The sequence below is a fragment of the Odocoileus virginianus genome, chromosome 9 (assembly GCF_023699985.2).
Source record: "Odocoileus virginianus isolate 20LAN1187 ecotype Illinois chromosome 9, Ovbor_1.2, whole genome shotgun sequence".
NCBI classification, from domain to species: domain Eukaryota; kingdom Metazoa; phylum Chordata; class Mammalia; order Artiodactyla; family Cervidae; genus Odocoileus; species Odocoileus virginianus.
The window spans coordinates 46,391,263-46,463,351 of record NC_069682.1 but is presented as its reverse complement, the minus strand read 5'-3'; the positions used below and the strand labels follow the sequence as shown (position 1 = coordinate 46,463,351).

Genomic DNA, 72,089 nt, shown 5'->3' with positions numbered 1-72,089 from the left:
CAAAAGTTAGAACCCAAACACTGTGATATACAAATATGCTATGTATAGAGAGAAAAGTTGAGGTTTCTAGATAACTTAGTCTTATAATAGCCTGCAATAATAGAAGCATCTGAAGTCAAAACTTAGAAGCTGTACAGTGTAAAAAGTTAGAATAGTAAGAAGGTGGATGTGGTGTCAAGCAGATCAGAATATGGTGGGAACATCCATGAAATGGGCTCCTTTATTTAGTTACAATGTGACTTTGGACAAGCAATTTATTCTTTCTGAGCTGCAGTTTTCTCATGTAAAGTCTAATAATATCTCCTTCATAGGGCTATTTTGAAGAGCAAATCTGCTACAAAATGTACATGTTTCGACCCTGGAGTTTTTATGTGATAAATAGCCAATAAGTTGCATTTATAACACACTTGATTGTGCTTCTCCATTTATTCTCTCTCCACTCACCACCCCTTAGCAATACACTAAACTTTCTTTGGGATGGATCAATCATTTATTTTTACAGTTTTCTTACAGAGTCCTTACTTCTCATTTCATTTCTGTAGTAATAAAAGAAAAAATCATTAAGACTTAGAAAAAAACATTCTGATTTGTCTTTGGTGTCTAGGGAAGAATCCTAGACCTGCCTTTCTCCTGGCCCCTCACACTTCTCTCATGCTGTACACCCAGCCCTTTTCATTCCTCCTTTAATGTATTCCCACAAAACACAAAGATGTGGCCATGAGCTGCACATCTGAGGAACTGGCAGAAGGATGCTACAAGCGGAGCATCAAGATAATCTTCTTGAGTTATTATTCAGCTCTAGTCTCCTGAAGTTCAGCTGATACTTGAGTTCTAGTCTTCATTCAATCCTATAAAAAGAGATTTTAAAAAATACAAGGAAATTAGAGTTAAGTATCTGTTGGTTCTAAACAAATTTACTGTTTGTTTCAATATAGAAGGGACAGAAAGGAAAGAGCTGAAAAATGTAGATATTTTGTTGAAACTTTAGCAGTGACACATGATGGGAATTTAGAATCTTTTTACACTGTATTATAGCCTTCTAATACTGTGTTATCTTGGCACATCAGTGGAGGTTGATGCTGAGATGCCCTATAAATGCTGAATTAATTAATTATAATCAGTGATATTGCAATGGGTTCCATATGACACCGAAGTCTTCGGTAGAATCTTGGTTGTGTACAGTTCTTCACTGCCCTTTTAGTTATCACACAATATAGCTTATTTGTGCCCTAGAATTCCACTCATCTGGTTCCCAACATTTCCAAATGGGAGTTTCAGAGCAGTAACGCAACTAAAAGGAACTTGAACCAAGAGACTGAGGCTCAAAGTATTCTTATTTTTCTGCAGCCTATCTCTATCCAAAAGTCTCACCTCAAGGAAGATAGTACATGTTTGACCTTGCACAAGCTCATCCAAACCCCAAAGATACAAACTTTCCTAATAGAACAAGAGGCTTTCAGAAGGAGTCAGCTCTGTTCCTGCATCTCGGACACACTTCCTATTCCCTGGTCTGCAGTTTGCATTGTCCAGGAGATCATCTGTTCATACCCCCAAGATGCTAGACAAATGACAAGCAAACATGTTTGCATAATTCTCATTACCTTTACCATAGTTCAATGTAATTTCCCCAAATGTTTCATTTATTTTATTTCAGAGACTGTGACAGTTAGGATTTTGAAGTACAAGCTTGCATCTGTAATCCATTTATGAATCCTCTCCAGTACAATTGTGACGAGAGAGAGAGAAAAAAGTTGGGAGGAGGAATTATTTGGAGTAAAAAAAAAAAAAAGCATTGAAAAACAAGGAGAGGGGAGTGAGAGCACATCTGTTTTTGTAAGAAATCATGGAACCTGGCCCTTTTTCAGTGGGGTATTTTACTACCACATGGCTTTAATCCTACATCTGGGCCTGTTGTTTTATGAAATATTTCCCACAGATGATGTCAATTATAATTTTTGTCCTGGTCGTCAATTTACAGAGTTTTGGAATAAGACAAAATGAAACAACCAGAAAAAGAACAACTTATGTGGTCTACTCTCTGACAAAATTATAGCTGTGTGATACACATCTAAAATCAATAACTCCACTAACGATTAGCAGAGCACATTGCTTGGTTTATGAGCAGAGACGAGGCCCACCCCACACATATGTTTGGCACTGGATTGCATTTTTTGTTTGCTGTGTATTTACCAGCAGATGTTCAGTCGTTTATTTAACTTATTCTGTGAGCCAGTAGTAGGCCTGTGTCTGTGCGACATTTATAAGTCATCTGCCAGCAATACAGGTGGAATGCTTTCATGAAACCTTTTTGTTCCTTAGTCAGTGATGATCTATCAGAGAAATCAGGGGTAATTCTTTATAGAGTTATATGGTTATTAAGATGTGGAGTTCTGATCTTATGTGTAAAGTTAAAGAAATTTGGATTCCTGCATATGGAATCAGAATCTTCTTTCAGAATCACTTTGAAAGAATCATTTGTGGTGTTCAACTTTAGCAGCTGGTTTGAGGGCAAGAGGTTTTGCTGAGAAACAAAGAAACTCCATTAGTCCTGAGTAGACCCAGAATTTTGACAGGAATGGTTTCTCTCTTTACTTGTAGGGACTCTTTCAATGGAAAGAGATAAACCAGATTCTTTGAAAATTATTTCATAACTGTAAGATTTTATAAGGAATAAGAAATCAGGTAATTGATAGTTTGAAAGTTCTTAGAAGGTGAAATCGTGTTGAGGAAGATTCTGCTTCTTTTCATCTGCCAACACCAGAGTTAGCATTATAAGAGTAGCCAGTGTTCTAGCTATCAAAAGTTTTTAAATAAAAGAGAAAAAAGGAGAAGAAAAAAAGAGTTCCAAAATATTTGAAATCCTCCTGATTTCATTATTATGTGTGTGATGTATCTTTATATAAATATTTGAATTTAATTTAAAAAAATTAACGTTTAGTTTTAAAGTCCAAAGATTAATGAGCATTGATGATGAAGAGTTTGTAAACATAAATTATTTCATTTCTCACCATGATACCTTTATTTTCTTATGAATTTCAATCTCTTGTAGGATTCCCCATTTTGTCCACAAGTGTGCCAGGTCTGAGTCCTAGAAGTGGAGAAGCCTGACATTGAAACTAAATTGCCTGTGATTTATTGAAAGATGTCACCAGGGAAAAGGAAAGGAGGGAAGAAGGGTGAATGTGGGAAGGGAGCTAAGCAATAGGAAGTATAATGTGCAGTATGGGTTCAGTCCAATCCCACCGGGAACCCTGCAGTGTCAACTGCATCACTGTATTGGCCTCACCCTGAGGCAAGAGATCAGAACAAGCATTGCTCTTGCAGAACAATCTGCCCAGCAAAGTGGCTCCTGCTCAGCTGAGGATGCTCGTCTAGAGAACAAAGGAGTGATGAGCCTTTAGTAGATGGTTGAACAGCTTCTGGAGGAAGGATGCAGGAAGACCCCTAAAGAGTTTCTGGGTGGTCAGAGAAAAACAAGTATCACAACATCTCTCATATATGGAAACTATTTTTTTTTTTAAATGATAAAAATGAACTTATTTGCAGAACAGAAACAGACTTACAGATTTTGGAAACAAACTTGTGGTTACTAAAAGGGGAATGTGAGGTACAGGAATAAGTTGGGAGCTTGGGATTAACATACACACACTGTGCTTCCCCTCTGGCACAGCAGGAAAAGAATCTGCCTCCAATGCAGGAGACACAGGAAAAGCAGACTTGATCTCTGTGTTGGGAAGATCAACCAGAGGAGGAAATGGCAACCCACTTTAGTATTCTTGCCTAGAAAAATCCCATGGACAGAGGAGCTTGGCGGGCTACAGTCTATGGGTCACAAAGGATCAGATATGACTGAGCGACTAACACACACAGCACTATATATAAGATAGATAGCGAACAAGGACCTAATACTGGAGTGGGTTGCCATTTCCTTCTGTAGGGGATCTTCCCAACCCGGGGATTGAACGCTGGTCTCCCGCATTGGGGGCAGACACTTTACCCTCTGAGCCACCAGGGAAGGTCTGTATAGCAGCATAGGGAGCTCTATTCAATACTCTGTAGTAACTCATATTAGAAAATAATGTGAAAAATAATCAATATATGTATATGTATAACTGAAGTAGTATATTGTACCTGTGAAACCAAAACAACAGTGTAAATCAACTATATTCCAAATTAAAAAACAAACAAAAAAAAAACCGACTTGGGTGGGACATCAGAGCAGATTATTGTATTTCAAAAGAGAGAAATGGTAGTCCAAAAACAAATCCACAGGGAGAAACTTTGCTCTTATTTCCCAAGCCCAGAGGTATTTGATTAGAATAGTACAGATGATATCATATGATCCTATGTGAACGTGATAATCCCTTAGTCACTTCTGACTTTTTGCAACCCTTTGGACTGCAGCCTTCCAGGATCTCCAGTCTGTAGATTTTTCCAGGCAAGAATACTGGAGTGGGTAGCGATTCCCTTCTTTGGGGGATTCCCGACCCAGGGATTGAACCTAGGTCTCCCACATTGCAGGCAAGTTCTTTACCGTGTGAGCCACCAGGAAGCCATGTTTGATTATATGCTGTTTAGTCACTCAGTAGTTTCCGACTCTTGGCGACCCCATGACTGTAGCCTGCCAGGCTCCTCTGTCCATGGGATTCTCCAGGCAAGAACACTGTAGTGGGTTGTCTAGTAAGTATTAAATTCTCGTTTTTTTCTAGTCTGTCTTCTTTATGAGTGTTTCCCTGAACTGACAACTGTGAAATAGCCAAACCTGGTGTCAGATCCAGGGTACACAGAAGGAATTTCCCCAAGGCTTAAAGGACTGAGTCTGACAATGATCCACATTACAAACAAATGTACTTACTGCTACAGAACATTAACTTGTTCTAGCATATAGCATGTGTTCTCTTAAATTGTCAGTGCTCCTTCATCTAAAATCAAGCTAGGATTTGTCGTATACTGGAGAAGGAGGGCATAAAAATGCCTCAGATAATTCTTCACAAAGTTATTACCAAGTGTAGCTCACTCAGAATTATCTTCTTGATGTGATTTCAAGGGAATTGTGAGATGGACCTCTCTCTGTGAAGTTATGTTTTCTGCTGTTAGAATTTGCAACATTCCAGATCTCTTTCTATTATTTAAGGCTTTGTTCCTCTCTCAAAGTTCAGCAGAGCTGAGTACTTAACAACAGGGGCCTTCTGGCTCCCAAAGGCAAAAATATTTACTATTTGGTCCTTTAGAGAAAAATATGTGTTGACTCATGCATTAGAGTGATTTTGTTGCTAAAACACCAAATCTCAGCTTCTGCAATAGCGGTTGACATGAAGCTCTAATACAAGGCTTGACGGGAGATGCCAAATTTGGGAGAGAGCTGTGTAATGGAATTTAAAATCCCTGCTGATTGGTTGAATGAGGGGTGTGAGGAAAGGAGACTAAGTGTGATTTCCAGATTTCAACTTGCACAATGACTTGGAGGGTTGGTTGTGCTGGTAAATGTGTAAAAAAAGGAAAAAATAGATGCAAGTGAGGGAGGAAAATAGATGATAAATACAATTTCGGACATGTTGAGAATAAAGTGCTGAAAAAATACCCCAAATTTGGTCTCCAGTTGGCAGTTGGAAGAATGAATAAGAGGAGGGATATGGAGATGGATTTTCTGGAGTTTCCTTTGCTATGTGAGTGCTCTCTGCCTGACCAATGCTCTCTATTCTTCTACAATATTCTACATAAGATTTTAATGCAGCTTTAGGTTGGCTGAAAATTTCATTCAGGTTTTTTGTAAGAACTTTTTGGCCAACCCAATATTTACTCTAAAATGTTGAAGCCTTTGACTGTATGTGTGTCACAATAAACTGTGGAAAATTCTTAAAGAGATGACAATACCAGACCACCTTACCTGCCTCCTGCAAAACCTGTATGCAGGTCAAGAAGCAACAGTTAGAACCGGATATGGACCAATGGATTGTTCCAAATTGGGAAAGGAGTATACCAAGGCTGTATATTGTCACCCTGTTTATTTAACTTACATGCAGAGTACATCATGCAAACTGCCAGGCTAGATTAAACACAAGCTGGAATCAAGATAGCTGGGAGAAATATCAATAACCTTGGATATACAGATGACACCATCATTATGGCAGAAAGTGAACAGGAACTAAAGAGCCTCTTGATTAAAATGAAAGAGGAGAATGAAAAACTTGGCTTAAAGCTCAACATTCAAAACACTAAGGTCATGGAATCCACTCCCATCACTTCATGGCAAATAGATGGGGAAACAATAGAAATAGTGACAGACTTTATTTTCTTGGGTTTTGGCTCCAAAATCATTGCAGATGGTGACTTTAGCCATGAAATTAAAAGACACTTGCTCCTTGGAAGAAAAGCTATGACCAACTTAGACAGCATATTAAAATTCAGAGATCACTTTGAGGACAAAAGTCCATCTAGTCAAAGATTTTTTTTTTTCCAGTAGTCATGTATCGATGTGAGGACCATAAGGAAATCTAAGAACTGAAGAACTGATGCTTTTGAACTGTGGTGTTGGAGAAGACTCTTGAGAGTCCCTTGGACTACAAAGAAATCAAACCAGTCACTCCTAAAGGAAATCAATATTTTAAAGTGTCTTTCCCCTTTATTCCCCTCTTCTATGAAGTGGAAACTGTAACTTCACAAAGTATATTCACATGCTCTGAAACAGTGGAAATGGAGGATTTCATTATAAATTAAAATGTCTATTTTTTTATTTTGGCAAGGAGATCAGTCCTGGGTATTCATTGGAAGGACTGATGATGAAGCTGAAGCTTCAGTACTTTGGCCACCTGATGCAAAGAGCTGACTCATCAAAGACCCTGATGCTGGGAAAGATTGAAGGCAGGAGGAGAAGGGGACAACAGAGGGTGAGATGGTTGGATGGCATCACTGACTCGAGCTCCAGGAGTTGGTGTTGGACAGGGAAGCCTGGCATGCTGTAGTCCATGGAGTCAGAAAGAGTCAGATATGACTGAGTGAACTGAAATGAACTAAACATTTACTCATAATGCTAACACAGTGTTTGTAAAACATCTACAGAAAGACTATTCTACCATCTCACACCTATGATCTTACCATGTATACTCATTCAGGTTCTCAGCTTTAATTACAATAACAACTTTAACAATTTACAAATATGTATCTCCAGTCAGACTTTATCTATGACATCTGTCATTTTTCAGTGTCCTAAACCTTTGGGCATCTCTTCCCTTTTTCCATCATGATTATTCTTCCTTTTGTCAATCCTGTCTTCCTAAGGAAGAATTTCAAGCCAAAATTTCCCACATCTCCATGCTGCTAGTTTATAGATGTGTGGTTGGCTCCCACAAGCAGATCCTCCTTTCTGGTATTGGGATGTGCATGGGAATAGAGCAAGGTTGTACAGTTCTTTTGCTAAACAAGGTGATAGATCCATTATTATAGAGATCCTGATGTTCAGCCTCTGGCTGAGTGAATATTAAGCAATTTGTGATGGAAAGTAAGGTATTTAGTTCTGAAATTTCCCTTGCCTGTATTTCTCTTAATTATGGGGCATTTGAGCTGGCCTCCTTTACTTCTGAAAATTCTGGCAACTAATATGTACCTTCTCTTTAAACTAGCTGGAGAGGTTTCTGTTACCTATAACAGCATCTTCATAAGCCCCTAATTTCTTCTCTAGTTTTTTAATGTCATAGTCTACCCCACTCTTTTTGTTCCAAATATATTTGATATCTTATAGTTCCTCAAACTTTTCATTCCAGTTACCACAGGACCTTTGTGCCTGCTCTTCCCTCTGGAATACTTTTATTTTCACCTCCCATTCCAAACTCAAAATGTTGTTTAATTTTGACTGTTCTTACATAACTCAACCCAATCATTACTTATTCTGAGATTTGTCTGATTTCCCTGACTACATCAAATTTCCCTGTTAATGTCTTTCATTTACTGATGTTACTTATCTCAACTGAAATTTGCATTGACTTGTGGTTGTGGGATTAATGTTTTTCAGGCTTTTATGCTATAAGGTCCATGGAAGCAATGCTTACTCATTTATCCCCAAATCTAAAATAATACACAGCACATATAGTTCCTTTAGGCTTCCCAGATGGTGGAGTGGTATAAAAAATCTACCTGCCAATGCAGGAAATGCAAGAGATGAGGGTTTGATCTCTGGGTCATGAAGATTCCCTGGAGTAAGAAATGTCAACATATTCCAGTATTTTTGCCTGGAAAATTCCATGAACAGAGGAGCCTGCTGGGTTAGAGTCCATGGAGTCACAAATAGTTAGACACAACTGAGCACACGCACACACATAGTTGCTTCATAAATATTGGTTGTTTTGATAATTGGTAAAGATTCCTAAACAGTTCAAGTAATTGCTATCACTCTTAAGTTTCCATTGCTTTATTCTTTGGAGACAATTTAAGAAATGCTTATTCTTATTTTGGTGATTGCAGCCATGAAATTAAAAGATGCTTACTCCTTGGAAGGAAAGGTATGACCAACCTAAAAAGCAGAGACATTACTTTGCCAACAAAGATCCACATAGTCAAGGCTATGGATTTTCCAGTAGTCATGTATGGATGTGAGAGTTGGATTATAAAGAAAACTGAGTGCCAAAGAATTGATGCTTTTGAGCTGTGGTGTTGGAGAAGACCCTTGAGAGTTCCTTGGACTGCAAGGAGATACAACCAGTCCATCCTAAAGGAGATCAGTCCTAGGCGCTCATTGGAAGGACTGATGTTGAAGCTGAAACTCCGATACTTTGGCCACTTTGGCCAAGAGCTGACTCATGTGAAAAGACCCTGATGCTGGGAAAGATTGAGGGCAGGAGGAGAAGGGGATGACAAAGGATGAGATGGCTTGATGGCATCACTGACTCAATGGACATGGTTTTGGGTCAACTCTGGGAATTGGTGATGGACAGGGAGACCTGGCATTCTGCAGTTCATAGGGTGGCAAAGAGGCAGACATTACTGAGGGACTGAACTAAACTGAACTATTCTTATTTTATGAATATATATATACACACACATACACATATATACACATATGTGCACACACACATATAGATATAGATACAGATATATAGGCTTCCCTGGTGGCTCAGATGGTAAAGAATACACCTGCAATTTGGGATACCTGGGTTTTAATCCTTGGGTTGGGAAGATTCCCTGGAGGTGGGTATGGCAATTCCCTCCAGTATTCTTACCTGGAGAATCCCATGGGCAGAGGAACCTGGTAGGCTATAGTCCATGGGGTCACAAAGAGTTGGACAGGACTGAATGACTAAGCACAGCATAGCACACACACACATGCATATGTGTGTGTGTATATATATATGTATGTATGTATGTATTACATGTGTTATTGTTTAGTTGCTAAGTTATATCCAACTTTTTGTGACCCCCATGGACTGTAGCCCACCAGGCTTCTCTGTTCATGGGATTCTGCAGGCAAGAATACTGGAGTTGGTTGCCATTTTCTTCTGCAGGGGTTCTTCCTGACTCAGAGAACCCATGTCTCCTAAATTGGCAGGTGGATTTTTTACCACTTAGCCACTAGGGAAGCCCCATATACTCATGCACACATACATATATGTATACATATACATATATATATGTATATATATATATGTATACATATATATATGTATATATATATATGTATATATATGTATGTGTAGGTGAATGTGTGTGTGTATGTATATAGGTATATGCATATTAACTTAGTAAATATGTTATTCAAATTTAAGCAGTTTAAATTTAGTATTTTTAGTATTTTTCAGTGTCCCAGAAACTCACATCTAGACATATCTTTCTGAAGCATAGGCTTGAGGAGGATGATATCTACTATAAACTATTCTTCCTTGATTCCCTGTGAGTTCCAATTTTATAGTCTGATAATTTTGACCAGAGATGGGATGAATAGATGTGAACTGTATGTAATAAAATGCAGATGTTCTCAGGGCTAGTCTATGGTCATCCCCAAGCAGATAACTTGAAGCAGGAAGGGTGATTTGCATTAAGGTATATTTTTTTTAAATAATTGAATCAATCCATGTGAGTTTCCTTCAAATTTATTTTTATAAGAGAAGTATTCTTAAGGTATTTAAAAAAAATGTTAGTGCTTTTATGTTTTCTTGCTTCAAACTCATCATTTCTAAAATGAAATTCATATATTTGCCTCCATATCAGTACCACTTCTTTCCTCCAAACCATTTTCCTCGTCCAAGGTGCATGGGGCAGTGGAAGGGGCATGGAATTTTGGATCAGAGTAATGGGCTTGTGTCCTGACTTAGACCATTTTTACTGGGCACCTTTGGGCAAGCAGTGACTTCTCTGATTCTCACTTTCCAGTTTCGAAAAATAAAGTGCAGAAGCAATAACTACAGCCTATAAAGCAAAACACAAATGTTACCTTCATGCTTATGCTTACTCTTCAATTCTGGGAGCAACATCCCTACTCCAACGGCCTAGACCTCAAGCAACTTATAGAAGAACTATAAATATCTAGTAAGCATATGCAAAATTACTCAACTGCACCAATACTATTTTGTATATTTTTGACAATTGCCTGGGGAAATCAGAAGTGTTATACAGAGGTGGTGTTTATATAGGTCAGTGAAATTTAGAAAAGCAATGTGCAAGCTCTATGACTATTGATTTTACTCCTGGCTTTCCAAACTAGTGAAAAATTTGAAGTTCAAAATGCACTCCTAAAAATATGCATCACAACATTGCATAACACAGTGAAATGATGTATTTTTGCAATACACTTGTTATAAAGGCAGTAGAAGCAAAATTATTTAAGAGGTCAAACCAGTAGGGATCTAAACTATGAGGAAGGCAGAGCATTCCATGAGGAACTTGTCAAGAAATGCTATCAGTGAAAAAAGTGTTTTTGTTTTTTTTTTTTTATCTTGTTAGGGAAAAATTCTTTCCCTGTATAACCTTGAAGAGCTAAGTAGGAAGTGCACTAAGAAGAAACACTACCCCCTATAGAGGTCCCAGTAGGGTCATTTGGCACATTGTGATTCCAAGCAGGGATCCCCTGTTTCCAAACAGGAGTTGTGGTGCTTCTTGTCTCTTACTGGCTCATTAACTATAAAAATATCTCTCTTTTCTCCTCTGAGCCCCAGGCAGATTCATGCCAGAGAAATGAATAACAAAAGCCATTATCTCTAGGAGCGACACCATCTCTTAACAATACCTGGGATTTGGAAGCTTGTACTCTGAGCATCAGGCATCAGCCACCTGCAAATATACTGGCAATGCTTTGGCTTAGGGGCCACTGAAGCTTTCACTACCTCTTTTTACCACAGTCCAGAATCAATTCATTTAGAGATCCTTTTCTGGGAACAGAAACCTTGTTGATGACTAATAAGCATCTTACCGTCCAATATACCACCTGGTGTGTTAAACCTCTCTCACTGTATTTGATAAACTGGCAGCCAGCCAAGGGATGCTGAGGAAAGGTTAGTTTCTTTAAAATAAAATAACTCTTTTCATTACTGACAAGGAAGGCTGCCAATCTGTCAGCATGAAATCATTACAAGTCTATAGCATCAAAGTGAAATAGAGAGTAGAGGTAAGTGTTTCAGGAGAGTTTTATAAATTAAAATAATTTTCCTTCTTAGCATGGTCTCTGTTGCTAATTGTGGTCCAGACACATGGTCCTTGACCAAGCCAGGCTGGACCACATTTACCTAAATGAGCACCATGATCCAGAACTTAGAGTTGGAGAGTGGTGTAGAGTAGTGACTAAGAGGACTGAGGCTAAAACCAAACTGCTGAGTTTCAAGGTCAGCTCTACCACTAAGCATGCTGTGCTGGGTGAGCTTCCCATCTAAGCTTGGGTTTCCCTAATGAATAACAAAGGGGATGATGCTGACATAATAGTGTATATCCTTCACAGAACCAAGATGAGGACCATAGGGGAAAATATACGGCATTTAAGCAGGACTGGTACATACTGGGAAGCTCAAAAAGGCTGTTGCCCCTATCATTGATGATTTACCCTCAAATTGTTGTGACTCTCTCTTATATCATGCACATCCTGCTCAAATGTCTTCCTTACAGAACCACCCTAACTCCCCTTCCCAAAATAACCCCCAAATCCTTAGTCCCTGGAATAGCTGTTTCTTTCTTTCTTTTTTAATAGCTTCATAACAATTATCATTCAGTTCAGTTCAGTCACTCAGTCGTGTCCAACTCTTTGTGACCCAATGGACTGTAGCACTACAGGCTTCCCTGTCCATCACCAACTCCCGGACCTTGCTCAAACTCATGTCCATCAAGTCAGTAATGCCATCCAACCATCTCATCCTCTGTCGTCCCCTTCTCCTTCTGCCTTCAAACTTTCCCAGCATCAGGGTCTTTTCCAATGAGTCAGTTCTTTGCATCAGGTGGCCAAATTATTGGAGCTTTAGCTTCAACATCAGTCCTTCTAATGAATATTCAAGACTGATTTCCTTTAGGAGTGATTGGTTGGATCTCCTTGCAGTCCAAGGGACTGTTAAGAGTCTTCTCCAACACCACAGTTCAAAAGCATCAATCATTTTTGAGATTAATCCTTTGTCTGTTGCTTCATTTGCTATTATTTTCTCCCAATCTGAGGGCTGTCTTTTCACCTTGCTTATAGTTTCCTTTGTTGTGCAAAAGCTTTTAAGTTTCATTAGGTCCCATTTGTTTATTTTTGCTTTTATTTCTAAAATTCTGGGATGTGGGTCATAGAGGATCCTGCTGTGATTTATGCCGGAGAGTGTTTTGCCTATGTTCTCCTCTAGGAGTTTGATAGTTTCTGGTCTTACATTTAGACAAAAACTACTGTAATGATGTAAAGTAATTAGCCTCCAACTAATAAAAATAAATGGAAAAAAAAAGCATCAATCATTATTATCAGAAGTTATATGGAGTGTTTTTTTTTTTTTTAACAATCTGTCTCTCACTTCTCTCTCAATAAGTCCTTGAAGATGATACATTTGTTTTGTATTCCCATCATCTAGAAACATGCCTGACACCCAGTAAATGTTTGATAAATTGCCCCTTATTCAATGAACAAGCAGGAGAAAAGAACAGTAAATTTCACTAAAAAAATACTGGTCAGTAGTTAAAATAACTGAAGCAGATTTATATGTTCTCATCTAAAAATGTCCCCAAACCATATTTTAAATGTAAAAGAGCAAGTTTCTTAAGAGTGTATTGTGTGTGTATGTGCATGCTCTGTCACTTCAGTCATGTCCAAGTCTTTGTGACCCTATGGACTGTAGCTCACCAGACTCCTTTGTCCATGAGAATTCTCCAGCTAAGTATACTGGAGGATAGCAGTAGCAATAAGGAATGCTTCTTTAATGAATAAGGCAAAGTAGAGGAAAACAACAGAATGGAAAAACTAGAGATTTTGTCAAGAAAATTGGAGAATTTAAGGGGACATTTCATGCAAGGATGGGCATGATAAAGGACAGAAATGGTAAAGATCTAACAGAGGCACATGAGGTTAAGAAGCACGCTTGTGTGCTAAGTCACTTCAGTTGTGTCCGACTCTTTGTGACTCTATGGACTGTAGCCCACCAGGCTTCTCAGTCCATGGAATTCTCCAGGCAAGATTACTGGAGTGGGTTGCCATGTCCTGCTTCATGGGATTTTCTTGATCTAGGGATCAAACTAGTGCCTCTTGGGTCTCCTGTTTTGGCAGGTGGGTTCTTCACCACTAGGGTCACCTGGGAAACTCTCTCTATATATACACAGGAATATATCTATATGTATACATATATACATATACATGAATATCCCCATATATAGTTACACAAATATATATGAATATATATCTGAAACACTAAAATTGTATCAATGTGGTTTTCCTGGGTATAAAATACCAGGGATAAAAATATGATTTAGTGTGTGTGCCAGCCACCTTAGCAGTACTGCTAAAATTATAACTATATAATAAAAGGATTATTTTATTTAAATCTGTTATTTAAATTACAGCAGTATTCACTTATTGTATCAGGGTGATGGTGGCCTCATAGAATGAGTTTAGAAGTTGTTGTAAATTGCATTCCATCCAACTCTTACTTTTGTAGGTGTTTCTGTCAGTATTAATTCTCTTAAGAAGGTTATATTTACATGTGTGTTTGTGCTGTTCCTTCCATATTTTTCCACACTTCTCTACAACAAAATGATCTTCCAGATGATTTGACTGACTATTTTCTCTTTTTAATTTTATATGATAAAACCCTAGCTATTTGAATGCTAACAACTAACTCTCTTAACTCTAGAGTTCTAACAGTGATCTTGAGAAGTTGACTGGTAGTTGTCCGTTGTTCATTCATTGCTGAACACATTCTGGGTACCAAGCAATAAATTTCTTACTCTCAAAAATTCCCAGTTTAGAGCTTTTCCCAACTGACTTCTTACCCAAGTTTTCTAGCTGGTCAACATTTACCATAGTAATTAACATTTCAGGTGATGCCTTTAAATATCAACCAGCAATAAATAAGGAAGTTATCCCAGTTTTGCAGAAGATGTCCAAAAATCATAAAGAGGCTTTGACTTTTCTATACAGACAAGAAAAGCTATTATACAGCTATTCAGACAAGAGCTGGAATATGATTTCCATTCTCTTAAATAAAATGTGCTTGAGTAACTAAGTCTGTGTCAAATAATGGGGCTGACTAACCCCATAACTCTGACTAGAGTTATTTTAACTATACTGTAGTAGTTATCTATTACGCCATTAGTAGATAAGACTGACAATACAAATACTCAGAGGAATGTCTTGTTCACAGTATAAAGACAGGTGAGTAGTTCTGGTAGGCAGCTTGCTGATCTTGGCTCAGCTCACACACATCTAGGGATCCCTGGCTGTCAACTAGTCTAGGCTGATTTTGGCTGAAAGGAAAGTGATGACTCAATGCTGCCCCTAATGTCTCAGTCCAGCCTGAGCATTTTCTCAGAATGATGATTAAAGCAAAAGAGAGAGAGAAAGAGCCATTCCTGTTTTACAAGTTATTTTCCAGATTCTGTTTATGCCACACTTGTTAACATTACATTGGTCAAATCAAGTCATCTGGCTGCCACCAGATTTGGGCAAAAGTATGATTAGACGATTCTCTGTCCATGGGGAAGAGGTGAAGATTTGGCTATGTTTGGAATATACCACAGATCATTTCCAGCACTGAGATATTATGATTGGGCTAAATATTTAATTGAATAATTTTGTCTATAATCAATTTGCCTGGTGCAATACATGCATCCCATGACAGGTTGGGCAAAGACACAACTGCATAAAATGGAAGTGAAAAAAAGAAAAACAATCCTCCATTTCCCCCTAACACTATTTTCAAGCCTCATGTTTTTGTAGTTTAGTTGAGAAGCATTCTTTCCAAATTACAAGCTTGAATCGTTCCCCCCCCCCCCCCAGAATGTCCATTGTTTTATTTTGTGTTTTTGATTGCTGTTGTTGTTCAATGATTTATACATAATGACTTGTATCATTTGGTAACTGGATATCCAATTGCTCCTAAATGTACTATCTTAACTATCTCATTGCTCATCCTTATTACTATTTTGGAAAGAGAAGAAATGAAAGGGGAATGAGGCTCAGGGAACATACAAATGGACTTAACGTGGAATAAAATCCAAGGAGGAATGGGATGATGTAAAATGGACCTTTATATCCTATAAATCCTATAGATTTTGCCATTAAAGACTGCTGAAGCATAAACATGCACATACACACTTGAAAAATGACCATAGCAAACTTCATATTGTGTCAACCTCACCAACCAGGTAACCTCTTACATAATTAGTTGCTTCTACCCCATTGGATCTGTGGGGTTAATGATACCATTTCTCCACTTAGGAAGTCTTTCCTCCTTCTCTGTTTAGCTAACTCCTTTATGATCCACATCAGTTGTCTCACCTTGCATTTTATGAAGCCTATTCTATTAAATAATAACTCTGTGCATTGTTAAATAAACATGGAGTAAACTTCAAACTATATCTACGACTTATAATTTCACAGTGCCCATTACCAAAATAAAAATTCTACAAAGTCCTACAGCAAAGACTCCAGTTTAGCTTTAATTTAGCTTACATTTTTGAAAATCTGTTTGATATACAAGTTTTTCAAAGAGCAGTTATTTCCATGTCATTAGAAAATGATTTTTCCATGGAATACAGTATGGAAAATGCTGCCCTCTAAAAATGCAAGTTGTTGTTCATTTTCACCAACAATGTTCAGGGAACCAGAATTATTAAGGGGTATCTTACACTCTGGCTTGATCTCTGGGTCAGGAAGATCCCCTGAAGGAGGAGATGGCAACCCACTCCAGTATTCTTGCCTGGAGAATCCCATGGAAAGAGGAGGCTGACAGGCTACAGTCCATGGGGTTGTAAAGAGTCAGACATGACTGAAGTGACTTAGCATGCATGCATCTTACACATAGAACTTCTGCGTATTGACACTTTACTGCTGTAAATTTGTGTGAAAAGCAAAAATTTTGCATGTTAGGCAAGATTATATTAGTGAAAAATTGTCTTTGGGCCAAATTTATGTCTGATCCCAAGGAACTAAGTACAGTTGTCTGTCAGGGTATTGAGCTTGTCCACCATTGAACTTCCTTGATTGCCTTGGACTGTTGGAAAATCTGTTTAGGTAGAGCCTAAAATCATCCAGTAAGCATCCTTCATATATGCACAACTATAGAGAAGTAAGAATATTGTTTAGTTTTTTGTGGCTCCAGTGGTTATAAACATAATGATTTCATGTATTTTGTCATATCTTCTTTTGAGAGCTGGAGCTGATGTCTCTTTCTATTTGATCTGGGTGGATCTCCAGTAACAGAGTGAGCTGAGAATGTCTGAACTGTTAGGTATGGTCACAAAGATAATAAACCTCAAGCTTTCTTAGCTAAGATACTTGCCTTTGGAGCCTGTAGCTGCCAAGTAGAAAGTATGACTTTCCTGAACTCACAGAAGAAGCCCAGGTTGCTACTGAACTCCAATTGGGCTGCTCACTACTCAAGAGACTATAATCAAGGGGATAGTGTAAATAGAAAGAAAAGATGGTTTATTCAGAAAAGCTGGTAACCTGGGGAGAAGATGGAGAAATTGGTCCAGAGACCAACTCTCAAGATTTTGCTCAGCTATGACTACTTTTAAAGGGGAAAAAGAGAGACAATCTCAATCAGTCATTAGAGTATGAGATAAAATTCATCATCTGTCCATTGCATGCGACCTTCTGATTTTCCCTAATCTTTCTTTGGATGCTGTCTTGCTTGGTGGTCCACATGCAATTGTGTGCTCTCTCATCTGCAATGCCCACCTATGCCCACAGGATCCTCTTGCAAATTTGCTAAGAGAGGAGCTGGGGGCAGAGAATCATTGTTTAAGTACTTATTTCTTCATTCTCACTCATTTTAATCCAGGAAAGGAATCAAAAGTTAGGCAAGGCTTTGTGGACATTCATTAGAGCAGAAGTCAGGAGTTATTTTAAATGTTACCTTGTTGTTGCTCAGTCACTCAGTCATGTCCAACTCTTTGCAACCTTATGGACTGCAGCAACCAGGCTTCCCTGTCTATCACCATCTCCTGGAGCTTACTCAAACTCATGTCCATGGAGTCAGTGATGCCATCCAACCATCTCATCCTCTGTCTTTCCCTTCTCCTCCCACCTTCAATCTTTTCCAGCATCAGGGTCTTTTCCAATGAGTCAGTTCTTGGCATCAGGTGGCCAAAGTATTGGAGTTTCAGCTTCAGCATCAGTCCTTCCAAAGAATATTCAACACTGATTTCCTTTAGGATTGACTGCCTGGATCTCCTTGTAGTGAAATTATAGAACTGTCAGGCGAGTGTATGCTCCTTGGTTTCGTCTCATCACAACAAAATTTTGGAGTGACGGACATTAAAGCCCCCCCTCAGCATGGCCCAGCTCTCGGGTCTTGGACAAACTGTATTATCGCTCTCAAGTCTCGAACGGACCGTGTTATAGCTCTTAGACAAATCAGTGTTACAGCTCAGTGTTACAGCTCTATTTTATTTGGATAATAGCAGGAAAATCCATCTTCGAGGCATGAGGGCATGTCGACCCAAAGACGCGAAGAGATGAGTGCCCCAGCGCGTGGGGCAGAGAGAGAGAGAGAGAGAAAGCCCTTTGGCTCCTCTTTTTATATGATTTTTTTCTTCCCCCTGGGCCTGCCCTATGCAAATTGGGCTTGGCCAGGAGTACTGTTCTATCCGAAGTCCTCACTCTGATCCTCAGACCTCCCTTTGACTTTCCTTTGTTCTATTTTCATGGGCTTTTCTCTTCCTTATCTTCTAGCCCTAGTCATTTTGGACTCCTTTTCCCTATTCTAACTACCTAACAGAACTATCATTGTTTGGTTGTTACTGCTGAAATAATAACCGTGATTAAATCATGTAGCAGATAATTTGGTGTTATCTCTGAGAGAGTTTCCAGGGCCACTTGGTCTTAAATGTGAGCTGTGACCCTCCCCCTATAACTTTTAGAACTACCACCTATAATGTTGGCAGTTGTCAGACACTACACCGTCCCCTCCTCTACCCTTTAGAGTCTGTGATGTTTGTAAAGCAAAGAGGATAGCTAATATAAGTTTACCTCCCTCACTGACAACAGTGGTGAGTTAAAGGAGAATTTAATCCCCAAAATATCCTGCCTGGTTCTTTTAAGTGAATTCTCAAAGGGTTTCCAGGGTAAGCCATTGGCTTTAAAGGCACAATCTTTTGAGAAGTGGAGGGGTGGGGGAATAGGGAATGGTACCTAGGACTTCTTGTATTTTCACTTAATCAGCAAAGGGAAATGTTGATAAGAAGAGGTTCTTTGTTTGTTCTTCCATGTTCCAAGCATTGCATCACCATCTCCTGGAGCTGCTGCCCTGTCTGTGCCAGATGATAATTTGGGCACAGGCACAAATCAATACCAGGAATGGGTGCAACTGGGAGCTTACACTGGAAGTACTGAGAGTATAAATAGAGTTGGAAGAATAACCTTTTTGTGAACTACTGTGCGGTAATCTTCAAAAATCCAGAAAGCTAATGTGGCTTCAATGGGCCTTTTATAATGTTAAATGCTACCCCCAACCACCCTCATCCAAGCACAGAGATTGCTTGCTTAAGTTACCATTTTTAATGCAAATCGCCATAATGGCTTGATAATTATTTCAATTGGCATTTATGAGACCATTCAGTCAAGGAACAGCCTGGGCAAAACCCTCACTAATCTCCCCATCTTTCATATCCTCTGGGTTTGAGGCGGAATAACATAAGGAAGTCCCAAAGCCAGGAGGTTTTTGAAGTTTATTCTTAATGGACCCAGCTCTCCATCCCTGTTACTCTGTGAAGTGAAATTGACCCAAGTTAAACAAAACAGCAAGAACATAATATTTGCGGTGGCTTGAAAGGAGAGGAGGCAATGACAAGCATCCACTTCCTCCTCCGCTCAGCCTGTAGATTGGTTGGACAGCATTTTAACAACTTGTTGTTATTATTGAGGAAAAATAATAAACATGTATTAAATGCCCTGATATGGTGAGTAACTCTTCTAAAAATGTTTTGTTTGAGAGGATTTTATTCATAACCTTCTATTTACTTTTCTATTTCTTTTCCATAAAGGATGTTTGTAACTCTTTCATAGGCTCTTAAATAGTGTATAATATATTTGTATGGAGCAAAGAGGAAATGTAACATACTACTCACCTACCAGGATTCCTCCTGCCTCTTCTCATGAGTAGAGTCTGACTCTTCGTGACCCTAAGCTCAGAAAGGAGAAGGCTAAGACATGCTGCTTTGTGGAGGGGAAGCGAGGCTGGAGCAAATATGGGCTAGTTTTAGTTGGAGTGGTTTATCTCTGCAAACTGGCAAAGAGCACTAATAGGCAACAAGATCACTACAATATGGGTCTCTTTATAGTGTGAAAGGCTTCCCTGGTAGCTCGATGGGTAAAGAATCTGCCTGCTAATGCAGGAAATGTAGGTTCAATCCCTGGAGAAGGAAGTGATTGCCCACTTCAGTATTCTTGTCTGGGAAGTCTCCGGGACAGAGGAGCCTGGCAGGCTATAGTCCATGGGTTCACAAAGAGTCGGACAGGACTTAGTGATTAAACAACAACAACAGAGTGAAAAGCTGTGTGAATGTCTTCCATTTTTGAGCACGTGGAGCCTGCTTTCTACAGGGGTGGAGCTTTTTTCTACCTATTGCTGGGTCTACATTTATTTCTTAAGGCAATCAATGCATCCTATTTAGAAAGGCTGTCTTCTGACTATTTCCCTGAGACCAGGTCTCTAGCTAGTTCTGTGAGAGGAAGATCAAACAAGCTGCAACCAAGCAGGTGAAATTGCTCAGCCATGTCTGACTCTGCGATCCCATGGACTGTAGCTTGCTAGGCTCTTCTGTCCATGGGATTCTCCAGGCAAGAATACTGTAGTGGGTTACTATTCCCTTTGATAGGGGATTTTCCAGACCCAGGGATCGAACCCAGGTCTTCCACATGTGGTGACCCAAGGATGAAAGAGCAGGTGCAACCAAGGAGGGTCTTGGAATGCAGGAACAGAAAAACTAGACACTTATCATCCTTCCCTTCCCCATGTTGTAACTATTAATGGATTTCAGGTCCTCCTGAGCAGTATAACCTGTCTCCCCTCCTACCCTATAGGGAGAAGGTATTTGCCTTCTCTTCCTCCACCCAGTATACATGCCTCATCCATCAGCAAATGACCCACAAGACCCCTATCCCTCTCCTTTTACCCTGGCTATAAAAGTGGATAAAGGACCCCTGTTAAATGTCAGTTCTCCCTTGAGTTGGTCCACTGTTCTAACAGCGTCTCCCACTCTAATAAACTTTATTCTCCTCTCATTCTGCCTCATGTCTGGAAATTCTTTTCCCACCCATGCATGGACCATGACACTGCATTGTCAGCAGATTCTTTACTGGCTGAGCCACCAAGAGAGGAAGATCAATCAAGTTATAACCAAGTAGGACCCTATAGGAACTTCCCAGGACAAATCCCTCCACTATATTTTCTGCTATAACTCCTCTTTGAAGCTCCTGAGTTGTTTTGCATATACTAAAACCACACCAGATGAAAGAAATAAACTATTTAATGATGACCTTGAGCACAAAGCCCCCAGACATATTGAAACTTGAGGACTGATAATGTTAACCCCAGTGATACCACCCTGTTACATCATCACCAGCCAGTCAGAGAATTGTATGTGAGCTGATCACATCCTATGACTCCCTTCCCTCACCTGGCCTTTAAAAATGCCATCAGAGTTTCAGTGTTTTGAGTATTAGCTGCCTTGGATTCCTTGCTTGGCACTCTGAAGTAAAGGCTGCTCTTTTCTTCACCAAAACCCAGTGTCTACAGATTGTCTTAACTGTGTAAGAGGATCCAAGTTTGACCTGGTAACAAAGCAATTGAGAAATAGTAAATTCATATCTTTCTTATCCTCACCTTAATATAGATAAGAAGATGCTTGATATAGTTTAAAAATTCAATTAAAGTATGTTTTAATCCCCTAGATGACTTGATGGATTGAATTGGTTTCCAAAATTATCCCCCTTACCACTCAACATTCAAACAACTAAGATCATATATTCCAGTCCTATCACTTCATGGCAAATAGATGGGGAAACAATAGAAACAGTGACAGACTTTATTTTCTTGGCCTCCAAAATCACTGCAGATGGTGACTACAGCCATGAAATCAAAAGATGCTTGCACCTTGCACCTTGGAAGAAAAGCTATGACCAACCTACACAGCATATTTATTTGCCAACAAAGGTGTGTCTAGTCAAAGCTATGATTTTTCCAGTAGTCATGTATGGATGTGAGAGTTGAACCATAAAGAAAACTGAGTGCCAAAGAATTGATGCTTTTGAATTGTGGTGTTGGGGAAGACTTTTGAGAGTCCCTTGGACTTCAAGGAGATCCAGCCAGTCCATCCTGAAGGAAATCAGTACTGAATATTCATTGGAAAAACTGATGCTGAAGCTGAAGTTCCAATACTTTGGTCCCCTGATGTGAAGAACTGACTGATTGGAAAAGACCCTGATGCTGGGGAAGATTGAAGGCAGGAGCAGAAGGGGATGACAGAGGATAAGATCATTGGATGGCATCACCGACTCGATGGACATGAGTTTGAGCAAGCTCTGGAAGTTGATGATGGACAGGGAAGCCTGGCTTGCTGCAGTCCATGGGGTCGTAAAGAGTCAGACACAACTGAACGACTGAATTGAACTGATTCTAGACTGGTACATTCTGATCTTGGGGTCCGTGGGCCTCCAAAAAGTCTGTAAAAGGAAATAAAAGAATCTAGAAAGCCAAAGAACAGAAAAATTGCTTTGTTTTTGCTACACTCTAACTATCAGCATTTCCTTCAATTATTAACATAGATAGCAAACCAGGTACAAAGAGGACCCTTGATTTTGTCACACCATAAGTAGATTGTTGAAAATATCCCAGAATATCATTTAAGTCTTCCAGTCTTTGAATTATAGCAATTATCATAATATATGTTTAAAATATTTATGTTTATATTCAATGTATCAATAAGTAGGCATACAGTTTTAATATATTGATGACTACTTTTCATTATAATTGCTTCTTATATAATTCTATCAATGTTGTGCTTTTAGAAACATTATTCTGAGATATTTCCATAGGCTTTACCAGATGGCAGTGATTTCAGGTGGCCTGGCCTGCAATGGCTTAGAGCAGGACTTGGGTTTCAGGAAGAGATTGAGGCCAGTTTGAGCAGTGTGTTGAATCCTAACCATTAGACCCGTGGTCAGTGACAAGGGCCCTGGACCTTTGACTTTTCAGAAAAGTATTTTCACAAATATGTAAAGCAGTGAAGAACTGAAGTGTTTATTAGGAGGGAAGAGGATATAGTACATGTGGATAGATATATAGGCAGACTCAGAACAAGAGTCCCTAAGTCACACCTTTGTGGCAGTTTGAATTACTTGTATGGGGCATTTCTCCCAGGTTTCCTTTGGCCAATTATTTTGATTTGCCTGGTTCACAGTCCATATTTGGTATATCTCAGGCTCCTCCCATGTGTGCACATGCACATCTTAGCGAAGATGGATTCTACTGAAAAGGCCTGCTGGGGTAGAGCATCTCTTGACATCATTCCTTTTTGACCTCCAAGGAGGCTTTCTGTGCATATGTGGTTGGGGAGGTCCCTTGACTTCGAGAATGAGACACATGTAGTCTGGACAGAGCCCAACCTCCTCTCTTAATTGTCCTGCTCTTTTCCTCTTATCCACAGGAAATGTTTCTCCTTTATTCTGGGGTGGTCCCATCTACCTCCTGCCTCATCAGGAGTGCACAGACCATGGCACCAGAAAAGGTTAAGAACTTTTGGTAGTCTACAAGTTGCTACTGAAAGAGAAACTTAACTTTATCTTACAGGGCAGCCAAACCTCCAGACCTCTGGTAAAGTGCAAGCAAGAAAATCCTAGGCTGTGGAAACCTAACAAATCAGCAGAATGCATCAGGAAAAATCTGAAAGGACCAATTTCTTTTGCTTCCTCCACTTGCATTGTGCAACTTCAGAATTGGGCTCAATGTCAGGGTGACAGGAACACCCAGACACAACGAATAAACTCAGAACCAGATGATCCTGGAAAACAAATGACAGCCAAAAGGCTATTGTCAGTTTTATGCTTAATTGGGGTAGAAATTACTCAGAAACAGAAAACAACATTTGGTAATACTGCTTACACAAGAAAAACTGGCCCACATCTCACATAAATTCATTTATCTTTGGATCATCTGTTGATTTCAAAGGGAACTCCATGCTCAGATGACTGCAGTAGTATATTGAGTCAAACCCAAGTGTTAAAAACAACAACAAAAAGTGAAAAACAACAATAATAATTTAAGTTACTGTGCCTGCCTTTTCTTAAGTAGACCATTTAGATCATTAGATAATACTGCAACTTGTTTACACTGGTCTTAATGAAACCTTTAAGAGCTTTCCTGTAAATTCTCTGTGCAGAACCTTTTGTGGGTTCTCTAGAAATATGAGTACACTCACTATGAAAATTTGTCAGTAGGATACATCACACATTAAATTACCCAACCAAACTTGGGCCTTTCTCCCATGCATAGTTAAGCCAACTTACTGACACTGGGTTGTGGTGAAGGAAAGTGCAACCTTTATCTCAGGGCACCAAGCAAGGAGTCCAGGACAGCTAGTACTCAAAATACACACACATTCAGGTAGGTTTCAGGAAAGCATTTTTAAAGGCCAGGTGAGGGAAGAGAGTCCCAGGGTATGTGATAAGTTCATGCACAGATCTCTTATTGGCTGATGGTGAGGTAACAGGGCAGTGTCACAGGGATTAACATTATCAGTCCTTAGGTGCCAAGTAGGTGTGACAGTTAAATGTTCATGGTCATCAAGTAGTTAATATCGTCCTTTTGATGGGGATTTCAGCATCTGTAAAACAACTCAGGAAATGTGCATCAGACACTATTATAGATATTATACCTACAATATCTAGGTATTTCAGAGAGGAGGTAAACCAGAGAATATGGGTCTTGTCCCCAGAGAGCCTTATAGAATCCGCTCATTTACAGTCATAATGGATGGGATTACTGTTGACAAAACCAAATGTCAATGGCATCAGTCAGGAAATAGAACTGAATCCTGGACCTGGAAATTATTATACTAAGTGAAGTGAATCAGACAGTGAAAGACAAATATTAATATCATATGATATCATTTCTTTGTGGGCATCCAAATAAAACATGCAAATGAATTTATTTACAACGTGAAAACAGGCTAGACTTTGAAAACAAAACTATGGTTACCAAAGAGGATGGAGGTTTGTGATATTGTACAGGAGACAGGGATCAAGACCATCCCCAAGACAAAGAAATGCAAAAAAGCATAATGGCTGTCTGAGGAGGCCTTACAAATAGTTCTGAAAAGAAGAGAAGTGAAAAACAAAGGAGAAAAGGAAAGATATTCCCATTTGAATGCAGAGTTCCAAAGAATAACAAGGAGAGAAAAGAAAGCCTTCCTCAGTTATCAGTGCAAAGAAATGGAGGAAAACAACAGAATGGAAAAGACTAGATAGTTCTTCAAGAAACTTAGAGATACCAAGGGAATATTTCATGCAAAAATGGGCTCAATAAAGGACAGAAATAGTATGCACCTAACAGAAGCAGAAGATATTAAGAAGAGGTAGCAAGAATATACAGAAAAACAGTTTAAAAAATATCTTCACGACCAGATAATCATGATGGTATGATCACTCACCTAGAGCCAGACATCCTGGAGTGTGAAGGCAAGTGAGCCTTAGGACGCATCGCTACGAACAAAGCTAGTGGAGGTGATGGAATTTCAGTTGAGCTATTTCAAATCATAAATGATGACGCTGTGAAAGTGCTACACTCAATATGCCAGCAAATTAGAAAAATTAGCAGTGGCCACAGGACTGGAAAAGGTCAGTTTTCATTCCAATCCCAAAGAAAAACAATGCCAAAGAATGCTCAAACTACCACACAATTTTACTCATCTCACATGCTAGTAAAATAATGCTCAAAATTCTTCAAGCCAGAATGCAACCTTGAAGCCTTGAAAAGAATGAAAAGAACTGAGGATAGCCTCAGAGACCTCTGGGACAATATCAAGCACACCAACATTCAGTTGAGCTATTTCAAATCCTGAAAGATGATGCTGTGAAAGTGCTACACTCAATATGCCAGCAAATTAGAAAAACTAGCAGTGGCCACAGGACTGGAAAAGGTCAGTTTTCACCATCTGCAGTGATTTTGGAGCCCCAAAAAATAAAGTCAGCCACTGTTTCCAGTGTCTCCCCATCTATTTCCCGTGAAGTGATGGGGCCAGAGGCCATGATCTTAGTTTTCTGAATGTTGAGCTTTTTCACTCTCCTCTTTCACTTTCATCAAGAGACTTTTTAGTTCCTCTTCACTTTCTGCCATAATGGTGGTGTCATCTGCATGTCTGAGGTTATTGATATTTCTCCTGGCAATCTTGATTCCAGCTTGTGCTTACTCCAGCCCAGCGTTTCTCATGATGTATTCTGCATATAAGTTGAATAAGCAGAGTGACAATATACAGCCTTGATGTACTCCTTTTCCTATTTGGAGCCAGTCTGTTGTTCCATGTCCAGTTCTAACTGTTGCTTCCTGACATGCATATAGGTTTCTCAAGAGGCAGGTCATGTGGTCTGGTATTCCCATCTCTTTCAGGATTTTCCACAGTTTTTTGTGATCCACACAGTCAAAGGCTTTGGCATAGTCAAAACTAACCCTAGAGAGTAACAAATAGTGAAAACTCACACAAAGGAAACCAGTTGAATGCAAGACCCAGCATCACCAAACCACCAGTAGCACCCTGTGCAGAATGCCTCATATAAGCAACCAACAAAACAAAAATACAAACCCAATCATCAGCATACAGGATTACCACCTCACTGAGCCTTGACCATAAGAGAAAAAACAAACAAACAAAGAAACTCTCAGCACAAATCTCCCCCTATGCAAAGCTTCCACAAGCCACTGGACCAAACTTAGGAGGGCAGAAATCAAAAGGAAGAAAGAATGCAACCTTGAAGCCTTGAAAAGAATGAAAAGAACTGAGGATAGCCTCAGAGACCTCTGGGACAATATCAAGCACACCAACATTCAAATATACAGGTCCCATAAGAAGAGAAAAAGAAAGGGTGTGAGAAATTTTTTGAAGAGATTATAGTTGGAAATTTCCCCAACATGGAAAAGAAAGAGCCAATCAAGTCCAAAAGTCAGAAAGAGTCCCATTCAGGATAAAACCAGGGAGAAACACTCCAAGACACATACTAATCAAACTAACAAAGTGTAAACAGAAAGAAAGAATATTAAAAGCAGAAAGGGGAAAGCAACAAGTAACAAGCAAGGGAAACCCCATGCATTTAACAGCTGATCTTTCAGCAGAAACTCTGCAGGCCAGAAGGGAATGGCAGGATATATTTAAAGTACTGAAAGGGAAATATCTGCAATCAAGATTACTATACCCAGCAAGGATCTCATTCAAAATTGATGGAGAAATCAAAAGCTTTTCAGACAAGCAAAAGTTAAGAGAATTCAGTACCTCCGAATCAGTCTTACAACAAAAGTTAAAAGGACTTATATAGCCAAGAAATACAGAAGAAGAAAAAAGATCTACAAAATCAATCCCAAACAATTAAGAACATGGGAATAGGAGCATATTGGTCAATAATTACTTTAAATGTAAATGGGTTAACCGCTTCAAACAAAAGACTCAGACTGACTGAATGAATACAAAAATTAGACCCATATATATGCTGCTTACAAGAAATCCACTTCAGATCTAAAGATCATCATGAGAAATGCTGGGCTGGAGTAAGAACAAGCTGGAATCAAGATTGCCAGGAGAAATATCAATAACCTCAGACATGCAGATGACACCACCGTTATGGCAGAAAGTGAAGAGGAACTAAAAAGTCTCTTGATGAAAGTGAAAGAGGAGAGTGAAAAAGTTGGCTTAAAGCTCAACATTCAGAAAACTAAGATCATGGCCTCTGGCCCCATCACTTCACGGGAAATAGATGGGGAGACACTGGAAACAGTGGCTGACTTTATTTTTTGGGGCTCCAAAATCACTGCAGATGGTGATTGCAGCGATGAAATTAAAAGACGCTTACTCCTTGGAAGGAAAGTTATGACCAACCTAGATAGCATATTAAAAAGCAGAGACATTACTTTGCCAACAAAGGTCCGTTTAGTCAAGGCTATGGTTTTTCCAGTGGTCGTCTATGGATGTGAGAGTTGGACTGTGAAGAAAGCTGAGCACCAAAAAATTGATGATTTTGAATTGTGGTGTTGGAAAAGACTCTTGAGGTTCCCTTGGACTGCAAGGAGATCCAACCAGTTCATCCTAAAGGAGATCAGTCCTGGATGTCCATTGGAAGGACTGATGCTGAAACTGAAACTCCAAATTTTTGGCCACCTCATGCAAAGAGTTGACTCATTGGAAAAGACCCTGATGCTAGGAGGGATTGGGGGCAAGAGGAGAAGGGGACGACAGAGGATGAGATGGCTGGATGGCATCACCAACTCAATGAACTTGATTTTGAGTAAACTCTGGGAGTTGGTGATGGACAGGGAGGCCTGGAGTGCTGTGATTCATGAGGTTGCAAAGAGTCGGACACGACTGAGCGACTGAACTGAACTGAACTGAACATATAAAATGAAATTAGAACACTTCCTAACACCATACAAAAAGACAAACCCAAAATGGGTTAAAAACTTAAATGTAAGACCAGAAACTACAAAACTCTTAGAGGTAAACATAGGCAGAACACTCAATGACATAAATCAAAGCAAGATCCTCAATAACCCACCTCCCAGAATAATGGAAATAAAAAGAAAAGTAAACAAGTGGGACCTGATTAAACTTAAAACCTTTTGCAAGCAAAGGAGACTCTAAGCAAGGTGAAAAGACAACCCTCAGAATGGAAGAAAATAATAGCAAATGAAACAACTGACAAAGTGTTAACTTCCAAAATATGTAAGCAGTACTTGCAACTCAATACCAGAAAAACAAACAGCCTAATCAAAAAATGGGGAAAAGACCTAAATGGACATTTCTCCAAAGAAGACATACAGATGGCTAACAAACACGTGAAAAGATGCTCAACATCACTCATTGTTAGAGAAATGCAAAACAAAACTACAATGAGAATATTACCTCACAGCAGTCAGATTGGCCGTCATCAAAAAGTCTACAAAAATAAATGCTGGAGAGGGTGTGGAGAAAAGAACACTCTTGCACTGTTGCTGGGAATGTAAAATGATACAGCCACTATGGAAGATGGTATGGAGATTCCTTAAAACATTAGGAATAAAACCACCATATGACCCAGCAATTCCACTCCTGGGCATATACCCTGAGAAAACCAAAACTGAAAGAGACACATGTATCCCATTGTTCATTGCAGCACAATTTACAACAACTAGAACACAGAAGCAATCTAGATGTCAATCAACAGATGAATGGATAAAGAAGTAGTGGTACATTTACACAATGGAATATTATTCAGCCATAAAAGGCAACACCTTTGTGTCAGTTCTAATGAGGTGGATGAGCCTAGAACCTATTATACAGAATGAAGCAAGTCAGAAAGGAAATATAAATATTGTATTCTAATGCATATATACAGAATCTGGAAAAATGGCACTGAAGAATTTACTTACAGGGCAGCAGTGGAGAAACAGACATAGAGAATAGACTTGTGGACATGGGTAGTGGAGAGGAGAAGTTTAGATGCATGGAAAGAATAACATGGAAACTATGTAAAATAGATAGCCAACAGGAATTTGCTGTATGGCTAAGGAAACTCAAACAGGGGCTCTGATCAACCTAGAGAGATGGGATGGAAAAGGAGATGGGAGGGAAGTTCAAAAGGGAGGGGAGATATGTATAGCTATGGCTGATTCATGTTGAGGTTTGACAGAAAACAACAAAATTCTGTAAAGCCATTATCCTTCAATAGAAAAATAAATAAATTTTAAAAATTGAAAAATGAAATTTGAGTTAGAGATAAGCCATTTCCTAGGCAAAGAATGGGTTTTCCTGTGCTAGTCAGAGACAAAGCTGGATGTAAAAGAGAATGGAATGTAAGCAGGAATATGACTCTGGTAAGTTAGAATTATGAATCAAAAAAACAACTGAAAGAAAAAGAAATGCAAAAACAGGAGAGAAAAGAAATTGAGGCAGAGTTTGTTTACATGATTTTGAAAGGAGGGGCAGGTGGCTGCCATGAGCATGATAGAAGGACAGCCAGATGTAAGACCTAGTCAGTAAGAAATGTACCTACAAGGTTTTTCTGTAATTGTTGTTTACAGCTTTGTGGAAATGTAAGTCTATTTCTATTAACCTAGTGGGCATGCTGGATTTTTAAATGATAATGAACTCCTAGTGAAGTAATTGAACAAAGTTAGGTTGAAGATCAGCAAAAATTCTATATCATGTTCGTTCTGTCTTTTCTCTATCCATGTTTGATGCAGTCCAATTGCAATTGGATGAGGATATAATGAGATCAAGAGACCTTGTTAAAAAAGAGAGAGTGAGAGAGTCACACAGACAGACATGGATAGAGACAAAGAGAGATCCATTGGCAAAACCCTGGGACTATGAAGATGAATTCAAGATCTTGATTGAGCTGCATGAAACCAAGCTACAAGCTAAAAAGTTGACAATAACTATTAAATAAAGCACTTAAGTACTTTCTGAGCAGAATCAATTTGAATTAAACCAATACTTTAATCAGGCTAGGCCCATTTCATCCGCCAGACCTTAGCCTTCTTACTTCCTTTTCACACATGCAAAGAAATCCTCACCATATCTGTTTCCAAGCTTTAGGTTAGTTCAAATAATCCTCCAAAATTTTACCTGTTTATCCTATCATATTCCAATGATCTTAAATTCATCAGCCATCCAAAATCCCACAAATTAACTACATACCTTCTCAGCAGCACTGCTAAGTATTCTCCCAACAAGTGATCCTAGTGGCTTTTCTTGTTATGCCCTTCTTCCTCCTTCTCTCTCTAATCCTCTTTCCTTTTTTTTCGGTTTGTTTGATTGTTTAGTCAAGGCTATTGTTTTTCCAGTGGTCATATATGGATGTGAGAGTTGGACTGTGAAGAAAGCTGAGGGCCAAAATTTGATGCTTTTGAACTGTGGTGTTGGAGAAGACTCTTGAGAGTCCCTTGGACTGCAAGGAGGTCCAATCAGTCCATCCTAATGGAGAACAGTCCTGGGTGTTCATTGGAAGGACTGATGCTGAAGCTGAAACTCCAATTATTTGGCCACCTCATGCAAAGAATTGACTCATTGGAAAAGACCCTGATGCTGGGAGGGATTGGGGGTAGGAGGAGAAAGGAACAACAGAGGATGAGATGGCTGGATGGCATCACTGACTCGATGGATTGGCAGTTGGTGATGGACAGAGAGGCATGGCGTCCTGCAATTCATGGGGTTGCAAAGAGTCGGACATGACTGAGCTACTGAACTGACTGACTGACGGTTAGTTCTCTGGTAGTCTAGGATCTTGGAGTCAGTGGTCCCACTCCAAAGGCTTGATCTCTGGTCAGGAATGAAGATTCCACAAGTGGTTTGTTATGGCATTGCTACTGCTACTGCTAAATCACTTTGGTCGTGTCTGACTCTGTGCGACCCCATCCCTGGGATTCTCCAGGCAAGAACACTGGAGTGGGTTGCCGTATCCTTCTCCAATGCATAAAACTGAAAAGTGAAAGTGTATTAAGTGAGATTAAAACAAATGCTCCAAAATGAGAAACCAAAGATGAACCCCAGAAAAATGGCAGTTACAAAATCAGGCAAATAATAGTTTTAATAATGGAATATACACATATACATATATACCCATAAGCAAAGTCAAAACAGTCCCATTAAAATAAAGTACAGTAGATTGACCCAGTGAACAAAAGAAATAAAATATTATATTTACCAGTTAAGAACAAAATTAACTAAAGCACAAACCAGAAAACAAAATGAAAGCCAAGTGCCAAGTGGAGAATAAAACTGTGAAAACAAAGCTAACAAATAGATCAAGAGGAAAGGAAAGAAAGAAAAAGAAAAGAATAGATATGCAAAGTTAAATAGAGGTAGAGGAAGAAGATTTATATACGTTAAATATTAAAGGGGAAAAGAACAGTAGGGAAGGCAAAGGAATAAATGTAAAAAAATGGAATAGGTTTAAAAAGAGTAAAAATTTAAATTATAAAAAAAAGAAAAGAAATAATGAAGAAGAAAGAAAAAAAAAGAAAAAAGAAAATTTGACAAAACTACAAAAGCCCAACATAGGGGTAGAGATTTATAACAATAATAAAAACTGCGTCTGAATATACACATATACATATACATCCATAAGCAAAATCAAAACAGTCCAAGAAAAATAAAGTACAGTAGATTGACCTGGCAAACTAAGGAAATCAATAATTATATCTACCAGTTAAGAACAAAATTAACTAAAGCATAAACTGGGAAACAAAACTAAAGCAAGGTGCCAATTGGGGAATAAAAAACTTAAAATAAAGCTAACAAATATATTGAGAGGAAAGGAAAGAAAGAAAATAAATAAAGAATAGATGTGCAGTTAAATAGAGGTAGATAGAGAAGAGTTATATACATTAAAGTTTAACTGCAAATAGAAAAGAGCACTAGGAAAAACAAACAAAGGAATAAATGTAGAAAAAATATAACAGGTTTAAAAATTAAAATTTAAAAAAGAGAAAAAAAAATAAGAAAACTCTACAGAACTGCAAAAGCCCAACATAGAGACAGAGGTTTATAACAACAATTAAAAGTGTGACTGAATATACACATATACACCCATAAGCAAAGTCAAAACAGTTCAACTAAAATAAAGTACAGTAGTTTGACCTAGTGAACAAAGGAATCAAAAAATTATATATACGAGTTAAGATCAAAACTAACTAAAGCACAAAGTGGAAAACAAAACCAAAGCAAGGTACCAGTTGGGGAATAAAGCAATGAAAATAAAACTAACAAATATGTTGAGAGGAAAGGAAAGAAAGAAAGAATAGATATGCAAAGTTAAACAGAGGTAGGTAGAGAAGATTTATATACATTAAAGATTAATGGCAATGGTAAAAGAGCACTAGGAAAAGCAAAGAAAGGAATAAATGTAGAAAAAATAATAATAGGTTTAAAAATTAAAGGTAAAAAAAAAGACAAAAGAAAAAATAAGGAAAACTCCACAGAACTACAAAAGCCTGATGTAGAGGCAGAGGTTTATAACAACAAAAAAAAAAATGTCAGTGAGGGGGAAAACAAACAAACAAACTCAAAAGCTTAATTAGATTTCATAAGGCCAATAAAATTGACAAATACAACAGAGAGAGGGATAAAGGAAAAAGAAAAAACACATATCCAAAAGAAACCACAGAACAAGTCAAAACATAAGAAAAATAAAAGTTTTTCTTGAGTCACTGCTGCCAAAGTCCTTTCCTGCTCTGGGAGTCACAGTCCACCTCACCTCCCTGGGATTCCTCCAACACTGTGCTGATCTGTGGACCTGTTGTGGGGGCAGCTCAGATTCTAATCTGATCCTACACCTGTGCATCCTTGCCTCCAGTGTCCACAGCTATCAGAGCTAGTGCGTTTTCTTTTGTGGGAGCTCTCAATGTCCTTTTATATATTCCATAGACACAGAGTCTGCCTAGTTGATCATGTGGATTTCATCTGCAGCTTGTACAGCTGGTGGGAAGGTTTTGAGTCTTCTTTGAAATCCACTGCCCCTGGGTTTCTATTGTGGTTTTATTTCCACCTTTGCATGTGGGTCTTCCACTGGGGTTTGTTCCTGAGGCTGCTCTGGAGGACTCGGGGTTGCCTCTGTGAGGGTCAGGTGTGGAGGTGGTGCAGGTGCTTGGGTCGCAGGGGTTCTGGCAGCACCAGGTACTCAGGGGTATTGGAGGCTAGGGCAGCAGGAAATACAGTGCTCTAGAAGAATATGGCCACAAGCATTGGCCAATATGCTCCAGTATTCTTACTTGGAAAACCCCCCGACAGAGAAGCCTGGCAGGCCACAGTCCACAGGGTTTCAAAGAGTCGGACATGACTGTATTGACTCTGTGTGCATAGATGCAATACTTTTTTACCTGTGGCAGTTCTGCCCCAGTGAGAGTTGAACGTGAAGGTGGTGCAGCTGTTTGGCTTGTGGGGACCCTGGAAGTGCAAAGTGTGCAGGCACATGGACTGACTCCATTGCAGGAGTTACGGCCCTATCACAGTATTTCTTTCTTTCTTTCTTTTTTTTTTTTTTGAGCCTTTTGTAGCTGGAGATCAGAAGACCTCTTCGGCCAGTCTTTCTCCGTAGCTCTGCCCTTTCAGGCACATAAAGGGATCCCCCTGGTTGGAGCCCTAGTCTGTAGATCAGCACGTCAGTCACTTAAAGGAGCACCCTGGGTAGGGTTCTACTCCATAGTTCAGTGCATCAGGCCTTTACTGGGCCGGCGTCTCTATAGTTTGGCTGCTGGTGTGTGGGGAGAGACTATCGTGATGGCTCCACCCCCTACAGTTGACTCAGCAGTATCGCCTTGCTTCCTTGGCTGCCCTGCTTTCCTCCGCAGCCATTTCCCGCCACAGTCTCCTCCCCCACATTCCCTCGGATCTGTCTCTCTGCAGTCAGCAGCAGTCCTTGCCCTGGGATTGCTCCACAATCCCTAAACTCCAGCTCCCAGCCGCTGTGCCTTCCAGGGAACCTGCATCTCTGTCGGGGGTGCGAATGTCTGTGGCAAGGACTGTCTGATTCTCACTCCATTTAGGCTGCTGCAGATCAGCTGTTTCACTCTCAGCCTTAAATGTTTCTCCTCTGCCTCAGACACTTGCCCCGATGTGGGGATCAGACCCCTGCTTCAATTCCCCTACCCGCTGAGGGCAGGTCCAATCCTACTAACACTCGTGTTTTTCCCTCTAGTTCCTTCATCCTACCGAGTTTTGCATGGTTCTATATATTCTTTTCCACTGGTCAGGTACTCCTGTCTGCTCTCAGCTGGTATTTTGCATGCACTTCTGTGTCTGAAGTTGCATTCCTGATGTATCCGTGAAGAGAGATGTACTCCACCTCCACCTACTCATCTGCCATCTTGTTCTTTCCCCTCAAATTTTATTTTTAATTGCACTTCAAGGCTGCCTTTCAATATGATGAATTTCTTCCTAGTACAGATTTGGTTAAGTGGCTTTTCTGTCTATGAAAGTGGTGGTACATGGGCTAGATAATCCCTTTTTGTCTTTTCATATCCACTAACTTTCCACTTCTCCACCCTACTCTGTACCCCAGAAGGCTTCCCTGAAATGGACAGCTTAAACTAGGCTCCTTTGCCCTTTGATATCAGCTGGGTTTGGTCTAGAAGCCATAAGCAAGCAGTCCTCAAGGGGGAGGACAGAATATAGGCTGGTGGTGGTCATTCTCTTATTCAAGATTTCAAGTGATATAAGATGGTTCTCTTTATAACTAAAGGCTTTTCCTGGATCCTTATGATGGCTTTTGGGCTTCATTGGGGCCTCACAGATACAGAATTTGTCTGCAATGCAGGAGCCTTGAGAGATGCAGTTTCTATTCCTGGGTAAGGAAGATCTCCTGGAGGAGGAAATGACAACCCGTGTCAGTATTCTTGCCAGGATACTCCCATGAACAAAGGAGCCTGGGGCCTACAGTCCATGGGATCACAGAGTTGGACAAGACTAAGCACACATGCATATGATTGCTTTTTCCTTCTGTCCCTTCAGGAGTCATGATTCTCAGGCCTAATCTGATTTTCAAGCTCCTGGACACTTCATCATCCTTGTGGTTTCCCTTAATTGTATTTATATATCTTCAAATAGAACATTTACTAAGCTTCTTTCACTTACCTCTATTTGAGGATGCCATAGCTTTCTGCCAAAACTCTGACCACTCAGTAGGGAACCACTTTAGTCCATAGTATAAATAAAGAACTTAAATTTAGGTTTGAGTTCTACTTTCATCTTTTTCTTGTTCTGCAAGCTTTATTTTATCTGATATAAAATGAGGATAAACATCTTCACTTCAAGGAATTGTAAGAGTTACAGAGATAAAATGATGGTAGTGGGGAATACTTTGGTTATTCTATGAAACTCTGTGTGTGCTAATTATATTCAACCAGAATCTTAGAGTTTCACAATTGCCTGAATATAATATATTCCAGAAAACTGAGACTTACAGAACTTAAATAATTTTTCCACTATAGCCAAAAAACTAAACTTCTTTAATTCTGTAATAAATTCTGTACAATTTTTTATTATAATGATGAGATCCTAAACTAATGTTTCTCTGTGAACAGACACACTGATTCTGTGGCTAACTGGGTTAATGCAACATGTACATAGGAAAAATGCTGGAATTTCAAAATAACATCACCATTTCCTTAATACTAGGTAAGCTTAGGAATCTATTTTTCTGTGTGTGTGTATGTGAAATGTGTAAGGACCTAACAGAAGCATAAGAGATTAAGAAGAGGTGATAAGAATACACAGAAGAAGTATGCAAAAAAAGGAGCTTAATGGCCTGGATAACTGCAAATGTGTGGTCATTCGCATGGAGCCAGACATCCTGGAATGTGAAGTCAAGTGGTCCTTATGAAGCATTACTATGAGTGAAGCTAGTGGAGGTGACAGAATTTCAGCCGAGCTATTTAAAATCCTAAAAGATGATGTTGTTAAAGTGCTGCATTTAACATGCTAGCAAATTTGGAAAACTCAGCAGTGGCCACAGGACTGGAAAGGGTCATTTTTCATTCCAATCCCAAAGAAGGGTGATGCCAAATAATGTTCAAACTACTGTTTAATAGCACTCATTTCACATGATAGTGAGGTTATATTCAATTTTCTTCGTGCTAGATTTCAATAGTATATGAACTCAGAACTTCCAGATGTACAATCTGGGTTTAGAAAAGGCAGAGGAACAAGAGATCAAATTTCTGATATGGGTTGGATCATGGAGAAAGCAAGGGAATTCCACAAAAACATTTACTTCTGCATCATTGCTTATGCTAAAGTCATTGACTGTGTAGATCACAGCAAACTGTGGAAAATTCTTAAAGAGATGGGAGTACCAGACCACCTTATTGTCTCTTGAGAAACCTATATGCAGGTCAAGAAGCAACAGATAGAACAGACTGCTGCTGCTGCTGCTACTAAGTCGCTTCAGTCATGTCCAACTCTGTGTGACCCCATAGACAGCAGCCCACCAGGTTTCCCCGTCCCTGGGATTCTCCAGGCAAGAACAATGGAGTGGGTTGCCATTTCCTTCTCCAGTTAGAACCGGACATGGAATAATTGGCTGATTCAAAATTGGAAAAGGAATATGGCAGCACTGTCACCCTGCTTATTTAATTTATATGCAGAGTATATTATGCCAAATGTCAGGTTGGATGAATCAAGCTTGCCAGGAGAAATATCAACAACCTCAGATATGTAGATTGTACCACTCTATGGCATAAAGTGAAGAGGGGCTAAGGACCCTCTTGATGAAGGTGAAAGAGGAGCATGAAAAAGCTGGCCTGAAACTCAACATTTCAAAAACCAAGATCATGGGATCCAGTTCCATCACTTCATGGCAAATAGAAGGGGGGAAAGTGGAAACAGATTTTATTTTCTTGAGCTCCAAAATTACTGTGATGGTAACTGCAGCCTTGAAGTTAAAACATGCTTGCTCCTTGGAAAGAAAACTGTGAAAAACCTAGACAGTATATTGGACTGCAAGGAGATCAAACCATCAACCCTAAAGGAAATCAACACTGAATATTCATTGGAAGGACTGATGCTGAAGTTAAAGCTCTAATATTTTGGTCACCTAATGAGAAGAGCCAACTCATTAGAGAAGACCCTGTTGGGAAAGATTGAAGTCAAAAGGAGAAGAGGGTGGCAGAGGATGCTGATTAGATAGCATCAATGACTTAATGGCCATGAATTTGAGCAAATTCTGGGAGATAGTGGAGAACACAGGAGCCTGGTGCACTACTGTCCATGAGGTCTCAAAAAGTTGGACACGATTTAGTGACTAAACAGCAACGTTCACAACATGTTTTTATATGGACTCATTTTAAAATAATATTTAAATACATTATATGATGTTCATAATTTTAAAGAATATCTCTGTTGTAAATGTAATTAGTATGTAGAACTATAAATGACAGATGATTTCATATTATCATGAATCAATAGGGATAAAACTGCAGCCCCTTGTCCTTAGCCAAAACACAGTGACACTATTACTTTTAAAGATGTCTATAATGACAATTGAAAGTACAGTAGAAATATTTTTATCTCAATTGGTATTTTAAGAATTATCATCACTATCAGTCAAGGCAGATTGACAATGCATTCCCTCTTCAAATTCTATTTATTGTTCATGCCAAGAACAGTGCAGGTCTGGCAATCTGGAGATGCAATCAGCATCCTTCTCATGATGCTATCTTCTCAACTCATGGGCCACATGTGAAGCAAAGCCTTGTTTAAGAGACACATGAAGAAATTGCTCCTCATGTTCTATATTTTGACCTGAAAGTGAGACATGTTTCTTCCTCTTACAGTTAATTGGCCAGAATCAGCCACATGCTCCCATAGAAAAGCAAGTTGGCTACAAAGTGTGAGAAACCTCATGGACATCTGGGAAACTATACAACATCATATCCAGTGTCATTTTAAACTCTATCAGTGAATTACATTAAACTTTATTAAAGGATGGTATATAACTCATTTTAAAATCAAAAGTTATGTAGACGTTCAGGAGTTGGTAGGTGGGACTGAGGAATTATTTGGGGGCCACTATGCCTCTTTCTTGGTGCAGAATTTCCTCCAGCCATTGCTAACTGGGATACCCATAATATGTCTTGATTTTTTTTTTCAGTAGAGTACCTCTTTGAACATGGAAGTTTCTATAAGCAAGCCTTATTGGTGATCTCATTTGTTCTTGTCACAGCATAATACACAATATATCAGGATACATTTACAGGAATGGTCCTTGAAAAATCTTGTCCATTCTCTTAATTCAAGATGAGTGAGTGAGTGAAGTCACTCAGTCGTGTCCTACTCTTTCCGACCCCATGGACTGTAGCTCTCCAGGCTCTTCTGTCCATGGAATTCCCCAGACAAGAATGCTGGAGTGGGTAACAATTCCCTTCTCTAGGGATCTTCCCAATTCAGAGGTCAAACCTGGGTCTCCTACACTGCAGGCAGGTTTTTTACTGTCTATAGTATCCATTTCAGATGCTAACAGAGTGCAATGTGTAAAGACCTGCAGTATTTACTTAGGAAGTTAATTCTCTGTACCTAAGTTTCCCATTGAATTAATTGCTATTTACTTTTTTGTTTGTTTTTACTTCCCAGACCTTTTGGGACCTGTCAGCTGCATAACCTTGAGAAAGTACATGGAATATTTCTGGTAGAAAGGAGAAAGAGAAATCTCACAGGAAAATTAATTCTCACTTAAGTGTCAGCTGATTTTGGGTGGTGAAACTATTCAAATCATTTGGATAAACTCTGGATGAACAAATAACATTTTGGAGGATCATTTGAATTAACCCCGAATTCCCAAATATTCATGGTCCATCTAGCATTGAGTATCCATGAGGCTAAGATATCCATGTATCCTCATATCATAGAATATCTTGATGCACCACATTCAAACAGTTGCAGTTTTGAAAGTGAATTTCAAAGTCCCTTTAAGTCATATAGTAGGTATGAACAAAATACACTCTAGGAAGCTGTTCAGTGAACCAGACCTTATTTCAAAGCCATATTTTCAGCAGCCTTATTGTCTATGTCAGGTTTTGCTTTTTCACTCTTTCCCAGGTCCTTAGCAGAGAGTAGAGGTCATTCTATGGGAGGCATGTCAACCATTAACTAACTGATTTGGAAGACAGTACAATTGAGGGAAAACAGAAATTTGGCATAGCTTAGTTCTCAGGGTATTTAGACTATCTCCCTCAAGTTTTTGAGATACATCAATCAGTATAATTCAAAAGTAAGGTGGGGCTTTAAAGCTCTGTGATTAGGTGGAAATCACACCAATTTGGCATCTGAAAGTATTGGAGATGCTCAGATGGACACCTGAGAAAAAAAAGTAAAGGGCCCTGGCCTTATACATTTAGTCTGATTTATGTGGTATTAAACAAGATTTTAGTTTATTTTTCATTACTTATAAATATGCTACAATGATACTTGTCTTATTTATATCACACACATTATGTCTCATAATAATTAATTAATTACTGCCATTAATCCTTTGGATGGTCTGAAGTATCCTATGAAACCTTTCACAGAATAAGATTTTAAATATAATATATATATATGCAAAAGTAATATATAGGCATATATATAATTTTTAAAAACAGGTTTTTGGAAGACAGTTATCTTTTAAATATAAAAAGATAAATTTGTGATAAAATAATACATGTTTCTGTTTCACCACATTGACCACATTGTTTAACAAGGATTCAGTAGTGCAGCTCATCTCTGTCATAACTTTACAGTAGTAAAGAGTATAAATGACATTATAGACATCTGCAACAATTGTAAGAGAAAAGTATATGTGGTTTCTATTGATGACTAAGTAACAATTACTATGTGGTTTATTAGTTACATTCGCAATGGAAGGAAATGCTATACTTCAATTAGAATTTAGTAAAAATAAAGTTTTGTTTTTTTTTTAAATCTTTGTCTTCAGATCTCTTCATGGATTCTAAGTTAAGTAAAAATTGTGATTTGACTGATGGACGACTTAGAGGCCATGAGTTTGATTTATTTATTTATTTTTCAAATTATAAAATGACTAAGTACACAGTCATCCTCCCTCAGTTCATTTCTCAAGCATCTCACTCCTGCATTGACATGGATAAGCTTTTCTTTAGTCTTCACACATATAGAGTTTCTTCATCTGTTTAGTCTCTATTTGCTAAATGGGTTCTCAGTTTCTTCCCACTGGCCTTAGCCCCATTCTCTTTACACTTTTTTCTATGCATTAATTCTATTGAGAAATTCTTCCTAATTGGTTATGAATTTTATTAGTATGTTTAAACTTTTACCAAATGGTTTGAACAGTGTTACTCAAAGTTTACCATCAGAATTACCTTTAAGGTTTTTAAAGCATAGGATATGGCATCCCACCCTCAGTATTAATTTCCTACTGCTTCTATAAGAAATTGCCACAAATGCAGTGATTTACAGCAACATAAATACATTATCTTATCATTATGGAGCTGAGAAATCCAAAAAGAGGTCAGCAGGACTATATTCTTTCTCCCTAGTTCCTGGGAAGAATCTATTTCCTTGATTTTTCCACCTTCTAGAGCACACTCTGACCTTTGCTGCTGTTGTTATATCTCCCTGCACCTTGACCTTTCTGCCTCCCTCTTGTTTGGACTCTTGTGATTACATTAGGACAACTCAGATATAACTAGCACAATATCATTAACTTAATCACATTTGCAAAATCCCTTTTGCCAGGTAAGGTAATATTTGCAGGCTGATGGGAATAAGCTGTAGGTATCTGTGGGGAAAATATAGCAAGTTTCCATGTGATGTTGGTTTGGGAACCGGTGATTGATACACACTGATAAGAACATTGTGTTTTATCACTGCATTATGGAGTGACCTTGAATATGCCAGGTAATCTGTCTGAATTTTATTTCAATAGCCATAAAGAGTGAGGTCAATTAATTGTCTAACCTGCCTTATAGGTTTATAGTAGAAGTTAAAGGATGTTTGTCATGCCACCCTACAGCAGAAAGATATTACTACTACTAATAAGGAAGAAGATCCCATCACACTCTATGAAGGATGATGAAGACATTTGGCAGAGGACAGAACTGATCTAGCCTAGAAAAAATAGCAGATGCTTGCTTCCTTTTCTATTATGGCCAAATATGAGTGAATAAGAGGACACACTCAAGGTACACATCAATTAGCAGCCTAATTGATGACCTCAGGTACAGTAAAAACCAACTTTTGACAGAACAAAAGTTTTTCAAAAAAATGTGTGCATGGACTTTTCCCTTCTGGATCTAAGGACACTTTACTTGGAAACACTTGATTGAAGAACCAAATATCATTAGGCCTTTCCTAGTAACTTTAGGTCTAGAACCACATGGACTATATATCAGGGCACCTGCATCTGTGCATGGTGGCTAGAGGATTTTATTATCAGATATTATCATAGTCAAATCACATCTAGATGGTTTGTCCACACATGTGGGTAGTACTGCTTCCCCCTCTTCCCCCTACCTATTTTCCTTTTGAAAGTAGACTGCAAGAATTATGTCGCTATTAAGAATAAAATACTGAATCATTACAACACACTTTATTTATTTCATCCTCCTGAAAAATCTTTCAATAACATTCAAATAATTGCTTGTTTACTCTTTGGAGAGAACAAGACATTGTATACTATATCCTATACACTAAAACATTTTAGATAGAAAATAATGCAATTGTGTGCTCTCTAAATATGATGAAATAACAGCTAACATTTTTTCTTTAAAATATATGTCACACTTTCTAACACCATACACAAAAATAAACTCAAAATGGATTAAAAATCTAAATGTAAGACCAGAAACTATAAAACTCATAGAGGAAAACATAGGCAAAGCACTCTCTGACATAAATCACAGCAGGATCCTCTATGACCCACCTCCCAGAGTAATGGAAATAAAAGCAAAAATAAACAAATGGAACATAATTAAACTTAAGAGTTTTTGCACAATGAAGGAAACCATCAGCAAGGTGAAAAGACCGCCTTCAGAATGGGAGAAAATAATAGCAAATGAACCAACTGACAGAGAAATAATCTGAAAAATATACAAGCAGCTCCTACAGCTCAATTCCAGAAAAATAAGTGACCCAACCAAAAAATGGGCCAAATAACTAAACATATATTTCTCCAAAGAAGGCATACCGATGGCTAACAAATACATGAAAAGATGCTCAACATCACTCATTATCAGAGAAATGCAAAGTAAAACCACAATGAGGTACCATTTCACACCAGTCAGAATGGCTGCTATTAAAAAGTCTACAAGCAATAAATGCTGGAGAGGGTGTGGAGAAAAGGGAACCCTCTTACACTGTTGGTGGGAATGCAAACTAGTACAGCCACTATGGTGAACAGTGTGGAGATTCCTTAAAAAACTGGGAATAGAACTGCTATATGACCCAGCAACCCCACTGCTGGGCATACACATCGAGGAAACAATAATTGAAAGAGACATGTGTACCCTGATGTTCATTGCAGCACTATTTATAATAGCCAGGACATGGAAGCAACGAAGATGTCCATCGGCAGACTAATCGATAAGAATGCTGTGGTACTTGTACACAATGGAATATCACACAGCTGTTAAAAATAATGCATTTGAATCAGTTCTAATGAGGTGGATGAAAGTGGAGCCTATTATACAGAGTGACGTAAGTCAGAAAGGGAAACACCAATACAGTATATTAACGCATATATATGGAATTTAGAAAGATGGTAATGATGACCCTATATGCGAGACAGCAAAAGAGACACAGATGTAAAGAACAGACTTTTGGACTCTGTGGGAGAAGGTAAGGGTGGGATGATTTCAGAGAATAGCACTGAAACATGTATATTACCATATGTGAAATAGATCACCAGTCCAGGCTTGATGCATGAGATAGGATGCTCAGGGCTGGTGCACTGGGATGACCCTGAGGGATGAGATGGGGAGGGAGGTGGAAAGGGGGTTCAGGGTGGGGGACACATGTACACCCATGGCTGATTCATGTGAATGTATGGCAAAATCCACTACAATATTGCAAAGTAATTAGCCTCCAATTAAAATAAATAAATAAATTAAAAATACATATGCCACCTTTGATCTAAGATGTGAAATAGCTTTGATAATCTGTAGGCCATGATAATTTTCCTTCAACACCATTGTAAAGGATATAGAGAGACAAGCTTTATTGTACCCGTTTTTTAGAAGAGAAAGTGAACCTATAAAAGCTAACTGGAATGACTAGTAGTAGAACTGGGAATAGATTCTGGTTTCATGTTTTACCATGCAAAACATCTGGATCTCTGATTGGCTAGTTTTTATTTCTTCTACTCTTTCTTACTTTGGACAATTATTTTCTAATGATAAATAGTAAAATCCCTTGATAGAGAATTTTTTAAAAGATAGTCAATCTCTCTGAATTCGTTTGTTTCTAAATAATGAAAATGTTGAAGAAAATAATATCTGATTTGATGGACATTTTAAAATACATGAAGGGTTATCTAGGTTCTTGAGATTTAAATAGATCACTTTTAAATCTCAAGAACCTAGCAGATTACTCAGGCATACAGGGGATACACAATAATGTTTATTTAATTAAATTAGAATCTAAGTGAATTTTTTTTCCCAAATCTAAGTTCTTTTGTCTACTGTTTTAGAACAGTAGAGTTCTTTGATGGATGTTACAAGCAGATTAAATCCCTGAGGCAACAGAAAGGGGAACAATTCCAAAGATGAAGCAATACCTCCCTTTGCATGGAGTTGTGTAATCAAAGTGTTAAACAGACTAGTTAACTGGAGTCACATGATGTTTTCTGAGATTTACCAACTTGTCCAAAGAGCAAAACCAGAGTATTTCTAGTAAATAACCTAGAATAATAAAGTTTGGTAAAATCTTCAGAAGGACTTATGTTCCTTGAAGACTGATAAGATCTCCGGAGGTTTACAGCAATCATATTCAAGGTAAAACCAATGGGCTTTAACCGTGGGGTCTCCGAAAATATTCTTTTGTGTTTCTCTTTGCATAAGTTGATGATGTGAGGAAGAAAGTGATGGTGGCTCCATAGAGCATCTAGATTATAGAAGGAGGTAAATCTTAATGACTTTCTAATAGACTAACTGGTTTGTTCACAGATCGTTCTCCCCAAAATCTAATTCAAGTGATTATGGAACAAGTTACTTGGAAATGCCCCATGAGGTGCTGGCTGGTTCTATAGTTACCCATCATTTCCTCTCCCAATATCCTCTCCAAAAGAATAACTAAAACATGAACATGGATTAATTGGTGTAAATATTAATATGTTGATAAAATTATTTTCTCTGAGTTAGTTCTTCAGATAGTATCACACAGGCATCTAAAGAATTAATAGATCTATATAATTATCTGGTGAAATTCTAATAGTCTAAGAATTATTTCTGTTCATCAGAAATGTCAGTATCCATTAAACCTGCATTAGAAACAATTCTATTCTTTTTAATTTGGAGATCCATTAGTGTTTCTTATTACTACTGCAAGTTACATATGTCTGTTGATCATCTATCAGATCTGGTCCCTTAAATCCTTTTCTCACTTCCACTATATAGTCATAATGGATTTGGTTTAGGTCATGCCTGAATGGTCTAGTGGTTTTCTTCACTTTCTTCAATTTCATTCTGAATTTGGCAATAAGGAGCTCATGATCTGAGCCACAGTCAGCTCCCGGTCTTGTTTTTGCTGACTGTATAGAGCTTCTCCATCTTTGGCTGTAAAGAATATAATCAATCTTATTTTGGTGTTGACCATCTGGTGATGTCCATGTGTAGCAGTCTTCTCTTGTGTTGTTGGAAGAGGGTGTTTGCTATGACCAGTGCATTCTCTTGGCAGAACTCTATTAGCCTTTGCTCTGCTTCATTCTGTACTCCAAGGCCAAATTTTCCTGTTACTCCAGGTGTTTCTTGACTTCCTGCTTTTGCATTCAAGTCCCCTATAATGAAAAGGACAACTTTTTTGGGTGTTAGTTCTATGAAGGCCTTGTGGGTCTTCATAGAACTGTTCAACTTGAGCTTCTTCAGCACTCCTGGTTGGGGCATAGACTTGGATTACTATGATATTGAATGGTTTGCCTTGAAAACGAACAGAGATCATCCTGTTGTTTTTGAGATGGCATCCAAGTACTGCACTTTGGACTCTTTTTTGACTATGTTGGCTATTCCATTTCTTCTAAGGGATTCCTGTGCACAGTAGTAGATATAATGGTCATCTGAGTTAAATTCACCCATTCCAGTACATCTCAGTTCGCTGATTCCTAGAATGTTGATGTTCACTCTTGCCATCTCCTGTTTGACCACTTCCAGGTGATGGAATTCCAGTTGAGCTATTTCAAATCCTAAAAGATGATGCTGTGAAAGTGCTACACTCAATAAGCCAGCAAATTTGGAAAACTCAGCAGTGGCCACAGGACTGGAAAATGTCAGTTTTCATTCCAATCCCAAAGAAAGGCAATGCCAAAAATGCTCAAACTACCGCAAAATTTTATCATCTCACATGCTAGTAAAGTAATGCTCAAAATTCTCCAAGCCGGCTTCAGCAATATGTGAACCATGAACATCCAGATATTCAAGTTGGTTTTAGAAAAGGCAGAGGAACCAGAGATCAAATTGCCAACATCTGCTGGATCATCAAAAAAGCAAGAGAGGTCCAGAAAAACATCTATTTCTGCTTTATTGACTATGCCAAAGCCTTTTACTGTGGATCACTATAAACTGTGGGAAATTTTGAAAGAGATGGGAATACCAGACCACCTGGCCTGCCTCTTGAGAAACCTGTGTGCAGGTCAGGAAGCAACAGTTAGAACTGGACATGGAACAACAAACTGGTTCCAAATAGGAAAAGGAGTACATCAAGGCTGTATATTGCCACCCTGCTTATTTAATTTATATGCAGAGTACATCATGAAAAACACTGGGTTGGAGGAAGCACAATGGAATCAAATTTGCTGGGAGAAATATCAATAACCTCAGATATGCAGATTGCACCACCCTTATGGCAGAAAGTGAAGAAGAACTAAAGAACCTCTTGATGAAAGTGAAAGAGGTGAGTGAAAAAGTTGGCTTAAGGCTCAACATTCAGAAAACTATGATCATGGCATCTGGTCCCATCACTTCATGGAAAACAGATGGGGAAACAGTGGAAACAGTGGCCAACTTTATCTTTCTGGGCTCCAAAATCACTGTAGATGGTGACTGCAGCATGAAATTAAAAGATGCTTACTCCTCAGAAGGAAAGTTATGACCAACCTTGACAACATACTAAAAAGCAGAGAGATTACTTTGCCAACAAAGGTCCATCTAGTCAAGTCTATGGTTTTTTCAATAGTCATGTATGGATGTGAGAGTTGGACTATAAAGAAGATTGAGCACAGAAGAATTGATGCTTTTGAACTATGGTGTTGGAGAAGACTCTTGAGAATCCCTTGAACTGCAAGGAGATCCAACCAATCCATCCTAAAGTAGATCAGTCCTGAGTGTTCATTGGTAGGACTGATTTTGAAGCTGAAACTTCAATATTTTGGCCACCTGATGTGAAGAGCTGACTCATTTGAAAAGACCCCAGCGCTGGGAAAGATTGAGGGCAGGAGAAGAATAGGACAGAGGATGAGATGGTTGGATGGCATCACCGATTCAATGGACATGGGTTTGGGTGGGCTCCAGAAGTTGGTGACGGACAGGGAGGCCTGGCATGCTGTGGTTCATGGGGTCGCAAAGAGTCAGGCACGACTGAGTGACTGAACTAAATTTTTGATCCTCTATATACATTACCACTGGCACAATAACAGCCTAATATGCAATTTCAAGGTTTTATTTTTATGTTTTCTCCCTTAGATGAGGAACATGGTGCCTCAAATTCACTGACATTTTCTTGTCTATTTTTCTTGTAACTGCATTCTCTGGCCTCATTTCAGACATATATGATGAGTCTTTTAGTTGATGCATGAGCAAAATTTCATCTATGAAGATGTATATAGGTGCTTGTTTTTCCAAATATACAGCTCAGATCTGCTATTCAGTGTCCTTTATATTGTTTCCTAACTAGTTCTGAAGTGCTATTTCCAAATTAATTGTCAATTCATATAAGATGCCTGATCCCAAATATAATATTCTTTTGATAAAGTGGGTTTACAGCAGATGGATTTTTAAAAGAAAATTTAAACAACTCTATTGACATATGATTACATGCAAAATTCACCTACTTACAGTATACAGTTCTGTGGCTTTCAGTATATAGTGTATTGCAGCCAAACCATTTGTTGAAAAGACTATTGTTTTAAAATTTGTTTTGACACCCTTGTCAGAAATATTTGACCATAAATGTAACAGCTTATTCCTGAGCTCTAATTTCTCTTCCACTAATCTGTATATCTATCTTTATGCCACTCACACACTGTTTTCATTACTGTAGCTTTGTGGTAAGTTTTGAAATCAGGGAATGTGACACTTTAGCATATGGAGTTTTCAAGAGATTTCACCTACAAGTCCAATTAATAACAAAGAGATAAAATCAGGGGAAAGTTGACATTCAAGTCATCTTAAAGAAAAAGGGTAAATAAAAAAGCAAATGGATAGAACGAGATGGCAGAAAAGTAGGTGGGTGTGGAGTTACCTCTCTCTCCAAGGATACATCAGGAATACACCTTCAGACACAGACGTGCTTGCAGAACACCAGCTGAGAGTGGGCAGGAGTGCCTGCCCAATTGAAAAGAATATATAGAACCATGAATAACTTGGTAGGATGCAGGAACTAGCGGGAAAAAACAGGAGGGTTGGTAGGACTGCCTACTAACTACACCTTGCCCTCAGTGGGTGGAGGAACTGAAGCAAGGGTCCAATCCTCACATCGGGGCAATTGTCTGGGTCAAAGGAGAAACATTTGATACTGAGTGAAGCAGCTGATCTGTGACAGTCTAAACTGAATGAGAATCAGATAATCCTTGCCACAGCCATACATACCCCCAAACGGAGACGCAGGTCCCCTAGAAGGTGCAACAACTGGGAGCTGGAGTATAGGGATTGTAGAGCAATCTCAGGGCAAGGGCTGCTGTTGACTACTAGGGGATGGACCAAGGGGACATGAGGGTGAACATTTTGGTGGGAAATGCCTGTGGAAGAAAGCCAGGCAGCCATGGAAGCAAGACGATACTGCTGAGTCATGTGAAGGGGTGGAGCCATCACCGTAGCCTCTCTCTCCCCATACAGCAGCACCAGCAGCTGAACAAAAGAGAGGGTGGCCCATCAAATGCCTGAGGTATGTAACAACAGATTAACACCCACCCAGGGTGCCTATTTAAGTGCCTGGTGTGCTGAACAACAGAGAAGGACCCCAGGAAAGGGAGACCTCTAAGTGCCTGAATGGGCAGAGCAATGGAGAAAGACTAGCCAAAGAGGCCTTCTGATCACCAGCTGTCAGAGGCTTGAGAAAAGACTCTGATAGGGCCCTAACTCCTGCAACTGAGGCAGTCCATGTCCCTGCACATTTGGTGCCTCCAGGGTCCCTGTGACCCAAGCAGTTGTACCACCTTGATGCTCAACATTCACTGGGGCAGAACTGCCACAGGCAAAAAAAGCCTTGCATCTATGCACACGGAGTCACTTCAGTCATGTCCAATTCTTTGAAACCCTGTAGACTGTGGCCTGCCAGGCTTCTCTGTCGGGGGTGGAGGGATGGGGTGGGGTTCGCTAGGCAAGAATCTTGCAGTGGGTTGCCATACCCTTCTAGAGCACTATACTTCCTGTTGCTCTAGCTGCTAGAGCAGCTGCTAACTCCCGTGAGTACCTGGTGCTGCCAGAATCCCTGCGACCCAAGCAACTGCACCACCTACACCCATGGCACTCACTGCGGCGTTCCTTCAGGGAAGTCTCAGCAGCAAATCCCAGTGGATGACTCACATGCATAGGTGGAGATAAAACCACAATTGAAACCCAGGGGCAGTGTGACTAAGGAAGAAGACTCAAAACCTTTCCACCAGTTGTAGAAGTTGAAGATTAAATTCACACAATCAACTAGGCAGACTCTGTGTCTGTGGAAAATATAAAAGGACATTAAGATCTCCCACAAAAGAAAACACACTAGTTTTGACAACTGTGGACATTGGAGATAAGAACACACAGGAAAAGGACCAGATTAGAGTTTGAGCTGCTCCCACAACAGGTCCAGAAACCAGTGCAGTTTTGGAGGCCATCCTAGGGAGGCAAGGTAGACTGTGACTTCCAGCAAGGGAAAGGGCACCATCAACAGAAACTCAAGAAAAAACATTTATTATTCATATATTTTGACTTGTTCTGCAGTTTCTTTTGGATTTTTTTTGTTTGTTTGTTTGTTTTCCTTTAAAGTTTGTTTTTCCCATTCTCCTCCTTCTTCTGTTGTAGTTGTCAATTTTATTAGCACTATGAAATCTATTTAAGCTTGTGAGTTTTTTTTCAATCACAATTTATATTTATGTTATAAATTTCTGCTCCTACATTGGTCTTTTGCACTTCTGTAGAGTTTTCCCTTTTCCCCCCTCTTTTTTAATTTAAAGTTTTTAAACTTATTGTTATTTTTTGTGCATTTCTTGCTTTGTTCACTTTTCCTAGTGTTCTTTCCCCCTTGCAGTTAGTATTTAATATACATAAATCTTCTTTATTGACCTCTATTTATCTTTGCATTTCTATTCTTTCTTATTTTTTTCTTTCTTTCCTTTCTTTTTCTCACCATATTTGTTAGTTTTGTTTTCATTGCTTTATTTATTTCCCAGTTGGTACCTTGGTTTATTTTTGTTTTCCAATTTATGCTCTAGTTAGTTTTGTTCTTAATTGGTAGATATAAAGTTTGGTTTCCTTTATACACCAGGTCAATCTATTGTACTTTATTTTTGTTGGGCTGTTTTGATTTTGCTTATGGGTGTATATGTATGTGAGTATATTAAATTATTTTAATTGTTATTTGCCTGATTTTGTAATTGCCAATTGTTTGCAGTTTGTCTTTTGTTCTCATTTGGGGGTATTTGTTTTAATTCCATTTAATACCATAATAAACCACCTGTGGAATCTCCTTTTCTGGCCAGAGATCAAGCCCTGAGCCTTTGGACTAGGAGTGCAGACTCCAAGATCCTAGACTACCAGACCACTCCTAACCCTATGGAATATCAAATAGTGAGAACTCCCACAAAGGCAATCACTTGTATACAAGACCTGGCATCACCCAACTACCAGTAGCACCCTGTGCAGGATGCCTCATCAAACACCAAGCAAGACAGAAATAAAAACACAATCATGAGCAATAGGATTACCACCTCACTCGGCCATGGCAATCAGAGGGGAAAAACAAAAAAACAAAAACACCTCACCTCCTCCCACCAGAAAGCAAGAAAATGTTGCACCCTCCAGGAACCTTACACAAACCATTGAACCAAACTTACAAGGACAGAAACCAAAAGAAAGAAAGAATTCAACCTTGAAGCCTGGAAAAAGGAGACCTCAAGCACAGTAAGTTAAAAAAAAAAAAAAGTAATGAAAAGGCAGAGAAATACTGCACAAATGAAGGCACAAACTAGAAACACCCAAGTCCAAATAAATAAAGAAGAACTAGGCAAGTACCTGAAAAGAAATTCAGAATAATGATAGTAAGGATAATCCAAAACCTTGATAATAAAATGTAGAAAATGCAAGAATCAATTAAAAAGACCTAGAAGAATGAAAGAATAAACATACAGAGACCACCAGCACAATTACTGAATTTAAAAATACTCTAGAAGAAATCAATAGAATTTCTCAACCAGAAGAACAAATCAGTGAGCTGGAAGATAAAGTGGTGGAAACAGCTGCTGAAGAACAGGATAAAATAAAAATAATGAAAAGAACAGAGGATAGACTCAAAGACCTCTAGAACAATATTAAACATACCAATATCTGAAATATAGGGGTCCCAGAAGAAGAAGAGAAAAAGAAAGAGTATGAAAAAAAATTTTTGAAGAGATTATAGTTGAAAATTTCCCCAGCATGAAAAGGAAATAGTCAATCAATTCCAAGAGGTACAAAGAGCCCCGTATAGGGTAAACCCAAAGAGAAACATGCCACGACACTTGCTAATCAAACTAACAAAGAGTAAACACAAAGAAAGACTATTAAACACAGCAAGAGAAAAGCAATAAGTAACATAGAAGGGAAACCCACACTTTTAACAGCTGATTTTTCAGCAGAAACTCTGCACGCCAGAAGGGAATGGCAGGGTATATTTAAAGTACTGAAAGGGAAAAATCAACAACCAGATTACTCTGCCTGGCAAGGATCTCATTCAATAATTGATGGAGAAATCAAAAGTTTTACAGACAAGCAAAAGTTAAGAGAATTCAGTACCACCCAACCAGCTTTACAACAAATGTTAAAATGAGTTATATAGTCAGGAAATACAAGAGAAGAAAAAGATCTACAAAAACAACTAAGAAAATGGCAATAGGAACATATATATTAATAAATAGATATATATATCAATAAATAAATATATATATCAATATATATATATATATATCAATAATTACTTTAAATGTATATGGATTAAATGCCCCACACAAAAGATACAGACTGGCTGAGTGGATACAAAAACAAGAACCATATATATTCTGTCTACAAGAAATCCACTTCAGACCTAAAGACACATATAGACTGAAAGTGAGAGGATGGAAAAATATATTCCATGCAAATGGAAAGCAAAAGAAAGCTGGGGTAGCAATCCTCATGTCAGACAAAATAGGCCTTAAAATAAAAAAAAATATATTACAAGAGATAAGGACTATACATAATGATCAAAGGATCAATCCAAGAGGAAGACAAAACAATTGTAAATACCTATGCAGACAATATAGGAGTACCTCAACACATAAGACAAACACTAACAGACATGAAAGGAGAAATTAACAGTAGCACAATAACAGTAGGAGAGCTTAACACCATATTTACACCAATTAGCAGGTCATCAAAACAGAACATTGATAAGGAAACACATCTTAAATGACACATTAGACCAGATGGGTCTCATTGATATCTTCAGGACTTTCCATCCAAATTCAGAAGAATACATCTTCTTCTCAGGTGCACATGGAACATTCTCCAGAATAGACCACGTCTTGGGTCACAAATCAGTAAATTTAAGAAAATTGAAATTATAATCAAGCATCTTTTCTGACCACAATGCTATGAGAGTAGATATCAGTTACAAGAAAAAGGAAAAAAAAAAAAAGCCTGTAAAAAACACAAACACATATAGATTAAACAATGTGTTTCTTAATAGCGAACAGTTACTGAGGAAATCAAAAGGGAAATCAAAAAAATTCTAGAAACAAATGGCAATGAAAACAAGACAACTCAAAACTTATGGGATGCAGCAAAAGCAGTTCTAAGAGGAAAGTTTATAGCAATACAAATCTACCTCAAGAAAGAAGAAAAATATCGAATAGACAACCTAACTTTACACCTAAAAGAGCTGGAAAAAGAAGAACAAATAAATCCCAAAATTAGCAAAAGGAAAGAAACCATAAAGATCAGAGAATGAAATAAACAACATTAAAGATTAATAAAACCAAATGCTGACTCTTTGAGAAGATAAAAAAATTGACAAACATTTAGACAGAACTATCATGAAAAAAAAGGAGAAGAATCAAGTCAATAAAATTAGAAACAGAAAAGGAGAGGTCACAACAGATAATGCAGAAATACAAAGGATTATAAGAGATTATTATCAGCAAATATATGGCAATAAAATAGTTAACCTGGAAGAAATGAACAGATTCTTAGAATAGTTCAATTTTCCAAGGCTGGACCAGGAAGAAATAGAAATTATGAACAAGACCTGCAGTCCCTGGGTTGAGAAGATCTCCTGAAGAAGGGAAAGACTACCCACTCCAGTATTCTGCCCTGGAGAATTTAATGGACTATATAATCCATGGGGTTGAAAACAGTTGTATACAACTGAGTGACTTTTACTTTCACTTCAATTGCAAGCACTGAAATGGGAACTGTGATCAAAAATCTCCCCCACACCACCCCCAAAAAGAAACCCAGGACCAAATGGCTTCACAGGTGAATTTCATCAAACATCTAGAGAAGAGCTAATGCCTAGCCTTCTAAAAAATTGCAGGGGAAGGAACACTTCCAAACTCATTCTACAAGGCTGCCATCACCCTGATACCAAAACCAGACAAAGACAACACACACACACAAAAGAAAACTACTGGCCAATATCATTGATGAACATAGATGCAAATAACTTCAACAAAATTCTAGCTAAGAGAATTCAACAACCCATTAGAAAGTTCATATACCATGATCAAGTTGGGTTTATTCCAGGGATGCAAGGATTCTTCAATATATACAATCAATTCATGTGATATACCATATTAACAAATTTAAAGATAAAACCATATGACAATCTTAATAGATGCAGAGAAAGCCTTTGACAAAATTCAGCACTCATTTATGATTAAAACTCTTCAAAAATGGGCATAGGAGTCAACATAGTAAAGGCCATATATGATAAGCCCACAGTAAACATTATTCTCAGTGGTGAAAAACTGAAAGCATTCCCCCTAAGATCAGGAACAAGACAAGTGTGTGCATTCTCACACTATTATTGAACATAGTTCTGGAAGTTCTAGCTACAGAAATCAGAGAAGAAACAGAAATAAAAGGAATCCAGATCAGAAAAGAAGAAGTAAAGCTCTCACTGTTTGCTGATGACATGATACTGTACATAGAAAACCCTAAAGATACTATCAGAAAATTACTAGAACTAATCAGTGAGTTTAGTAAAGTTGCAGGATACAAAATTAATACACAGAAATCACTTGCATTCCTATATACTAACAATTAAAAATCAGAAAGATTTTTAAGGAATCGATTAATCAAACTAAGGAATCAATCCCATTCACCATTGCAACAAAAAGAATTAAATATCTAGAAGTGAGTCTACCTAAGAAGATGAAAGAACTGTATACAGAAAATTATGTTATACTGATGAAAGAAATCAAAGGCGACTTAAACAGAAGAAGAGATAGTCCACATTCTTAGGTAGGAAGAATCAATATTGTGAAATTGACTATACTACCAAATGCAATCTACAGATTCAAATATGATCACTATCAAATTACCAATGGCATTTTCCCATGGAACTAGGAAAAATTTCACAATTCATATTGAAACACAAAGACCCTGAATAGTCAAAGAAATCTTGAAAAAGAAGATTGGAGCTGGAGGAGCCAACATTCCTGACTTCAGATTATACTACAAAGCTACAGTCATCAAGACAGTATGATACTGGCACAAAAAACAGAAATAAAGACCAATGGAAAAAGATAGAAATCCCAGAAATAAACCCATGCACCTATGGGTTCCTTATTTTTGACAAAGGAGGCAAGACTATACAATGGGGCAAAGACAGCCTCTTCAATAAATGGGGCTGGGAAAACTGAATAGCTATATGTAAAAGAATTAAATTAGAACATTTCTTAACACCATACAAAAAGATAAACTCAAAATGGATTAAAGACCTAAATGTAGGACCAGAAACTATGAAACTCTTAGAGGAAAACACAGACAGAACACTCAGTGATATAAATCAAAGCAAGATCCTCTATGAACCACCCCCTAGAGTAATGGAAATAAAAGGAAAAGTAAACAAGTGGGACCTGATTAAACATAAAAGATTTTGCAAGCAAAGGAAACTATAATCAAGGTGAAAAGACAACCTGCAGAATTGGAGAAATAATAACAAATGGAACAAGTTACAAAAGATTAATTTCCAAAATATACAAATAACTCATACAACTCTATCAGAAAAGCAAAAAATGTACAGTCAAAAAGTGCAAAAAAAGACCTAAACAGACATTTCTATGAAGAAGACATACAGATGGCTAACTAACAGATGAAAAGATGTTCAACACCACCCATTATTAGAGAAATGCAAATCAAAACTACAATGAGCTATCACCGCCCACAGGTCAGAATGGCCATCATCAAAAACTCTACCATCAGTAAATGCTGGAGAGGTTGTGGAGAAAAGGGAACCCTCTTGCACTGTTGGTGGGAATGTAAATTGATACAGCCACTATGGAAGACGGAATGGAGATTCCTTAAAAGCCTAGGAATAAAATCATCATATGACCCAACAATCCCACTCCTAGGCATATACCCTGAGGAAACCAAAACTTAAAAACACATGTACCCCAATGTTCACTGCAGCACTATTTCAATAGCTAGAATATGGATGTCCATTGACAGATGAATGGATAAAGAAGCTGTGGTACATATACACAATGTAACATTTCTCAACCATAAAAAGGAATGCATTTGAGTCTGTTCTAATGAGGTGGATGAACCTAGAACAAATTATACAGAGTGAAGTAAGTCAGAAAGAGAAAGAGACATATCGTATACTAGTGCACATATTGGAGAAGGCAATTGTACCCCGCTCCAGTGTTGTTGCCTGGAGAATCCCAGGGATGGGGGAGCCTGGTGCGCTGCCGTCTATGGGGTCGCACAGAGTCAGACACGACTGAAGCGACTTCAGCAGCAGCAGCAGCAGCACATATATATGGAATATAGAAAGACAGTACTCATGAATTTATTTACAAGGCAGTAATGGAGAAACAGACATAGAGAATAGACTTATGGTCACAGGGAGAGGGGAGGAGAGGATGAGATGTATGGAGAGAGTAATATGGAAACTTACATTACCATATGTAAAATAGATAGCCAAAGGGTATTTGCTATATATCTCAAGAAACTCAAACAAGGGCTCTGTATCAACCTAGAGGGATGGGATGGGGAGGAAGATGGGAGGGAGGTTCAACAGGGAGGGGACATATATACACCTTTGGCTGATTCATGTTGATGTTTGACAGGAAACAAAAAAATTCTGTAAAGCAATTATCCTTCAGTTAAGAAGTAAATAGATTTAAATATTTTTTAAAAAAGCAAACAAAAAAATGTATGCTGACTCTTAGACAGTTCACTTATACAAAAAGAAGTTTCCTGTGGAGTCCTGGAAATAAAAAAAAGATGCTCTCTGGCCATTGTTTTGCTTTTTCCTATACCTTGTACTGAGCATTTATGGGGGCAGATTTCTAAGCTACACTGTTTTTCAAGTTTGCATGGTGTCACATTTTGACTAGACTTCATTACCACAAAAAAAATGTCCCAAACTGCATATTTTAGAAATATACTCATTAAGCTTATGACTTTACAACTTGGACCAGCTGTCCTATAAACTTTCTCTTTATTACCCACAAATGAAAAAGTGATTTTAACATTTTGATCATCAAATCAAAGAGAAAATAGTTTTCTTGTTGTATCTATTCCCCACATGGATGATCTACTATTTTGGATATATAATGATGCAAATATTGGAGAATGTTTCATATATCTTCATGCTTAGTACCACTATCAAAATATGTTTTAGTGGAAGGAACAAGACATATGGATGATATGTAAAAATATAACCTAACTCTAGATATTCTAAAAATAATTTTCCTCAATAATTTGTCCTTAAGGTGTCTCATCCATGTATTGTTATTACACAATACCTGATGTCTTAGTTCTAGGGTTCCCATTAGGAATTTACACATCTAGTCTCACAAGGATTATGTATTATTTGATGGTGTGAGGCACAGTAACCTGTTATTGTCATTGGAACATGAATAGAACTTTGTGTGACAGTTGGCATTAAGCCTATGGTCTATTATTTTCTTTTTCAAGATATTGTCCAGATGCCATAAAATAATTAACAGAAGCTGGGAATCTGCTTTGAAAGGTATATCCCTGCCATTTCTATGGAAACAATAAAATTATCAGTGGAAAACCTTTAGTAATGAATAAAGTTAAGTCACAGATACTGTGTTAGTGTTTGAAAACTTTTAAAAACTTAAAAGAAAAAAATTGTTCTGCTTTCTGGACTTGTAGATTCTTTCTATCTTCAAGAAGGGTGTGTGCAGGTTTCTGAGTAGAGGAATCAGAGCCCTTTCATATGTACACTTCGAACCACAGTTGACATGTTTCTCCTTTCTACTGAGCACTAAGGTCTGTGTTCTTGAGATGCCCATTGATTGTGAAGATTAGCCTCAAGCAAGCTAAAATTTAATATAATGTGATAGGTCAATTATATCTCAATAAAAATAGAAAGCAAGAGAGCAACAACTTGGATAAATATGGTTGAGTTTTATAGGACATATTCTGTCAAATAATCTATGTTTTATTCCAACTAAAAAGTATGGGGTAAACTATTGCTTACATGTTACCTGATGACACTGTCACATAAAGATTTTCTATTTCTTTCTTTGATTTTAATACAATATATCAAACTAGAGCATTTTTCAACCCAAAAAGTAATTCAAGTCACTGAGCGTAAAGTATAAAAGAGTTTAATAACAAAAGCAGAAGGAAAAGCAGTTCAGGACCCAGAAACATTGGTATCACCTGGAAGATTGTTAGAAAGTCCCCATCTCTGGTATCATTTCAGACCTAGTCAATTGGAATTTGTCTTTCAACAAGATTCTCAGATGAGTCACATGGACACAAAAGTAGAAAAACCAATGTACAAAGAAAGTTGAGTTCTCTTTATTCTCTTAGAGAAAAATCCCTTCAGTGGTAAAATGGGGACAGTGGACCAGTTGTCCCACAGCATTTTCTCCTCTGCTCCTAGTCCCTGCTATCTTAGATCTAGTCTTGAATACCTTCTATAAGCTTTTTCTGGGAAACTAATTTCTTAAATCTCGATGGAATTGTACATTTTTTAGTCCTATGAGATTCTGTTGTTATCTAGTTTTAAATGCGTATTATATGTTTTTTGACTTCTTAAATATTTCAGTGTCTCTGTTTCTCAGGCTTTTTCTTTATTATTTTTTTTCCTATAATATTGTGATATTTGGGAAAGAAGAAACACTATGCAGGAGAGCTGAGAAATCATATGGAATAGGCACTCTCCTAAATAACTCTTTAAAATATTGTAAACAATTACTGGTTCCAAATAGGAAAAGGAGTACGTCAAGGTTGTATATTGTCACTCTGCTTATTTAACTTATATGCAGAGTGCATCATGAGAAATGCTGGGCTGGATGAAGCACAAGCTGGAATCAAGATTGCCGGGAGATATATCAATACTCTCAGATATTCAGATGACACCACCCTTATGGCAGAAAGTGAAGAGGAACTAAAGAGCCTCTTGATGAAAGTGAAAGAGGAGAGTGAAAAAGTTGGCTTAAAGCTCAACATTCAGAAAACTAAGATCATGGCATCTGGTCCCATCACTTCATGGGAAATAGAAGGGGAAACAGTGGAAACAGTATCAGACTATTTTTTTTGGGCCAAAATCACTGCAGATGGTGATTGCAGCCATGAAATTAAAAGATCCTTATTTCTTGGAAGGAAAGTTATGACCAACCTAGATAGCATATTAAAAAGCAGAGACATTACTTTGCCAACAAAGGTCCATCTAGTCAAGGCTATGGTTTTTCCAGTGGTCATGTATGGATGTGAGAGTTGGACTGTGAAGAAAGCTGAGCGCCGAAAAATTGATGCTTTTGAACTATGGTGTTGGAGAAGACTCTTGAGAGTCCTTGGACTGCAAGGAGATTGAACCAGTTCTTCCTAAAAGTGATCAGTCCTGGGTGTTCATTGGAAGGACTGATGTTGAAGCTGAAACTCCAATACTTTGGCCACTTGATGTGAAGAGTTGACTCATTGGAAAAGACCCTGATGCTGGGAAGGATTGGGAGCAGGAGGAGAAGGGGACGACAGAGGATGAAATGGCTGGAAGGCATCACAACTAGATGGACATGAGTTTGAGTAAACTCCAGGAGTCTGTGATGGACAGGGAGGCCTGGCACGCTGAGATTCATGGGGTCACAAAAAGTCGGACACTACTGAGTGACTGAACTGTATGGAAACAATTAATGATGTTAATTATTATTTAATAATAATTCAGAGAAGGCTAATGAAGTGAATAATGTTCTCTTTCAGTTTCTAAACCAAAAATTTTAGAATTATGAATTTTACCCTGTCAACTCACATTCTTTTGTTGTTTTTAAATTTTAAATTTATTTACTTTTAATTGAAGGATAATTGCTTTACAGAATTGTGTTAGTTTCTGCCAAACATCAACATGAGTCAGCCATAGCTATACATGTGCCCCTTCCCTCTTGAACCTCCCTCCCTTGTTGTTGTTTTTTGATTGCTAAGTCATGTATGATTCTTTTGTGACCCCATGGACTATAGCCCACCCTCCAGGCTCCTCTATCCATAGGATTTCCCAGGCAAGAATATTGAAGAGAGTTACCATTTCTTTCTCCAGGGGATCTTCCCAACCCAGGTATCAAACCTGCATCTCCTGTGTTGGCAGGTGTAATTTTTACCACTGAGCCACCCAGGAAGTCCTGTCAACCCATATATAAATAATAAATTTGCAAAAGTGTCAGTTGCATTGAATTCATACTAAAGTTCTCTTTAGAAGACAGTGATATATTGAGGCAAAATTATGTAATAAAGTTCTTAGATTTTGACTGTATGTTCCAAATTATGTCATTAATTTAAATCTTGATTTTTTTTTTTTTTTGTAGACATGGCTACGTTAGCCATGAAACTTTGTTGGACAGTCCACCTAATAGAAAAGTGATGATAATTATATTACCTTTTTGTATGATTTGATTGATAGGTTCTAGCTAGAACTCATGCTCTTTTGTTCCAGTATTCCTGGAATTTACTCATTGACCTTTTATTGCTTGTAAATGCTTATTCTGAGTAAAATGTATGAATCAGTGCTGACCATCACTGCTTTCCAATTCTTGTCCTAGGAAAAAAAGAAAGCCTCAGACTTCTCATCGGTTTTGGTCATGGTTTTGGAAATGATTGTGGGACATGTTATAGATTATTTGTTATAATATTGAAACAATTAATTTTATAAATTAGAGTAGTTATCCTTCTAGTAGGAGAGCCAAGCTGGCTTAAAACTCAACATTCAAAAAGAAAAGATCTTGGTATCCAGTTCCATCATTTCATGGCAAATAGATGGGGAAACAATGGAAACAGTGACGGACTTTATTTTCTTGGTCTCCAAAATCACTGTGGACTGTGACTGCAGTTATGAAATTAAAAGGCATTTGCTCCTTGGAAGAAAAGCTATTACAAACCTAGACAACATATAAAAAGCAGAGACATTATTTGCTGACAAAATCTGTATAGTCAAAGCTATGGCTTTTCCAGTAGTCATGCACAGATATGAGAACAGGAAAACAAAAAAAGGCTGAGGGCCAAAGAATTGATGCCTTCAAACTGTGGTGCTGGAGAAAACTCTTGAGAGTCCTTTGGACTGCAAGGAGATCAAATCAGTCAGCCCTAAAGGAAATCAACCCTGAATATTTATTGGAAGGACTGATGCTGAAGCTGTAGTTCCAATACTTTGGCCACCTGATGGGGAGAGTTGACTCATTGGAAAAGACCCTTATACTGGGAAAAATTGAAAGCAGGAGGAGAAGCGGGTAACAGAGGATGAGATGGTTGGATGGTATCATTGACTCAACGGACATGAGTTTAAGCAAACTCTGGGAAATGGTGAAGGACAGGGAAGCCTGGTTTGCTACAGTCCATGAGGTCACAAAGAGTTGGACACAACTGAGTGACTGACAGCAACAACAAATCCTTCTAACAATGTTACTAAACCCTTAGCTGTCAGATATAGTTTATTTATCTTTAAAGAGAGGTGCAGTTGAAATTACCTGGAAATTTCTTATAACATTACGTATGATGAGGGGCATATATTTCACTTGTAAATAGCCACAGCAGGAAACTACTATTTTGGGAAAGTACTTCTGCTTCTCAGTCTTAAATGTGCACACAGATAACCTAGGGATCTTCTTAAAGTGCATACCTTTATTCTCTATTTCTAGGTTGTAGGCTGAAATTCTATGTTTCAAAAAGTTCCCAGGTGATTACCAGTACAACTGATACACAGACCACACTTTGAGTAGGAAAGCTAAAGAGCAGTCATTCTGAAGAGGGATCCCCATAAAAATATGCATTTTAATTAGCTCTGGAGTGACTCTGATGCAACTAGGTTTGATAACCTCTGCTCTAGATGGTAGAAGCCTTCAGTATCCCAATCAAAACGTTCAAAATTCATTAAAAGTGAAAAAAACCAAAGACATCGAATCTAGTGTCAATGTTCTCCTGAAACAGTTGCTTTGCAGAGCATGGAAAAAGCCAATTTACCTCACTGAAAAACACCTTCTTAAAGTGACTTTAATCTCATCATAGAGCAGGGTGTTATTCTCCTGACCTCATGGCATATAGGTATAGATATACAAAGACTTGGATTGCCTTATGGTAGCATGACACGTTCCAATGGGAAGACAGGACCCTTACTTCTTAAGATTAAATTGCTTTGAAGCACAAAATGAATATTCTACACGATACATATCTGGTGTTAGAGGGTGTACCTTAATGGAAGAAAATAAAAAGTATATTTATGAATATCATGTATATATTTATAAATACCATATGTATAACATCATAAATATATTATAAATACAATATATAAAAGGTCTGATACATTAGTTTTGCTTTTTTACGGGCAAATCACTGAGGGTTCCTTTTTCCTCAAAAGCCTTAGTGGAAAATTGCAATATTGGCAGAAGTTTCTGAAAAAATATTTGGAAGCAGTTTACTTAGACTACATACAGTCCAAAAACAACAGAGAGATAGGTTCATGCAGGGCCTGAATGCAGGTAGCTACCTCAATTAACCCATTGTCTTATCTCCAAGATTGTTGAAAGAGGAGAGGGCAACTCAGGAAAGGGGCCCAGTTCACTCCTGCACATTCATTTTAGTAAAGTTCACAGAAAGGTGAGGAGCTTCAGAATCATCAGCAGAGTTGGGGAAGAGATGCAAATGAGCCAAAGTCCGTATCCAGGAATCCCAGCTTCAAAGTCTTTAGAACTTTAAAGTTTTGAGGGCTAATTTTCAGATAGAGAACAGCTACAAATTTACCCAGAGGCAGTAGGCAACCTCTTATGGACAATTTGGCCAGTTTCTGTGAGAAATCCAGACTTACCACATAATGATACAGACTTGAAAATCAATAGAGCCATTTCTACTTTTGTAACTGCTTTGATCATAAAATATCCTCCAACACTCTTGGAAGTAGTCAGTCAATACAATTCCAACCTGACCTTTTCATCTTAACTATGTTTTTCTAGTTAGTCTAAGATAAAATGTATGGGTCACATGTCCAGAAAAGCCTTAAAGATTTTCCATTTTTGACCCATAGAAGTAAGCCAATTTCCCCTTTGCTTCTACTCAAAATAAAATTTTCTTCTATTAAGATCCATCCTCCAACGTCTCATGTGTATTTATTTAGTGGAATCATCTTAACTGTGTATTCAAAGCAATTTTACCTATAGAAATAAGGGCCTTATCTTTAGAGTGGCAAGTAGTCTGCTACAATAATTTCTAAGTCCCATCTTCTGAGGTAAGAGAAATAAATCAGCCAAATGGCAGAAATTCTGATTCAGAGCAGTGAAATGTTCCTCACAGCAGATTGTATTTTCCAATGATCATGGAAACCCTTTCCCACCTCACACACTTTCACAGTGTGACTTTGATGCCTCTTCCTACAGGGAAGTGGAATTCTGTGGACCCTATCCTTGAATTGGGTAACTTGTGATGCAGGATGAAATGAAGCCATGCAACTTCTAATGACAGGTGATATAATTTCTGCCTGATTCTTTTGGGGCAAATGTTCTTGGAACACAGCTGTCACGCTCTGAGAAAACCCAAACAGCCACAAGAAGAGAATAAGTGCTCAGGCTGACATGCGAATAAGTGGCCTTCTAATGATCAAGCCTCTAGCCAACAAGTCATTCCCAGTCTTTGAAGGTTCCCCGTTGAGGTCTCAGACATCACAGAACAGAAACACAACACCATTATGCTCTTTCCAAATTCCCGACTCACAGAATAGTTGAGCATAATGATATATTGCTTTATATTGAGTGGTCTATCATATGACAATGCTAACTGGAAAAGTCATTTTCTGTAAAGCATACCCCTAATATAGACAGAATGTATTTGCAGGGAGATGGTTGACAGTTACTATGTAGAAGCTTTTCTATTTCTTTACAACATTTCTTATACTTTGACTAAAGAAAATTAAATCAAAGATCATTGTTTAGTCACCCAGTGGTGTCTGACTTTTGCAACCCATGGAATGCAACAAGCCAGGCCTCTCTGTCCTTCATCATCTCCCAAAGTTTGCCCAAGTTCATGACACTGCATCGGTGAGGCCACCCAGCTTCTGATGCCCTCTTCTCTTTCTGCCCTCAGTCTTTCCCAGACTCAGGGAACTTTCCAATGAGTCAGCTGTTCGGTTCAAATGACCAAAATACTGGAGTTTCAGCTTCAACATCAGTCCTTTGAACGAGTATTCAGGGTTGATTTCCCATAATATCGTCTGGTTTGATCTCCTTAATGTCCAAGAGACTCTCAGGAGTCTTCTCTAACACCATAGTTCAAAGGCATTAATTCTTTGGTGCTCTGCCTTCTTTATGGTCCAACTCTCATAACCGTATTGAACATTGGGAAGACCATATCCTTGACTATATGGAACTTTGTTGACAAAGTAATGTCTCTGATTTTCAGCACACTGTCTAGGTTTCTCATAGCTTTCCTGCAAAAAAGCAAATGTCTTCTGATTTCAGTTACCATCCACAGTGATTTTAGAGCCCAATTAGGTCATGAGTGTGAAGTCCTCATGATGGGATTTGTGTCCTTATGAGACATGAGAGTTCTTGTTCCACTCTCTCTACTCTCTGCTGTGACAGAATAAAAGACAGCCATCTGCAAACCCAGATGAGGGCTTGCACCAGATGGTATTAACCATCACCTTGATCTTGAACTTCCCATCCTCGAGAACTGTAGGTCATAAATGTGTGTTGTTTAACCACTCAGTCTATGCCTCTTTGTTATAGCAACCCCAACTGACTTAGACACTTGGTTAAGTTTTGCTTGTCTTAAAATCCAACACAACAGACTTAAAATGGAGTTACTTATGAAAAGCCTCATGTCACATACCCAAGATCTAATTTCTGCTTCTGCTCTCCCAGAAATGCAATCTTAAACAAGTCAATCCAAAATACAATCTTAAATGAGTCAAACCTGATCAGCACTAATGGGATGCTCTGCCTGAGAGATCTGTGCAATCCCCAAAAATATTGACCTTGCCATGACCAATCCAATTTTTGGATCCACTTTTAAAAAATCTGTTTCTTCACATTCCCTTCTACCTATAAGGTTGCATTTTGTACAGCTCCTGGGTACTCCTTTCTACCTGCTAGATTGGATGGAACCTGATTCATGAATCACTGATTAAAGCCAATAAGACCTTTAAAGTTTACTTAGTTGAATTATGTTTTTTTTAGCACTTTATCTGTTAACTATTCTCTGAGTATATAAAATAATCTCAGGTATGCAGATAATACCACTCTTATGGCAGAAAGCAAAGAGGAACTAAAGAGCCTCTTGATGAAGGTGAAAGAGGAGAATGAAAAAGCTGGTTTAAAACTCAACATTCAAAAAATGAAGATCATGGCATGTGGTCCCATCACTTCATGGCAAATAGATAGGATAACAAAGTAAATAGTGACAGACTTTTTTCCCTGGGCCTCAAAATCACTGCAGATGGTGTCTCTAGCCATGAAATTAAAAGATGCTTGCTCCTTGAAAGGAAAGTTATGACCAACCTAGGCAGTCTGTTAAAAAGCAGAGACATTACTTTGACAACAAAGGTCCTTACAGTCTAAGCTATGGTTTTTCCAATAGTCATGTATGGATTGTGAGAGTTGGACCATAAAGAAGGCTGATTTTGGAGCCCAGAAAAATAAAATCAGCCACTGTTTCCACTGTTTCTCCATCTATTTGTCATGAAGTGATGGGACTGGATGCCATGATCTTAGTTTTCTGAATGTTGAGCTTTAAGCCAACTTTTCACTCTCCTCTTTCACCTTCATCAAAAGGCTCTTTAGTTCTTTTCCATTTTCTGCCATAGGGTGGTATCATTTGCATATCTGAAGTTATTGATATTTCTCCCAGCAATATTAATTACAGCCTGTGCTTCATTTAGCCCAGGATTTCTCATGTTTCCCTACATAAATTAAGCAGGGTGACAACATACAGTCTTGATGTACTCCTTTTCCTACTTGGAACCAGCCGGTTGTTACACGTCCACTTCTAACTGTTGCTTCCTGACCTGCATATAGATTTCTCAGGAGGCATGTCAGGTGGTCTGGTATTCCCATCTCTTTCAGAATTTTCCACAGTTTATTGTGATCCATACAGTCAAAGGCTTTGGCATAGTCAATAAAGAAGAAATAGATGTTTTTCTGGAATTCTTTTGCTTTTTTGATGATCCAGTGGTTGTTGGCAATTTGATTTCTGGTTCCTCTGCCTTTTCTAAAACCAGCTTGAACATCTGGAAGTTCTTGGTTCACGTATTGCTGAAGCCTGACTTGGAGAATTGTGAGAATTACTTTACTAGCATGTGAGATGAGTGCAATTGTGTGGTAGTTTGAGCATTCAGGTTTGACCTATATCAAATCCCTTATGGTTATACAGTGGAAGTTAGAAAGAGATTCAAGGGATTAGATCTGATAGAGTGCCTGAAGAACTATGGGCAGAAGTTTGTGACATTGTACAGGAGGCAGTGATCAAAACCATCCTCAAGAAAAATAAATTCAAAAAGGTTGTCTGAGGAGGCCTTACAAATAGCTGAGAAAAGAAGAAAAGCAAAAGGCAAAGGAGAAAAGCAAAGACATATCCATTTGAAGGCAGAGTTCCAAAGAATATCAAGGAGAGATAAGAAAACCTTCTTAAGTGAGCAATGCAAAGAAATAGAGGAAAACAATAGAATGGGAACAACTAGAGATCTCTTCAAGAAAATTAGAGATACCAAGGGAACATTTCATGCAAAGATGGGCACAATAAAGGACAGAAATGGTATGGAACTCATTGAAGCCAAAGATATTAAGAGGTGACAAAAGTACAAAAAGAACTATACAAAAAAGGTCTTAATAACCCAGATAGCCACAATGGTGTGATCACTCACCTCGAGACATCTTGGAATATGAAGTCAAGTGGTCCTTAGGAAGCATCACGACGAACAAAGCTAGTGGAGGTGATTGAATTCCAGTTGAGCAATTTCAAATCCTAAAAGATGATGCTGTTAGAATGCTGCACTCAATATGCCAGCATATTTGGAAAATTCAGCACTGGCCACAGGACTGGAAAAGATTAGTTTTCTTTCCAATCCCAAAGAAAGACAATGGCAAGGTGTGCTCAGATTACCACACAATTGCACTCATCTCACATGTTAGCAAAGTAATCCTCAAACTTCTTCAAGCCAGGCTTCAACAGTCCATTAACCAAGAACTCCCAGATGTTCAAGCTGGATTTAGAAAAGGCAGAGGAACCAGAGATCAAATTGCCAACATCTGTTGGATCATATAAAAAGCAAGAGAATTCCAGAAAAACCATCTACTTCTGCTTCATTGACTACACTGAAGCCTTTGACTGTGTGGATCACAACAACTGTGGAAAATGCTTTAAGAGATAGGAATAACATACCACCTCACCTGCCTCCTGAGAAATCTGTATGCAGGTCAAGAAGAAACAGTTAAAACTGCACATGGAATAACAGATTGGTTCCAAATTGGGAAAGGAGTAAGTAATGGCTGTATATTGTCAACCTGCTTATTTAACTTATATGCAGCATACAATATGTGAAATGCCGGGCTGGACAAAGCACAAGCTGGAATCAAGATTGCTGGGAGAAACACAAATAACCTCAGGTTTGTAGATGACACCACCCATATGGAGTAAAGTGAAGAGAATCTAAAGAGCCTCTTGATGAAAGTGAAAGAGGAGAGTGAAAAAGCTGGCTTAAAACTCAGCATTCAAGAAATGAAGATCATGGTTTCCAGTCCCATCACTTCATGGCAAATAGATTGGGAGACAGTGTAAAACAGTAACAGACTTTATTTTCTTGAGCTCTACCATCACTGAAGATAGTGACTGCAGGCATGAATTTAAAAGATTCTTGCTCCTTGGAAGAAAATTTATGACAAACCTAGACAGTCTGTTAAAAATCAGAGACATTACTTTGCCAACAAAAGTCTGTCTAGTCAAAACTATGGTTTTCCAGTAGTCATGCATGGATGTGAGAGAGGACTGTAAAGAAAGCTGAGCACCAAAGAATTGATGTTTTAGAACTGTGGTGTTGGAGAAGACTCTTGTGAGTCCCTTGGACTGCAAGGAGATCAAATCAGTCAATCATAAGGGAAATCAGTCCTGAATATTCATTGAAAGTACTGATGCTGAAGCTGAAACTCTAATACTCTGGCCACCTGATGCAAAGAACTGACTAACTAGAAAAGACCCTGATGCTGGAAAAGATTGAAGGCAGGAGGAGAAGGGGATGATAGAGTATCAGATGGTTGGATGGCAGCACTGGCTTGTTGGACATGAATTTGAGCAGGCTCCGGCAATTGGTGATGGACAGGGAAGCCTGGCTTCCTGCAGTCCACGGGATCACAAAGAGTCAGACAGGACTGAGTCACTGAACTGAACCAAACTGAACAAGAATGGACAAAACTAATTTAACTGATTGAAGTCCAGATAACTATTGAACTTGGGTCAAGCATACTGTCAGTTGGATGCACAAGGAGGACTTCTAGTATTTGGTAATGTTTTGTTTTTCTGCTACAGATACTGGTTCAGTTTTTTAAAAAAAAATCTTCAAACTCAAGTATATTCTTTACTGTATGTACATCCCATTGCAGTGAAAAGCATAAAGTGTACCTATGCACACTTATATATCCAGAGCCTAGTTTAAGATCATATATATATCTGTGGTTCTTAGTATTACACATATTTTACAACAACATATTTTTATTTTTTAAAGGTCAGTAAATTAACACACACACCAAGGGCTTGAAGGTTTTATATCTTTTATCTAATGACAACTACAATGCACTAAGAGCATCCTCCACGTAAGGACTACTTCAGAATCAGTGAGATTAAGTCAAAGGATAAAGAGCCTTGAGTGGCAGGCCTAATACCCACATTCCAAGGCCCATACCATATGAAACAGCTTCTATAGATCTCCTACATTTATTTTCTAGGAGAAACAGTTTTTTCTTATTTATGAAGATATTTAATTTGCCAACAACTGGAGGTGACCAGCATTATTACAGATGCTGATATCTCAATTAGCCTCTGACAAAATTTAAAATGTATCTTTTTCCTCCTTATTACTAACTGACTGGTTCCAAATTGGGGAAGGAGTACAAAGTTGTATATTGCCTTATTTAACTTATTTAACTTATATGCAGAGTATATCATATGAAATATCAGCCTGGATGAATTGCAAGCTGGAATCAAGCTTTCCAGGAGAAATATCAACCTCAGATATGCAGATGATACTACCCTAATGGAAGTAGGTGAAGAGAAACTAAAGAGCCTCTTGATGAAAGTGAAAGAGGAGAGTGAAAGAGCTGGTTTAAAATTCAGCATTAAAAAAAACCAAAAAACACTAAGATCATGATGGCATTTAGTCCCATCACTTCATGACAAATAGAAGGGTAAACATTTGAAGCAATGACAGATTTTATTCCCTTGGGCTCCAAAATTACTGCAAACTGTGATTGCAGCCATGAAATTAAAAGATGCTTACTCTTTGGGAAAAAAGCTCTGACCAACCTAGACAGTATATTAAAAAGCAGAGACATTACTTTGCCAACAAAAGTCTGTTAAGTCAAAGCTATGGTTTTTCCAGTAGTCATGTACGGTTGTGAAAGTTGGACCATAAAGTAGAATGAGCCCAAAGAATTGATGTTTTTGAACTGTGGTGTTGTAGAAGACTCTTGAGAGTCCCTTGGACTGCAAGGAGATCAAATCAATCATTTCTAAAGGAAATCAGCCCTGAATATTCATTGGAAGGACTGCTACTGAAGTTGAAGCTCCAGTCCTTGGGCCACCTGATGTGGTGAGTCAGATGATTGGAAAAGACCCTGATGCTAGGAAAGATTGAGAGTAACAGGAGGGGACAACAGAGGATGAGATGGTTAGATAGCATTACTGACTCAATGAACATTTGAGCAAACTCTAGAAGACAGTGGAGAATAAAGGAGCCTGGCATGCTGCTGTCCTTGGGCTTGCAAATTCAGATATGATTTAGCAACTGAACAACAAGAACAGTAATGCTAAGTATCCAGTTTTGTTTTTGTTTTTGTTTTTGAAAACATTATTCCTTGAATTATGCTTCAAATAACTGGAGGATCTCAGTTCTCCCAAATTAATGAGTTTAAGTCTTACTCATGGGCCATATGAGCTCTGGATCTTTCATTTCTCGTTATCTTAGACCTAGAAAGAAAGATCAGCTTCTATCCAAGACACTGTCATGCTCATGGCCAAGGATACATATAACAGACACACAAATGACTCCTCACCCCTCTTCCAGTGTAGTATAATCATTTTTGCCCTCATTTCATTGTTCAAAGCAAGTCTTGTTACCAAACCTGACTTTGGTGGGATGGGCCCTTTAAATCTCCCCATGGGAAAATGTAGCTCAAAATAATAGGCTTCAAGTAGATAATAGCATTAGCGACCAGATAAGGAAGTTTGATCCTCTTACACAAAGGGACAGAAAAAATTTGAAAAGAACACCACATGCTACAGCGAGCATTTTTAAGTGCTATTTAACTTCCACTATATGAATAAGATTAATTATTATCTATTAACCAATAAAGAGACAGCTGTATTGTTTTTTACTTTATTGCTGTTGCAAATAGTGGTTACAAATGTATCCATAAAGTCATTTGTACCAATTTCTCTAAGGTAGACAGCTGGAGATGAATTTTCTGGGTAGTAGTTTCACAGGCATCTTTCACTTCACTAGATCTTTACAAAGCTTTCTCTAAAAAGTACAAATTCACTTTCTTACAAGCAATGTATAGGAGTTTCAGATTCTCCACATATTGTTACCCTACACAGTAATGCAGTGTTCCACAAGTTGTTATCAGGTATCTTTGGAAACATTATTCAGTCTCTCAGCCATGCCCAACTCTGCAATCCCATGGACTGCAGCATGCCAGGCTTCCCTGTTCTTCACCATCTCCTGTAGTTTGCTCAAACTCATGTTCATTGAGTCAGTGATGCCATTCAACCATCTCATCTTCTGTCATCCCTTTCTCCTCCTGCCTTCAATCCTTCCCAGCATTAGGGTCTTTGGAACATTACAGAACATCAAATCTGAGTGCCAGTAACATATTTATTATTTGTCCTGATATTTTTTGTACAATTGAAACATTTCCTAATTCTTAATTAATTAACATTTTATAGGAATATTATTAAACTAATGAAAAGCAAAAAGAAGGTTTGCAGAAGCAAACTGATGTAAAAAAATTCCCACATCTATTTTTATTACTTTGGAAAAAAGTATAGATATAGAATTTATAAGAGAATGATATAAAAGTTTCCTTCTGAATATTCACACATAACCTTCAGTTATTTCCTTCTCTAGCCACTAAGTATTTCTACAAGTACAAATAGCTGATGAAAAGAAAATTTCTCTGTTGACTTTCAAATACTACTGGATAGGAAAGATATTATTAATTGCCTCATATCCCATATTCCTCGACCCTCTGGAGCTCTTTGAAATCATAAACAATTCCCATACATGCCAGTGTTTTTGTCTTCCATTAAATGCTTGCTTCTCTCTGCCTGAAGGCTGCCTCTGGTTCTAGAACGATGCCTGACTCACAAGTAGTAACAGGAAGTGCCAGGATGTTGATGTCCCCAGGAGCCACCATTCAGCTAACATGGGATAAGGTTTCCTGGATTATTGAACTTTGCGAAGATTGAGTTCTCCAGAGTGTTTGTTGGAGGATTCTCAAACAAAGTGGCAGGGACTGAGCCCCAGTTGTCCCCATGCTTACCTGCCCCATGAATACACCATTGTTGGTCTCCTGCTCTTCCTGCCTCACTCTTCCCCTTGCCATGGTTTCTATGAATCACTCAAATAAACCACTTGTGTATGAAGTCTAGTCTTAGTCCTGCGTCGGGGTTATGTGGGAGGAAAAAAGAATTTTTCCTCTGATTTGGGGTTTATAAATTGGATGAACAAAACGAGGATTAGCAAGAGAAAAATAAACAGAAATTAGCACCTGCATGGCACATACATATGGGAGAACTCAGTGATGAGGAACTCAAAGTGATTATAACTTAAACTTATATGATATCTTCAGTTCAATTCAGTTCAGTTCAGTCGCTCAATCATGTCCGACTCTTTGCAACTCCATGAATCGCAGCACGCCAGGCCTCCCTGTCCATCACAAACTCCAAGAGTTTCTCAAACTCATGTCCATCGAGTCGGTGATTCCATCCAGCCATCTCATCCTCTGTCGTCCTCGTCTCCTCCTGCCCCCAATCCCTCCCAGCATCAGGGTCTTTTCCAATGAGTCAACTCTTCCCATGAGGTGGCCAAAGTACTGGAGTTTCAGCTTCAACATCAGTCCTTCCAATGAACACCCAGGACTGATCTCCTTTACGATGAACTGGTTCAATCTCCTTGCAGTCCAAGGAACTCTCAAGAGTCTTCTCCAACACCATAGTTCAAAAGCATCA

General features: G+C 38.4%; 1 long non-coding RNA gene across 1 annotated transcript; it reads left to right on the top strand.

Moving 5' to 3' along the window:
* The first annotated feature begins 44,199 nt into the window (after positions 1 to 44,199).
* Positions 44,200 to 50,321, top strand: LOC139036684 (uncharacterized). Its single transcript, XR_011489514.1, has 2 exons — positions 44,200 to 44,327; positions 45,699 to 50,321. It is a non-coding gene; the product is annotated as an uncharacterized lncRNA (long non-coding RNA).
* Positions 50,322 to 72,089: the final 21,768 nt, after the last annotated feature.